The sequence below is a fragment of the Microtus oregoni genome, unplaced genomic scaffold, assembly GCF_018167655.1.
Source record: "Microtus oregoni isolate MIOR12 unplaced genomic scaffold, Mior012 000143F_ref0000043, whole genome shotgun sequence".
Taxonomy (NCBI): Eukaryota; Metazoa; Chordata; class Mammalia; order Rodentia; family Cricetidae; genus Microtus; species Microtus oregoni.
The window spans coordinates 950,387-1,014,408 of record NW_024544793.1 but is presented as its reverse complement, the minus strand read 5'-3'; the positions used below and the strand labels follow the sequence as shown (position 1 = coordinate 1,014,408).

General features: G+C 38.4%; 1 protein-coding gene across 1 annotated transcript; it reads left to right on the top strand.

Moving 5' to 3' along the window:
- The first annotated feature begins 11,968 nt into the window (after nt 1-11,968).
- LOC121444828 (probable global transcription activator SNF2L1) lies at nt 11,969-38,219 on the top strand. The gene is made up of 12 exons (XM_041646730.1): nt 11,969-12,142; nt 17,718-17,819; nt 20,899-21,030; nt 22,009-22,077; nt 26,661-26,770; nt 27,355-27,581; nt 28,552-28,673; nt 31,324-31,359; nt 32,213-32,365; nt 34,211-34,343; nt 35,851-35,999; nt 38,016-38,219. Exons 1-12 carry the CDS (start codon nt 11,969-11,971, stop codon nt 38,217-38,219), a joined length of 1,611 nt encoding a protein of 536 aa, XP_041502664.1.
- The last annotated feature ends 25,803 nt before the right edge of the window (nt 38,220-64,022 follow it).

Genomic DNA, 64,022 nt, shown 5'->3' with positions numbered 1-64,022 from the left:
TACTTTATAACATGAATATGTGATACATTATTTATATATATTTGCCTGTTTGTTTATGCAGTATATACTCATGTTTTGTTAATGTCATCTAATATCATGTCATGGTGGTGAATGTATGTAGATGTACATTTTCATTGATGTACAGGATTGATGGAGGTGGGTCTTGTATCTTATCTGTTGCTTTCATTGCTTAACTAATAAAAAAAAACTGCTTGGCCTGATAGGACAGAAAATTAGGTAGGCGGAGTAGACAGAACAGAATGCTGGGAGAAAGAAAGCCGAGTCAGACAGTCGCCATGATTCTCCCACTCCAGACAGACACAGGTTAAGATCTTTCCTGGTAAGCCAGCTCATGGTGCTACACAGAATATTAGAAATGGGTTAGATCAAAACATAAGAGCTAGCCAACAAGAGGCTGGAACTAATGGGCCAAGCAGTGTTTAAAAGAATACAGTTTCCGTGTAATTATTTCAGGTATAAAGCTAGCCGTGCGGGCAACCGGGTGCCAGGAACATAGCCCAACGCTCTTATTACAACACAGGATATTGTATTGTATAGTGACTATATTACAATTCATTCCCCCTGATGAAAGACATTAAATGTGTCTTGTAGCTGTCTTTTTCAAGCCAATGCTGTTAAGAATATTCTTGCATAGTTAATTTTTTTCTGATGCCCATAGGAATGATGAATGACATTCTGGAGGGTATATTATCCTAGTAGATTTAGTTGTCAGTGATAAGAAGCAAAGATTCATAAATGGTGTATTGTGTGCAAAATTTTCTTTAGAGATCAATCCCTGTGAAAGAAAAGCAGAAGAAGGTTTGGGAAGGCAAGGTGAAATGCAATATAAGAATGAAACTTGAACCAATCTTTGGAACAAGGAAAGCCCACTGGTGCGTTTCTGTGTGTCTGAAATGATTCTTTTCATCCCTGCCTTGCTTATTCATCTTAGATGTGCAAGACCTTGGCCCAAGCATCTCTCTGCAGTTGGGGCAGATTCAGGAAGTTATTAGTTGAAGGTTGTCTCTTTGCTTTCCAAATCTGAACAGAATGCACTTTCTTGAAGGAGAATCTAGGTGGCACATCTATCTCTACCACAATTTATGTCTTCAACTCTAATAACATAATGTAATGCCAGACTAGTTTCTAAAGTAGCTGCATAATTTACATTCTTGCCTGCAATGTGAGACCCATCCTGCTTCTCATCCTTCTCAATGTTTTCTATTTTTAGTCTTTAAGGATTTCAGCCATTCTAGTTGATGTATAGCAGGGCTGTATCAGGTTTTTAGTTTGCCGTTCTCCCAGTGACTGTAGAGGTTAAACACCTTGCATGATTTTTGCTTTGTTATGTCTTTGTTTTTCTGGTTGTACTCACTTTGTCTTCCTTAACTGGATATTGATCATGCAGGGTCTGCAAACCCTGTTTAAAGGCCAAAGGCCACTTCTTATTTGATCATCTGTTCTTTGTTTGTTTGAGTCAGGGTCTTGCTGTGTTGGCCAGGTTGTCCTAGAACTTTCAAATCACAATCTTCCTCCTCGTGAGTGCTGGGACTGCAATTGTGTGCTGCACACCTGACCACTTATCTCTTTTGTTTTTTTACTTTTTAAGTAAGTCCTTCAGGTAATGCTGATGTGCAAGTATGAGAACCACTAGTCTATTCTTAGACAAGGACTTTATCCATTTTCTTAATGAGCCATCATGGTATTACTGTTCTATATGTACTATATGTTCTATATGTACTATGTTTGAAAGAGAAATGTCTCATGTAAGCTCTGGTATTTGAACACTTGATTCCCAGTTGGTGGTGCTTTTTGGGGAGTTTTTTGTGGTACAGCCTTGCTGGAAGAAGTATGTCACTGAGGGGTGGGCTGGGCTTTGAGATTTATACCCTGGCTTTCCAGTTTGCTCTCTCTGTTTCATGTTTATTGTGAAAAATGTGAGCTCTCAGCTTCTTGTTATGGTTGCCTTTCCTGTCTCTTGCTGCCATGACTCCACACTATGATGGAATCTTACCCCTGTGGAACCGTAAGTCAAAATAAACTCTTCCTTCTAGCAAGTTCCATTGTCCATGGTATTTTATCATGGCAACAGGAAAAACAGTTGGTACTAGAGAGTGGGCTGCTGTGGAGAAGAATCTAACCGTGTTGATTAATACAGGAATGGCAGAGAAATTGGAACTTTTGCCTAGAAGAATAGTTGAATGCTGAATCAGAGCTAGAGATCATTCCTGCGATATTTTGGCAAAGAATCTGGTTTTCTTCTTGCCCTAAGAACTTTCCTGAGACTACATTAAAAAGTTCTGTGACTTCCTAGAAAACCACTTCCCTGGATGAGGAGGTGAAGCTCTTTAAGAAGATGGGCAACCACCTGACCAGCCTCTGTAGGCTGGCTGGGTCACAGCTAATGCCGACTGGCACTCCCCAGCCATCTCTGGGCTATCTCTTTGAGAGGCTCACTCTCAAGCATGGCTAGGAGAACTCACCTTCCAAGGGGCTCCCACCTCTGCCTTGCACCAGTCAGCCTCAGGACCTTCACCAGAACCTCTTAAGCCACTAGACATGTTGATGTGGAGCAGTGGGCTGCATCCTGCCATCCGGCTAGCTTTACCCGAAATAATTACACGTAAACTGTATTCTTTTAAACACTGCCTGGCCCATTAGTTCTAGCCTCTTATTGGCTAATTTTTACATCTTGCTTTAAGCCATTTCTAACAATCTGTGTAGCACTACGAGCTGGTTGCTTACCAGGGAGATTCTTAACCTGCGTCTGCCTCGGATAGGGAAATCATGGCGACTGACTGACTCAGCTTCTTTCTCCCAACATTCTGTTCAGTCTTCTCCGCCTACCTAATTTTCTGTCCTATCAAAGGGCCAAGGCAGTTTCTTTATTTAACCAATTAAATCAACACAAAACAGAGGACTCTCCCCCATCATAGACAGCTTCATAATGACCCTGGAGCCCCTCTTAAGTCTTGGACCATGTAAAACTAAAACTTTCTGAAATAGCAAAGAAAAGACTAATTTTATTGGTAGAGAAAATTTCAAGACCACATAATGTTGAAGCTGGGGCATGGTTGTGACTGATAATCCTTAGGTAGGTATACAATGAAAATGAACAGGCAGGACAGAGAAAAAAACCAAAATGTACCCTTAGAGAGAAAAAGAACACCAGGAAGCTTACTACTCCACTCAAGGCAAGTGATAGAAGAGAGGAAGTAATTGTGAGGATTAGCACCATTAAGAAGAATCTTCCTGCTCTATGGGGGTTGGGGGTGGGAAGAGATAGGTGCCCTCATAGGAAAACCTCATCCAGCTAAGCTGCCACTCTGGGAAAGTCTGCTTAAAGAGTTTTTGCTCCTCGAAAGCACCTGAAGAATGTAATTCAAAGAGGCCAGAGTCCATTCCAAGATGGCAGCCAAACTTGGCAGTGTTGTTCATCAGATGCTGGCTTTAGAGAGATGGAGGGTTCAAGAGTAGCAGGGGCATGAATTCTTCCTCCTTGGTTTGCAGAGGACCACTGAGGCCAGACTGTACAGCAGCATAGTCTCTGTGTAAAGACTCTGAGACTGCAGGAGGCCATTGTGTGAAGCTATTAAAGTGAAGTCTGGGTGGCAGTAGAGACTCCAAGATTACAGAGATGCTAGAGCCATGGGGTATATGCCAGTAATAGCTCTATATAGGGAATGAAGCCATCCTAAGAGAGAGAGGGAGGAAGGCTGGAGTCATTTAAGCCCTTCTGACAATGGATATGAGGCTACCAGATTTGCTGTTTGCCCTGATGAGTGCTGGTCTTGTTTTGGTCCAGAATTTCTTCCCTATGCTCGTTTGGAATCGCAATGTATATTCTGTGCTATCATATGTTGTGTGTGGTTTGAATAGGAATGGCCCCATAGGCTCATAGAATTGAATGCTTGGTCACCAGGGAGTGGCACAATTAGGAGGTGTGGCCTTGTTGGAGAGGGTGTGGCCTTGTTGAAGTACATGTGTAACTGGGGGTGGGCTTGAGGTCTCAAATGTTCAAACCAGGCCCAGCCTCTCTCTCTCTTTTTCTCTCTCCCTCCCTCCATCTCTCTTTTCTTTTTGTAATCTACTGATCCAGATGTAGAATTCCCAGCCACCTCTCCAGCACCATGTCTGCCTGTATGCTACCATGTTTCCCACCATGATGACAATGGAGTAAACTTCTGAACTATAAACTACCCCAAATAAATATTTTCCTTTCTAAGAGTTGCCATGGTCATGGTGTCTCTCCACAGCAATAGAACAATTACTAAGATGTGTTGGAAATACGTAATTTGCTTTTGAGGATTTTACAGGGTGTTTCAATTAAAAGATTACCTTTAGTCTCAGAAGAGATTTTGGACTTTTAAACAGTGTTTAGACTGAGAAGGACTATGGGCACTTTTAAAGTTGGGCTAAGTACATTTTACATATGATATAGCCATGAGTCTATGGGGGGCTAGGAGTCGAATGTAGTGGTTTGAATGAGAAATGTCCCATGTAGCATCAGGTATTTGAACATTTGGTTCCCAGTTGGTAACACTTCTTGGCATGGTTTAGGAGGCATGGCCTAGCTGGAAAAAGTGTGTCACTGGGGGGCAGGCTTTGGGTATTTACATTCTCATAGCATTTCCAATTTACTTTCTTTGCTTTTTGCTAGTGTTTGGAGATATAAGCTCCTAGCTTTCTTTTCCAGCAACCAAGTCTGACACTTGCTGCTATGCCTTCCCGCCATGATGGTCTCCTATCACTCTAGAACCATAAGCCAAATTAAAACTCTGCCTTCTAAAAATTACCTTTGTCATTATATTTTATCCTGACAACAGAAAAAGTAGCTGATGCCTGCTGTAAAGGAGCCTTGAAAATGTTAAGTGGTTTTTTTCTCTTTGCTGCTCCCAGGCTGAGTTTGGAATCTGTGCCCCAGAAGCTGTAATTCCCAAGTTCTCTGTTTTTTTTCCCCAAGAGCAAAGAGAACGAATGCATCATCTGTGGAGTTGTTGTCATTTGAGGATATGAATGTAAATATTTCCTGGGACAAACGGCATGGCCTAGATAAATACTCAAAAGACTCAGCGCAGGGACATGGTGCCTGAGAGAAATTCATAGCATACTGCATTTAAGGGATATGGTACCAGATCTGAAGTGATCTTCAAATAAGCAAGAATCATACTGGTGGATGGTTGAAGATATTCCAAATACATAGTGTCCCACATGTCTCAAAAATGAATGGCCAATATTAAAAGATACCATGAAATCTGAGACCAACGGTTGTAGTAACTTGTCATTGTAGATAGCAACACATCAATCAAGGAGAGCATTCATTCAAGGTAAAGATATACTTTGAACTCAAACTGTATTTCAATGTGTTATAGGTAGTAGAAACTAGAGATGATGCCTGAGTAACTGAACCATGTATTGTTTGTTATGCATGTGACAGCTGGGAAAACTGGACACCTAGGACAAGATAGAAGAAAAAAAATGAGAGAATCAGGAAAAGCCAACTTAGATGTCCAAAGGTATGTATGGAGGGTGGAGGACCCAATGTAGCAGTTCCGTTAGTTCTTGGACTGAACATTCCTATGTCGTTTTCAAAAAGTGAAGCATTCCATTATAGTCTTTGATATGTAAATTGTACTATCATACACAAAGTATGTTCTTAAAAAAACCCATGAATCAGATATGTTTCCTGGTTTCAGGTAGGTGTCAGTCTAAGTTGGGGAGTATCTTGATTCTTTTTTTTTGCTTAATTTACTGCTTTTCTTTGCAATTTGCCTTCAGAAATGTTCAGTTGCACTAAATTGCCGACCCTTAAAATGATAATAGGCTCAATTAACTTGGCAACTGCTTAGGGCTAACTTCCAGCCAGGGCTTTCTTTATATTCTTGGCTCAATCTGAAGTTGAAGTGTTAACTTGAGTTTTTGTCTTTTTGTTAATTAGCATTCACTGATTGCAATTTTGCGCACCAAGACCATCTAAATGTTTATTTTTTAAAATATTTTTCATCCATCTTTATTCTGCATCTTTGTTAACCACTTTAAGTTACTTGTTATCGTATCTGTTTTATCTGATATAAAGCTGAGGGCAGAAAGTTTGACTAACTGGATAGAATTGGAACTCCAAGCTTTTGAACTACTGTATCAAAGCCAACCGCTCTGCTGCCAGGAATAATTTTTACCACGCATATTGTGTCTTTAATAAGCCCAGTTTATATAATTTAGCATGTTTCATGTTTTAGAGTATTATGGATGGATTGAATTTCAGGATTAGAAAGCATGTGAGAAATTTGTTATATCTTTTTCTTGACCTATGTTTTATATGCTAATTTCTAAAAGTAGAAAAATCTTTATAAACATATGGCTTAAAATGGTTACAGTTAAAAGCAGTTCCTCACCCAGATCACCTTTATTGTAATCAGTAAAATAATTTCTGTTGTTTCTGCTGCTTTACCCACCATGGCCATATTGTTTCTTTAGGATAAAATGCTATTGTTTGTCTCATTATATAGCCCAGGCTGACCCTAATCTCTCCAACTTCTAGCTTCATCCTTCTGTGATTATTGGTATATGCTACCACAGTCCTGTGTTCCTTTCTAGCTCATACTTCTGGCTTCGAGCAACTTTTTGATTTTCATCGTTTACCATTTTCTTTCTTCTTTATGTAAAGAAGCAACCTTATCAAGGAAAACTGATATAATAGAAAGTTAAAAAAAAAAAACCCGAGTCTGGCAGTGGTGGTGCATACCCTTAATCCCCGTACTCTGGAAGCAGAGTCAGGTCGATCTCTGTGGGTTTGTGGCCAGCCTAGACTACAAAGTGAATTCCAGGACAGCCAGAGCTATTGCACAGAGAAACTCTGTCTCGAAAAACAAAAACAAACAAACAAATCCCCCCCAAACCTAGATGCAATAGAAAAGCTGTCTCCCGTGATCCTACCAACCACATTACTGTAACTACTGGTAACATTTGGAGCAGGACTTTTCAATAGTCACATAAATCCTTTCTTTGCTTTTTTTCCCCCTGAAATAAGAACAATCTATTCTTGACTTTCCTTTATAGTCAGCTGAATAGTAAGAGAATATTTCTGTGCATAATCATTCTTTTTTTTAAAAAAAATTTGTTATTTATTTATTTATTTTTATTTTATAATTTATGAGTGTTTCCTGCATGTAAGTGCATCATATGAATACAGTGCCCATGTAGGCCAGAAGAGGACGTCAGATCCCTTAGAACTGGAGTTACAGATGGTTGTGAGCCATCACGTGGATTCTGGGAGTTGAACTGGGTCCTCTAAACAGCAGCCAGTGCTGTTATCCACTGAACCATCTCTCCAGGCCCCACAGAACCATTCTTTATGTTTGTTTAGTATTTCATTTATGAATGTGTTCTACAATTGTTTTCCAATCCCTTCTTAAATACCTAAGTTGTATTTAAGAAACCCTTAGGGTTTCCCCACTCTGCAGTAACTGTCCTAAGAATCAATACTATTTGGGTAATTTAGAGGAAACACCAGGGAGATAGGTGACAGGAATATTTTTCAGTTATTTTCTCAATATAATTTCACTATCAAGGAAAAAGCCCCATGAAGAACAGGGAACTTGATAAAGATGAAATGGGGAAAAATGAGATGTTGAATGAGTTTGGAATTTGGATCTGGCTTATGACACTTACTAGCTATGGAATCTTAGATGAATTATTTAATGTCCTTAAATTTCCATGTTTTCATCTGTGAAAGAGATATGCTGATTTTTATTTGATGAAATTATTAGGAGCTAAAGGTAATATCAGATAGTAAGGATGTAGCATACCACGGTTCAGGGAACACTGCAGAAGAGAAAAACAGGGATGGAAAAGCCTAAGGGTATGGTGATGTGCAGCAGAGAGATGTCTTCAGGGTATGTCATAGTCATTGCCATGAGGCTGGGACTACATGCATAAGGCCTGCACAAGCCTGAGACCATAAACCTTTCTTCATGGATGGAAGATGGGTCCACAAGGTTCTGTCTCCCCACAAGGAACTCCTGGCTATTAAAAGTTGTTGGATGTAGGGGTGTCATTTTCTTTAGGGGGGTAAGCCTTGCTTTACCCTTGCTTTAATAAATAACTTTCTATCTATGCGTGGGTAGAACTTCAACAATAACTTCTTCTTCATCTTTCTCCTCCTCCTCCCCCTCCTCCCCCTCCTTCTCCCCTTCCTCCTCTTCCTTCCCCTCCTCCTCTTTCCCCTCCTCCTCCTCCCCCCTCCTTCTTTTTGAGACAGGGTTTCTCTGTGTAATAGTTCTGACTGTCCAGGATTGCTTCTTTCTGCCTCCCAAGTGCTGGATTAGCGTGAGTAAAACTTCTAATTCAGCTCAGTGGGTCACACACGAAGACAGACAGGAAAGTAAAATGTGAGTTTCTTTGAAAGGAAAGGTTCCAGCAAGAGAAAGGCTATAAGACAGGAGAATGGAGGTGAACATGACTCAAATTCATTACATAAATGCACAAAACTGCAAAAATGCATAAAATGAAAACAAATTTACTGCAGAAAAGCTTAAATAAACTAAAAGGGAAGGAATTCAGTACACTACCTGATACACTATAAGGTGGTTAAGAAGTGTTGCTATTCGATAAAATCATTAATTTTCCTTAATACTGTCAGCACCAAGGGCATATGGCTTTAAAAATGTCACTACCGTAAATTAAAAAAAAAAAAAGGTGAGAGAGAGTTTTGGTTCAAGCAAACTGGTATCATAGTTGCAACCAGGATACTGTGACTAGAATTCTGTGTACTAGCTTCTAAAGATAATGATGTGCTTTGAAGCCACCATCTGGGCCCCATGACAAATTTTAGATACAGGATAAGAGAAGGAACATAAGGCCCTTGAAGTGGCCTTTAGGAACTTAGTGAAAAAATTGAATAGCATGTGTGAACATGCATTCTTGTAATTACTGGAAAAAGTATTGCCCTGTTAAAGCAACAACAGCACAGCTTCTAGGATGCTCATATCTGCCAAGATAGACATTAGCACAGGAGGTGAGATTAATTTCCAGATTACGACATCCACATGGCTTCCTTTTTTTATAAACATTTGCCTTGTGCTCCAACCCTAATGGAACAGTGCAATTAAAGACCATTTCACAAGTTCCTATTAGGGTGGAGGAGAAACAGATAGAGCAGAGTATAGAGAATCATAAGTGAGGGGACTTGAACAAAGTCTCCAGATCAGGAGTGTAGGCAGCTTCCCAAATAGGAGGGTACGTGCTTTGTAAATACCAGCTGTTGCTGTAAGTCAAAGGCCAATATTTACATGAATCCTGTGGCAAAGTCTATTGACTGAGCATCCACCTTCCCAGGCAAATTTGTATACTTGTGCGCCCTTTCAGCCATCCTGTCTTAAAAAAGATTGATCACCTTATACATATGTGAGAAATTGCCAAAGTAAAAAAACGTTATATCCCCCCCCCCCAACCTCAAATCACTTCCCAGATTCTTCTCTTGGAATGTGGAACACATATTCACACAGAAAAAGACGTCCTGATGAAAGTGTATTTAATACATGGTGTACCAGAAACATTGTATGGGAGCAATAAGCAATATGGTACCTTAAAAACAGGAGCACAGAAAAAGAAAACAAATACTTCTTGGAGCTTTCTTATCTTTCTACAAGCTGCAGGCAGCAAAAGTGGGAATTCTATTTTCTCTCAGTTTGCATGAAAACTGCAATTCTGAATGAAATTCAAATGAAAAATGCAGTTTGAATGAAAAGAAAAAGAAAAGAAGGAAAGAAAAAAATGCTCCGCTTCCTCTGTTTGATAGGTATGTATATACAGCCTACCTTTTCCTTTCAGGTCTTCTGTAATTTGTCTACCAAAGGACCTTAATGATTGATCGAGGAGATTGTACATGCAGGGGGGAAGGGATAAGAACTCATATTCCTTAATGTCTTTTAATAGAAAATATATTTTAATAGAAAATTCATTTCTAATGGTCAGTTAGTCGACTTAATGTCCCTCTCCATCTCCTTTAATGGAATCTGATACTTCAGGAATACCAGCACTCTTTATCCTGAGACACTCAATGTCCATTGGGTAGTGCATGTCTATACTTCACTAAGAAATGTCATCAGTGGACTGGTGTGGAGGGATTCACACATAATGACGGTAAAATGAGATGATACCATAATCAGATTCTTTTTCTTTTTTTTATTTATTCATTATGTATACAATATTCTGTCTGTGTGTATGCCTGCAGGCCAGAAGAGGACACCAAACCTCATTACAGATGGTTGTAAGCCACCATGTGGTTACTGGGAATTGAACTCAGGACCTTTGGAAGAGCAGGCAATGCTCTTAACCTTTGAGCCATCTCTCCAGCCCCAGATTCTTTTTCCCATTCTTTGGCACACTCCTTCGGTCACTGGCTTCTTCTTTGCCTCCTTTTCTGTGTTTAAAATTAGACCATGAAATGGAGCATGGTTGCTAATGCCTGTAATTTTAGGGATTGAGAGGCTGAGGCAGGAGATCTGCTACAAAATAAAGGTCAGCTAGACTTGAAGAGCAAGACCCTACCTCAAAGGAGAGAGGTGGGAGAGAGAAAAGGTGAGAGGGAAAGAGAGAGATGCACCGAGCAACACATACATACACAGAGACACAGAGAGACACACAGAGTCAGAGCAACAAGACCTAGTTTAGGGACACAATTTCACATCCACATTAATCCACAATCTTAATTCACATTAAGGCACAAGTGACCAGATACAGATATATTTGGGGTCATCTGATTGCTATGTTACTATTTACACAAACCACCGCTTATTTTAGATGTGTTGTTTAGGGAGGTCTGCTGATGGACATTAACCATGTGACACAGTTACTTTGGAAAGCAGTTGCTTCATTTTGGAAACAGTATGCTTTGTGATTGTTTGGTATACTGTTTCTTACATGTTCTGTTGTCTGTCATTTCTAGTCTAGTGACTGAACTTTAAAGGATAGGATGTCAATCTCCCCACTGTTTATAAATAATAAGGGGACATAAAAGCAATAATTAATAGTCGTGTTTATATACACGTGCACCTTTTACAAAATACATTCAGCGATCATTGATTAGTAACAAGGATATGAGCGGAACAGAAGCAAAAAAAAATCATAGCTGTTTAATTCAATGACCAATATCAGGTAACCTATCACAAGTTGCCCTAGGTTTTGTGGAAGACTTTGACATTATCTCCTTTGAATTTTAAGATTCAGGGGTGCATTCAAAAGAAGGACTCCTGAGTGTTGGCCATCTGAGGAAACCAGGGTGGAAAGTGGAACATATATTCATAAAATCTCTGTCAGGTTTTGCCTTCTGAGGGAGTATTTGCCATCGAGTGATTCAAGTTCTTTTTCAGCAGAGTTTCTGAAGGTTGAGTGTATACTATCTAATTCTCCCAGAAACCTGCAAAAGGGCAGTCCCCAGAGGGGGTCTGGGCTTTTGCAGTGCAGTCATTGGCTGAGGAGTTCTTTATGCAAGGAGGGGGAGAACACACCAAGGCACAGAGGTGCAGAATAGGTAGGGCAGATTTGAGGGAAAGAGAATTTCTTTTGCACACATCTGTGAGGGAAACTCAGGCTCACTGTTGGGGGCATATGGAAAAGTAGAATTTTTAAGGGGCCATGAGCTGTGTGGGTTTCGTCTGCCACCCCTGTGTGCACCCCACATTCAGGCAACAGTTGGTCGTGTGGGACCAGCCCGGGCTCTGGGTGGGGAGGGGGAGTCTCGCGATTGGTGAGGGGGGGCGGAGGGGGAGGGTGATGGGGGGAGGCCATGACGTAGGGTGGGTGGACGGAAATGGGGCAGGGTTGAGGGTTATTTAAAGAAGGTGGGGGGCGAGCGAAGGGGTTGGAAGCTAGTATTCCCTACCTCTGCTCTATCTAGCTCTTCCTAGCGCAGCCACTGCAACCGCCCAGGAGCCTCCCTTCTCCCCTTCATCTTTCCCGCTCCAACGCCATGGAGCCCGACACGGCCACAGAGGCAGCCACCGTGGCAACCTCGGATGCCAGAGCCACAATCTTGGTCCTAGAGGATGAGCAGCCCGGGCCTTCCACCTTTAAGGAGGAGGGAGCGGCTGCCGCCTCCACGGAAGCCACCTTGGCCACTGAGAAGGGCGAGAAGAAGAAGGAGGTAAATAGGAAAGGGGTGTGCGCGCGCGCTCTGTGTGTGCTGGTCACATCCTGTGCCTGGCCCCTCATAGGGGCCCAAATCCTGACCTTTTGGCGCCGACAGGTACCGCGATTCCTGCAGGGATGGGGGCAGCAGGGCGGCAGAACCATTTAGCATTCCTTCCCCTCCCCCTTTCCTGCCGGCCGCCTGCTGGGCGGGGGCGGGGCAGGGCGAGGGCGTGGCAGGATAGCGGGGTGTTTGCTCCTGAGCCTCGAGTTTTCCTATCCCCGGGTCCTCCACCTTTCCGGAACTGGGGAAACGGTATGGGGGGGGGGATGGGGCTGTGCAGGAAAAAGCCTCCGCCTCTCCCTTTCCTCGCTTGTTCTCCAATCCTACCCCCCTCTTCCCGTCGGCCTCTGCCTGGGAAATCTGGGCCCTTCAGTCCCACCGTAGCTGAAGGGGGTTTGACTGGGGCTTATATTTGTAATTTAAATTTCAAGGTGCTGGTGGTAGAGGGAGCAGTATGGGGAAGGGGAAAATGGTTGGAAGAGAATGCTTTCTTTAATTGGCACTGTCTTTGGGATTACAGAAATAAAAAAAATAATCCCCCTTGTTCCTTTGATCCCCCGCCTCATGGTGAGGAGGGGGTGTCATGTCAAGAAAACAACCTCTCCGGGGTTTACCTTACAATCCTCACACCGAGGAACCATGCTTGCTGTCTTAGGAAAATGTCCAATCTTTGCACCCTCACCCTCTTCTGCCCCGCCCCTGGTGGTAGAGTGTTTTGCCCCAGGCCACCCAGATGAACCCCCCCCCCCACCTCCCGCCTCCACACACACATCTGGCCTGGTCTTCCAGCCTTTCACTTCCCTTGCCTACTGGGGCACCATTCACTCCTGGACACAGGCAATTTTTTTTTTTTTTTTGTCAATTTGTTGTAAAGTCCGAGTCTGTACAATGAACTACTCCTGATACACGCACGAGAAGGAGCCGCTGCCAGTCACACCTATTACAGGCCAATCCAGGAAGCAGGTATTATTTCACATGAATATGCAAGTAAAACTATAAAATGCTTCGAAAACTGATGTTAAAGGAGAGGATGGAGTGTAAGAAGTTTTGATGTCTAATAAAATTGCAGACCAGATCGTATATAGGTGGATGTTTTTCTGTTTATGACATACACAATGATTTAAAAAATGGTGGGTTATTGAAATCATGCTTTAGAGATCTCAAGTGGGTTGGTATGAGTCATTATACAATACTATGCGACTAGACGGACAGCTTTGGGAGGAGAGGAGCACCTTTTCGCCTTGAATTGGAAGAGTGATGCTAAATCCTAGCAGTTCCTTAAGCCACTCAGTTTACTGTTACAAAGTCGACTAAGCAGAAGACAACTGTAGTGCTAAGTGAAAACCATGGGAGATACTGGATGGAAGATGTGTGTAATACCTGGATCAATAACACAACATTGATGATTAAATCTGGGTCAAATACCATGTATCAAAGTTCAGAAATGTATCTAGTGCCTTTTATTCCCTGGACTGGTAAATATAAGTGCTAACAATTTCCTCTTCCTCCTCCTCCTCCTCCTCCTCCTCCTCCTCCTCCTCCTCCTCCTCCTCCTCTTCTTCTTCTTCTTCTTCTTCAAAATTTCCACCTCCTCCCCTCCTCCCATTTCCCTCCCCTCCCCCCACTTCCCCTCCCCCTCACTCTCCAGTCCAAAGAGCAGTTAGGGTTCCCTGCCCTGTGGGAAGTCCAAGGTCCTCCCCCCTCCATCCAGGTCTAGGAAGGTGAGCATCCAAACAGACTAGGCTCCCACAAAGCCAGTACATGCAGTAGGATCAAAACCCAGTCCCATTGTCCTTGGCTTCTCAGTCAGCACTCATTGTCTGCCAAGTTCAGAGAGTCCGGTTTGATCACATGCTCCATCAGTCCCAGTTCAGCTCCCATTAGATCAGTCCCAACGTCTCAGTGGGTGGGTGCACCCCTCGTGGTCCTGACTTCCTTGCTCATCTTCTCCCTCCTTCTGCTCCTCATTGGGACCTTGGGAGCTCAGTCCAGTGCTCCAATGTGGGTCTCTGTCTCTATCTCCATCCATGGTTAGATGAAGGTTCTATGGTGATATGCAACATATTCATCAGTATGGCTATATGATAGGGCCATTTCAGGCTCCCTCTGGTCAGCTGCCCAAGGAACTAGCTAGGGGCATCTCCTTGGACACCTGGGAACCCCTCTAGAGTCAAGTCTCTTGCCAACCCTAAAATAGCTCCCTTAATTAAGATATATACTTCCCTGCTCCCATATCTACCCTTCCTCCATCCCAACCCTCCCATTCCCCCAAGCTCTCCCCATCCTCCCCTTCTCACTTCTTCTTCTTCTTCTTCTTCTTCTTCTTCTTCTTCTTCTTCTTCTTCTTCTTCTTCTTCTCCTCCTCCTCCTCCTTTTCCTCCTCCTCCTCTTCCTTCTCCTTCTCCTCCCTCCTTCCTCTTCCTCCTCTCCCCTCCTCTTCCCCCCTCATCCTCCCCTCGCCTTCTTCCCCCCTCCTTCTTCTTCCTTCTTTTTTTGGAAAGTAGCCAATGCTGAATTTTGAAACTGTATAAGTTTTTGGATTTTCATTGTGAAAAGACTGGGGATCAATAAAGTATATTTACAAAACATGAAGTGTATTGCTGTATGCTCATGAACATATACTGCTCTGGTGGAACCTCATTTGTCCCTTCAGGATAGAAGCTGCATTTCCTGGGTCTCCAAAGTTTCCTATTTTGGTCAATATTTTCTTTTTTTTTTAATTTTTCAGTTGTCTCTAAAAGCTTAGATTGTGGTAGCCATGAGGAATAGAATGTGGGTCCCGCTAGCCAGGTAACACACTAGGCCTGTACATACCCGAAGACCTTATTACTGAGGGTGACAGAGCTAGAAAGATTGCGGGGACGTGGTGGTTATAAGCCTAGTGGAAAAAAGACAGCCCTTGGTTGAGAGAGAGAGACACTGCCTCAAAGGAATAAGTAAAAAGCAATAGAGGAGGAATCTTGGTGCTCTCTTCTGTTCCCCACACTTGATGCATGGCACCTGCACACTCATATGTGCATACAGCCAAGCAAATGTATGGAAACACACACACATATGTATATATCTATATATCTATATATATATATATATACACACACACCTTTTAAAAATGTTATGTATATTTTGAACTACCTTGAATCTGGAAGAAGTACACATTTATTCTTTCCTCATTGTCGTTGGTTATTATACTTTGACAGTGATACCAAGCCAGCTGACATTAAGCAGCTTGTTTCCCCTCAACTAAATAACCATTTCTCAGACTTTTTACAAAAGTAATAATAGCTTCTAATTATTTCCCCTTCTAATATTTTTTTGTCTCCTCAGCAGCAGGGTATTTACTTTTACTTTTTAAAGATTTCATCTACTTTAATCAGAAAGAATTTGTCTATTGTATAGGACATAGCATTTAAAGCATCTGTAAAATACAAAAATATCAGTGATACTTAACCCTAGGAAGAAGGGATGCTGCTATAGAGAACAGGATTTCAGTTTGGAGTTCTGCCATGTCTTCCTGGTCTCCATGGTACACCTTGGTTTAGTAGTCTTTACTATGTCATTTGGTAATGCTTTCATTCCTTTAAGTGTATAATGAGATAGACTTGGATAGAGCTGTTAGTGAACTGATTGTGACAGCCCACACAGGGTTATTTTTTCTTCTGGTTCCTGAAAATATTAAAAAAATTTGTTTTGGATAGTAGTGTCAATAAAGTGATTACCCATATCTTTTAATAGTACTACTCAAGATGAGGGATTCATATAGTGTGTGATTAGTTTTTTAAGCACAGAAGTAATTAATAAAATGTTTTTTCTGAGATGTAATCTTCTGAAAGTGAAGTTTATTTCCCATATATATGTATATATATATATATATATTTGTATATATATGTATATATATTTGATGAGGTACTTATTGTTTTAAAACTTGAAAACTCCACCTCATTAACCTTTTAAGATACAAGTGTGATTTTTTTTAAAAGACTTATTTATTCATGTATTTTATGTATATTTTGATATCTAAAATTTTGTTGCTTTGGAAATGAGACTTGTAGTATATGTGACTTTTTTGGTTTTTTTTTTTCAGGGTTTTAGAGAAACAGGGTCTCTCCACATAGCCATGGCGTTCCTGGAACTCACTCTGTGGACCAGGCTGGCCTTGAATTCATAGAAATCTGCCTACCTCTGCCTCCTGAGTGCTGGGACTAGAGGCATGCATCATGGCTTCCACATATGTGATATGTTGAATGTATGCTCTTCAGAGTGTCTTTCTCAGTTTCTAGTCCAGTCCACCCAGAATTTCATTCAAGCCAGCTCACATAGTTGATCACTGCACATAAGATGCTGCCTATCTCTATAGATAGGTATTCTGTGATCAGTGCTCCAGAGTAGGCCTCTGACCATGGTCGAGTTCCATAATCTCTGAATTTCCTCAAAATAAAACTTTTAGCAAATGTTGGAAGACAGTCATGAATTATTGGAGGCATTTTATTTTCTTGTTTAAGGCCACATTCTGGTGCTGAATTACTATGGAAGATTTCAGAGATAGCTGGACAAAAGCGGTGATAAAAGTGACCTCCCTCAATTCTTTTGTTTTCATAAAAAGATTTGTACTTTAATTTCTGCAAAGTTTATGTTCAAATTCAAGTATTCTTGGTATTCATCTTGATGAATAGATTCTTGTTTTTGTTATTTTATCTTTTAATTTCTCTCAGAGAAGGATATTTACTGTAGGTACATTCTGATACTTAAATCAATAGGCTTGTTTTTTCATAAGATGTTGACCCTGTTTTGGCAGGTTATTTTAGACTTCTCATTGCTAATTGATGCTAGTGTTCACTAAATTATAGCATTAAAATATCAGCATTTAATAGAGAATAGCTCTGATGAATCACTTGAATAAAATGTTTTTGTAACATAGCCAGAATAGTTTTCTTTCCAGAGGAAATAAAGTGACCAGTTTGAAGCTGTACTATTGGATTATTTTAAGTGTATGAGATCATGTCACACTATATAAAAACGTACATGCTTTAATTAGTCTAGGACAACAAATTTCAAAAGTGTCGTTTCAGAAACAGCAGCCAGAGTCTTTTATTCTGAAAGTCTGGCTGGTTTCCAGTACATAAAGAAGTGTTTGGGAGGGTTATTATTTACATTTCTTGAATTCTTTGGTTTGTGGTTGAGCATTTGCCTGTTCAGGATTTCTAAGTCTGCTATTTTATGGTTACACATTTCTTCTGCTTTAATTAAAAAAAAATAGACAATAAAGATTAGTGTTTTATTTTTGGTTTTTATTCTAATTAATGCCATCTCTCTGATATTTCAGTGTTGTCATTGGACCTCAGGTGCACAGAACTGGATTAATCATAAGCCCTGCTTCATAACTCGCTCTCCTCATTGCCCCATGCACGTCCCTCAGTGATTTATTTATCACGTTATTTAATTACTTTTGGCTTTCTTTAAGGAAGAACATGGACAAGCTTAAAGACCTTGCTTTGCAATTGACTGATATTTATTTCCTTTGAAATTCTAGAAAACCACTTCTCCATTTCAACTCAAACTTGCTGCTAAAACTTCCAAATCTGAAAAGGAAATGGACCCAGAATATGAAGAGAAAATGGTAAATATGCCCTTGGTAAGGTAGTGACCACTGTAATTCTCTTTTTGTGTGTGTGTGTGTTGTTTGTTTGTTTGTTTGTTTGTAGACTGGTCTGGTTTATATACTTGCAGGCAGAAGTTCTTGAACTTGTGATTCTCTCTCCAGCTTTAGCATCCTGATTTCTGTGATTATTAGTTCCCCCATACGTGGCTTATAGTTAATTTTATAGTGATATGAAAGATGAAAAAGATTTGTCTGTTTATGACTCAATCAAATTTCTGAGTACAAATGTGATTTGAAACATTAAATTGTCACAAGTGTGTATCTATGTGTGTATGTATGTGTGTGCGTAGATCAGATGTGGACGTCAGTTATCTTCCTCAGGCATCTTATTTTTTTTTGATCCTGGCCTCCTTACCCTGAGGATGGATGGGTTTTGGTGGGTTTTTTCCTTAACCATTATCTCCCTTACTTAATTTTTCCTCATTGTCTTACCAAGAGCTCACAGATTTGGTGAGGCTGAATGGCTAGTGACCTGTAGAGATTCACCCCTCTTTCTTGTCAATGCTGGGAGCATAGGTGAATGCCATTATACCAACCTTTTTATGTGGGTGCTAGGGATCTGACCTCAGGCTGTTATTCTGCTGTGACAAGCACTTTACCCACTGAACCAACTATTACTTTTTATTGAATAAATTAATCTCATTTTCAAAGGAGAAAATTAAGGATTGGGGAAACTATGTGGAATAGTTGAGATGAGAAGCCACATCTCACTTTTGCTCAGTGTTCTTTAGCCAATACTAAGATGCTATAAGGCAAAAATATTTTGTGTGCTCAGTGATGAAGGTATCAGTGGCAATATCTGTGTGGCTTTGTACCCTAAGGGATATGCAGTCATGATTCCAGATCGGTATTTCTCCTTAATTTGTATATAAATGAATACTGTAATCAAGAAAATATGTATTATGGCAATCCATCTTTTGAGGTATATTCAAGCATATTTACCCAATGCATGAAAGTATTACATACTTAAGTAATGTAATCTTATTTGAATGCCATATATTGTTTTATGATTTGTTTAATTTTCAGTCATCGAGACCTGAATAGGTAGTTGGAACTGATTTTTCCCCCAAAGGACTATTTTTGCAGTTTAAAAATAAGCAGAGAGGAAATACATGTTTTAGTTGCTAATAGCTGTTTTACAAGAGCCTGTGCCTTGATGTTTAAGACCACATCTAAGAAGACAGTTAATGTTTTAACAGTTCTAAAAACAACATTCCAGAGAGGATAACACGAAGTATAAAAGTTTTGGCCTCTATCCAGCTCGTCATCTGAATGTATTTTTTTCTAAGTCTTGTATCTATGCTAATGAATGTTCTTATAATTTTCTGGTGTTCTTATTACTTTTTCACCATTAATCAATTATTCTCTGCTGAATGGTCAGAAAGTAACTTTAAAAGAAAACACAAACCAACTTCATCTCTTTATCTAGGATGAGGTACAAGTCTTTAAATCTTTTAAGGTTTTGTAGTAAACACTATTATTTTTAATTTTTTACTATATTTTTTATCAAAAATATTTTTTTACTATATTATAAATATGGTTTTCCCTCCCCTTATTCCTCAGATTCTCCCCAACTCACTTCCTATCCACATCCATACCCCTTCTTTCTCTTTCTTAGAAAATCAACAAGCATCTAAAAAAGTAATAATAAATAAAGGCCATTTATTTTGATGCTACAAGTTATATATAATGCTTCAGAGCTTATTGAATTTTAGACTACACATCATTCAGTACTTAATACAGATTAACTGCTTCCCATATGAGTGTACCAATATTTTTTTCTCTAAGCTCTTTTCCCTTGGGTAGAAAGTTTGCATACTAATAACATAAAATAGAATTTCCCAGATCACCACAATTCAAAGCACTGTTTATTGCATTATTGTACCATGACATTGAAATATTTTTTGAGAGCTGCTGATTCCATACTCTAAGATTTCAGTTATTTGCAGCTTGGTAATTCTTTTTTTTTAAAAAAAATATTTATTTATTTATTTATTTATTTATTTATTTATTTATTTATTATATATACAATATTCTGTGTGTATGCCTGAAGGCCAGAAGAGGGCACCGGACCTCATTACAGATGGTTGTGAGCCACCATGTGGTTGCTGGGAATTGAACTCAGGACCTTTGGAAGAGCAGGCAATGCTCTTAACCACTGAGCCATCTCTCCAGCCCCCCATACTATAAATTTAACTTTAAGAATTACCAAGCTTGGGGCTTATTTTTTTATTGAGCAATTGCTTACCTTATGTGTATTCCTATGGATTAGAAAAAGGAATTTCCTGGAATTATCTGACTTGTGTGAATTAGAGTCTGGTGTTAACATTGAAAAATATCAATCATTTGTTGCCATTCAACTTCGACAGTAGGAAAACTTCACTTATAATGATGAACCTCTCTTTGGATCACTGGGCTACTTTGGGAGAAACAGGGACAGAACTGGAGCAAAACCACCAGGTGGAGCATACTAATTTCACATTGGAACTAATCCTTGATAAGAGGATGCATGTTAAAGCATAATTGCTTCATTAAGAGCATAATGAAAATAGGAATTTTTCTAAGATTACTGATTTTTATGTCTTTGTCATATTTTTTGTGGTCTTAAACTTGAAATATTAATACATAGTACCAGGAAAAAAAAATGAGTTCAATTCCGGTGCTGAATAATTGTGGCCAGGCCAAGTTGGAGCTTAGCTATGCATGTAGATGAACCACATGGTTGATGGGGAGTTTTTGTGGCATGATGTGGTAGCTTGGATTCTATGGAAGACGTTTGACTTTCTGAGACCCAAAATGGAAAAACTAAAATGTTTCATGGTGGGGGAGGGATCTCAGATATAAATATGATTTGTATTCTTTCAAGTGTGTTAATGTCTAGGATATTATAGTGTGCAATGCCACCTGAACTAGTGTACTTTTCCATAGGAAGTGAAATTTCAAGTCTTAGTGTATCACAAATGTATTGAGTGAAGTATATAACCGAATGCTGAGCATTCTAAAAAACAAAACAATGCTTATGTAACTACTATATATATATATATATTTTTAGCTTTCAGAGATTGTTCGTGAGTTCAAGTCCACTAATCGCTTACTTCTAACTGGGACACCTTTGCAGAATAACCTGCATGAACTCTGGGCTTTACTTAACTTTTTATTGCCGGATGTCTTTAATTCTGCAGATGTAAGTTTAGAACAGAGTATTTATGTGAGGGGTAGTGGTGCTCGCGGTTGAAACCAGGGTATTTAGCTGATGCTTTACTACTGATCTCCAATCCCAGTTCCAAATCATAATACTCCTTCCCTCCCTCCCTCCCTCCATCCCTCCCTCCCTCCCTCCCTTTCTGTCCTCCCTCCCTCCTTCCCTCCCTCCCCCTCCCTTTCTGCCCTTCCTCCTTCCCTTCCTCTCACTCCTTTGTTAGTATTGTTTGCTGTGTGTGCATAATGTGTGTATGTGTGGAGATTAGAGAATAGCTTGATCAAGTCACTTTTCTCCTTGTACCTTTATGTGTGTTCACAGATACAACTCATATTGTCATGCTTACCCTGTGAGTCATCTGTTTTCAAAGTAGAGAAAATGGATTAAAATTTATACCTTTTCCATTTGTGATTCTTCATTTGTGTGTTTTAGTTTTTTTCAAGAATAAGAAAGTCCCCAAATTTTAGAGTAATCATATTTTGGGAAATAGTGTATTTCTATTCTTTCTGATTATTCTGTCCATTATTTTGCCTATATCACATTGTTACCACACTTATAGGATAGATTGAGTTTAGAGTAGTATGTTCAACCTTTTCATTAATTTGAGAGACGTATTATTTTTTCATTATTATCAACACATTTTATGAGATCAGCAGATTGAACAGAGTGATTTAAGAATTCTAAGGCTTTTTTTTTAAAAAAATCCTAGTCCTCTTAACTAGACATTACTAGATAGAATGTGGTATGATATAGTGCTCCTTTTGATTGCCATTAAAATTTTGTCAACATTTGCAATAATTTTCACCTATTATAAAACTAAAAAGTAGGACTATCATTATAAAATATTTTGAAAGTCCTTTTAAAGTGAATTATTTCTACATTGGTTGTATACAAATGTATAGAGTATTGAGTTTATTTTTAAAAAATGTGTGTACTTATTCTAGAATTTTCACCCCTCCACAGGACTTTGATTCTGGGTTTGACACTAAAAATTGCCTTGGTGATCAAAAGCTTGTGGAAAGACTCCATGCAGTAAGTAATAGTAGTCAAAAAGTCAATAAGAAATTTAATGGAATATAATTGAACACTAAAATAGAATCTGAACTTGCAGGCTGCAAATTTGCCTCAGTCTCATTGCTTCTCCCTTGTAGTCCTTTTAAGAAATCCGTGGTCAGCAAAGCTCTCTTTGGCCTCTCCAGTTAACTTTTTCTTTTGGTCTCCACAATCCTATGGTCCTTCCTTGTGGGGCCTCTTTACTCTTTAATACCCCTCAAGTCCTCCAGATGGCATCAGTATTCGTCTTGTTGCCCTGTGAGCCTTCTGAGTCACTGCTGCTGCGCTGTATGTATAAACCTCTGCTCTAGAGTCCTGAGCCCTCTCTCAGTTCCATCTTCCACATGCCGTCTTCTTTGTCATCTGTTTATCTCCAGTTGATGTCCCATATTTATTGGTCAACATTTTCCAATCTTTGATAAACACTTAGATCCCTGTGTTACTCATCCTATTTCTTCTGTAATATGACAGAGACCTCCAGTCCCCAGATCCCTACTCCAGTGTATCAATCTGAAAAACCATTTTCTATCATTTGGATCACTCTTTTGCTAGTACTGTCAAGCCCTTTTGCATCCCTATTCCTCTGCTACACCTGCCCTGACAACTCCAAACTGGAGTAAAGTAATGCTCTCTGTCTTCTGGGTTTCAGTTTTGCTGTTGTCCTGTGTGAGCATAGTGAGCATTTTTGTTGTACTGAGACTGCTCAATACTGATAAAGACAATTCTACAACTCTACAGGTGGGAACGACTATAATTTCATGTTCTCTAGGATAAGCTGGAAATTCATGATACTGACCCCCTCAACATAACCTTCTACAGCCTTCTTTCTCTTTTCTTCTAACAAATGATTCAGATCTCCCCAACCTCAAGACTTCCATCTCAGATGTCTCTTGCCCTCCAACCTCGAGTCTTCTATCTCAGGTGTCTCTTGCCCTCTATATCTCTCAGGAGGTAGCACTATTCTCTTCTGAATGACAAAGTGGAAGTCATTAGGTAGGAATTCATTAATATAGGTTTGTCTTCCAAAGCTCTGTACATTCTGGTAAATCAGCTGCCTGAATGGAAGCATTATCTTTTCTCTGCTCAATGGCAAATTCTTCCATGTGAACTCTGGATATCATCATTTTTTCTTTTTCTTATGGACTTTACCCCATGGTTTATTTTTATAACTGATTAAAGTTTTTACTTATCCATCTGTATTGTCTCCTTTCCCTCAATACATAAACATGTGCACGTAGATATCTTGTGGTCCTGGAGAAGATGTTTCTGAGTTATAAAGGATAGCAAATGGATAACAGCCCTTTGTGCAAGGGCTCTGATTTTCCAAACCCATATCTACCTGTTGTAATACACACACACACACACACACACACACACACACACACACACACACAGAGAGAGAGAGAGAGAGAGAGAGAGAGAGAGAGAGGAGAGAAAGCCATCTATAATCTCTCTCTACCTACCTAGCATCTATCTATCTATCTATCTATCTATCTATCTATCTATCTATCTGCCCATCCATCTGTCTGTCTATCATCTGTTCATCTGTGGGAGGTCACTGTAGAATTTACATCTGTCAGGAAAAAGGATCTAGGCAAGGGAAAAATGAAACTTGGTTCAGCTTTATTGGTGCTAAGCCAAGACTTCTTGTTTATTTTTGCCATATTTAAGCATAACACAATTTTTGGAAAGTTTTTTTTTCTATAGCAATTAACTCAGCCCCGTGAGTACAGCAACACTTAAGACATGTTTACATTGGGCTCTTTGCAAAATCCATATGGCCTTGCCTGTAAGATGGGTTCTTGTTGACTTAGAAACTATGCTTTAGGATAAGCACGTAAGGAGAATGACTGATGTAAACATAATCCCCATGGGAGTGAGGATTTGGTCTGGCCCTGAGATAACACAGAAGTCACTTAGGCTGTTATAATGTACAAATGACATCTCTTACAAGAATGAGTTTTATGGCCTAGAAGTAATGTTCAAGGTTTTAGGGGGAAAAAGTCTGGGATAAGTAAAGCATAAATTCTGGAAGATAGGGGCAGAGTCTGGCTCCTCAGGCTGCAAAGGATTACCAGATTGTAAACTACATCCATTCCCAGCATTCTAGAAGAAGGATAGCTTAAACATCTCTTTCCTTAGAAGGATGCCTGTGACTTTAACTTTCCTGGCTTCTCCAGTGTTTATCTGTGTATACATGCACTTTTTTGCCCTATCCATCCCTGTACCCATCCATCCATCAGTGCCCCTCATCTTTGGGTACTTAGCTTTGATTTTCCTTTCTTGACAGCTAACCTTCTTGAAAGAGCAGTTTACTTCTACACCTTCAGTGCCTAACCTCCTAAACTTACTCATAAACCCACTGATCATTGATATCTCTCCATTCCATATGAGTGTAACCCATTTTTACACAGTTTTCAGTGACATTTCAGTTGCTAAATTCAGGATATACCAGTTTACTTCTCATAACTATCTTGTAAAATCTATATAGTACCTTTTCTTTGTCTATCATTTTGACTTCTATCATTTCAGTTATCCAAAATCATAGTCTAAAAATATAGAAAATATAGAAATAAAGACAATAATTAATTTCTATGCATGAACTACCACTAGTTTCCATACCAGTCTTGGAAGTGAGTATCATTATGCTTAATATAAAATACTTCCTTTTGTTGAAAGAGAATATATTTATATAACTTATATTGCTGTATTATAATGTTTGTTATATTTTGTTATTATTATTATTTTACCATATTTCTGTGTGGGATTTATAAATTAAAGTTATCACATATATATGACATCATATTATATATAGAATTCTATATAACTTGTTATTTTGAGAATCTTCTAAGAATTTTGGACTCTGTTTCCAGTAGGACAACTGGTAACTACTGACCTTTAACTTTCTACTGTATTCTGAGGTTTTCTTTTTTTGCCTCAAAGTCTTACAGATAGCTTAAATGCTTAATAAACTTTTAGATAAGTTTAAGATGCTCAAGCTAGAAACCAGCAGTCTTATTATCTCTTATAGATATCTAATAATAATGGCTGAAGTTTATTGCATGTCCACCACAAATAATCTTTATACATGAACAACCACAAATTTCTATAGCACCTTTGGAAATAGGTATTATTTTAAATGCATAATACTTATATTTATACCATAAATATACATGCTGAAATATTTTTAGATAAATGAAGAAATAAAATTGAAAAAATTATTGTCTGAGTATTTAATTCTGCTTCTACTTCTTAAAATAGTGACTGGTGAACTTACTGAACTTTTAATAATCATATTCAGCCAGGTGGTGATGACACACACCTTTAATCTCAGCACTCAGGGGACAGAGGCAAGAGGATCTCTGAGTTAGAGGCTAGCCTGGTCTACAGAGTGAGTCCCATGACAGAGGAACTCTGTTGAAAACCCCAAAAGTCAAAACCAAACTAGAACAAACAAACAAACAAAAACCAATAAAAAAGAAATAATCATATGAGAGATAGCTCAGCAGTTAAGAACACTTTTGGTTCTTAGGTAGAGAGGACTTGATTCAGTTCCCTACATGGTATCTAACAACTGTGCATAGCTTCATTTCCAGGGGATATGATGCCCCATTCTGGCCTCCATGGGCACCAGGCACACACATGTTGCAATACTATACATGTAGACAAAACACACATATTAAAATAAGATAAATAAATCTGAAAAAATTGAGAAAAGAACCCTTCAGCGATTTATTCTAAGGTTTTAACTACTGCCTGTAAAGATAATGGTGCAGTATGTGACAACATTGTTGGCAGGTACTCCATGAATTGGAACACCATTATTTTCTTGTGACAAAAACCTGTGTTTCCTGTATACACTAATTACCTTTTATATCTATTCATTCATGTCTTTAAAAAAATTGAATTCTTTTCTTCTTATTCATTTATATAATTATTTTAAATGACACAAATTTAAATTTTATTTGGAGGGAACTTAAACTGAAACTCTCATTTCCTATTTTCCCTAGGTTAAAATATCTTGTATTAAAAGCAGTATTTAAAACAAGAATTCTTTGATTATTCCGTAGACAATGGTCTTGTCTTCATTTTTAGTTTCATTTCTCCTGTCACACCAGCAGGGTTTAATTCTCCTCTCTCTTGTTTAGAGGGTCTGGGAACTGAACCTAGAGTCTTATGACTGCTGGACATTCACTCTTGTTTTTTTCCTGCCCCAGCCTCCATTCTGACATTTTTCTTTCAAGACAGGGTTTCTCTGTTTAACAACCCTGACTGTCCTGAAACTTATCTGTAGAGCAGGCTGGCCTTGAGCTCACAGACATCTGCCTGATTCTGCCTTCTTAGTGCTGGGACTAAAGGTGTGCACCATTTCCATTTTTTAAGGAGTCATTTTTTGGTTGTTATTTACTGAGAAGTTAGGCAACTGTTGGTGTTTGTTATTGTTGGCGTTTGTTAGAGTATGTATTAGGATGAAAGTTTTAACAGTTGAATAGCATTAATGAAATACACAGTTTGAAATTGTAAATGCTTTATGTGTTTTTATAGTAATCATTGCTTTTTAGGTTTTAAAACCATTTCTGTTACGCCGTATAAAAACTGATGTAGAGAAGAGTCTGCCTCCTAAAAAGGAAATAAAGATTTACTTGGGACTGAGTAAAATGCAACGGGAATGGTGAGATATTTTATATTCACTAACATTTATTTATATATAAGAATTTATTAAAAATCACTTTTGCTGGTTGTTCAGCATGACGATTATGTTTTATTTAAATGGCAAGTTGTGCCATTTAAATATTCTGTTTGAAAACCGTTGTGTTTATTTGAAATGGAAGTTGAGATTGCTTTTAGCTCCAACTTGAATATAGCTCAAACGAGTCAAAGTTCACTGTAAACTTTCAGTAAATATTTTAGTAAATGGATAATTGTCAGATGTAGTTGCTGGTAGTTGATAATTTCTAGTAATGGGTATAGTATATGGACATAGGACCATAAGCAACATAAGTAAGATACAAAACAAAATGTTCAAATCATTAACTTCTTGTTTTTTCAGGTCATATTTTCTTTCAAATCAAAAACCTTTTTTGATCTTTTGGCATTGAACCTGGGGCACTGTGCATGTTAGACGTGCATTGTACCATTGAATGATACCTCCAGCCCTCAAACCATGCGTGCTTTTATCTACTATATTCCTAGTGGGACATTTATTCATGGCATTAAGTGTTCTTAAAATTGATTAATTATAGTTTAACATTTTAGGTATACAAAAATTCTGATGAAAGATATCGATATTTTAAACTCTTCTGGCAAGATGGACAAGATGCGACTTTTGAATATTCTGATGCAGCTCCGAAAGTGTTGCAATCATCCTTATCTATCTGATGGGGCAGAGCCTGGCCCACCTTATACGACAGATGAGCATATTGTCAGCAATAGTGGTAAAATGGTAGCTCTGGATAAACTGTTGGCGAGAATTAAAGAACAGGGTGAGTGAGGGATTTTTCAACTAGCTTAGTGTGGGATAAATTCCCAATAATGGTTTGTGTATGAATAAAATGTTTTGCATTCACCCACCTATTTGGCTAGTAGACATTGTGGAGTACTTACTGTTTGTCAGGAATTGTCCCGCAGGCTAGGCATGCAAAGATGAATATGACAATGACTTTGCCTTGGAGAAGCTGGCAGTGTAGTGAGGAAGAGGAGCTGCAATTCATTGTACGGAGAGCACTTCCTTGTGCTGTTGAGAAACTGAGGTTTGGGATTGTCTTCCCAGTGGTGATGTTTGAAGTGAAGGCTTGGGAATGTGGGTAGGAGTGAGCTCTTGGTAATGGGAGGGGAATGCTTTTCTAGGGCAATGCAACAGGTGTGAAAGGGAACACAGCAGAGGAGTTTATGGTGTGGAGGTAGAATGGCATTTGGTGAATTTGGTAAGGAGCATGGAACGTCTTTAAAACCATACTTCAAAAAGTCTTCAGACTTCTATTTTGGATGCAGAGGAGTTAGAGAAGACAGTGGCAGGAAGTAACATGAGCAGAATTGTATGTTAGGAAGATAAGGTTGGAAGCACTTTGTGGGAGTTCTACTGGGGATGAGAGAGTAAAAGCAGGAGACGAGGTGGAAGACAGTTGCAGTAGTAGTTCAGTGAGAGATTAAGTGGACCATTGAAGATCCTAGTCCTAAGGAAAGGCAGAATCTGTGGTAAGATTTTGAAGACCTACTGAAAACCTTGTAGTTCAACAAGCACATAATTTTGTATAACATTCTTTGTCTTTTTTGTGTGATTGTGTGTTCATGTGTCATATTATTTAGATTGTTTATGATGCTTTATTTTGTTTCTGGCTTTCAAGCTAGCTAAAATTGCTAGCATATATTAATTGCACAAAGATGATGTGTTTCATTATGGCATTTTCATACTTTACACAAGTCATGTAATTGTTTTCTGGTGAAATCTTTTAGGGTCAAGAGTTCTCATTTTCAGCCAGATGACTCGCCTGCTAGACATTTTGGAGGATTATTGTATGTGGCGTGGCTATGAGTATTGTCGACTAGATGGACAAACCCCACATGAAGAAAGAGAGGTGAGGACAAGAAAATAAAGCATGGTTTTAAAAGATCAGAACTTAGTTTTAGAATAATTTTCTTTACCTATTTGTTTTAAATGTTAGTCTGGTCTACTTCTAGGTGGTACTGAATTTCTCACTGCCATCATGGTATTTCTTCCATATTTATCTTCCATTCCACCATTTCCCCCCCAAATCATCCCAAGCTCTTCAAGGATATTCTTTCCTAAGAACACTGTCTGATTCCATCCTCATCTCTTTTAGCCACTGCCCCATTGATTCCTGTCTCTCAACTTACCCTTTGACTTCTGATGTTGTGTTATTTTCTTGATTTGTTTCCTGCTGTAGACCCTTGGCATTTATGGAGTTTAATGGCGGATATTTTGCTGGTTTATGATGAACTAACTTTAATATTGACTTAAGAAGCAGTCTTGACTGTGGTGGGTTTTGTAAAAATGAAGTTATAACAAAGTAGGTGTAGGTACTTATGAGTTTGGGATTTTAGGACACCAAAATGTTGGTTTGTGAGCATGAGTAAGTACATGTACCCAATGTCTTCCTCAGATTTGGAAATTCTTTTTTTTTTAAATTTTTTTTAGTGTCTCTGTAATTTTTTTTAAAGATTTATTTATTAAGCATCCAATGTACTGCTGGCAAGGAAGGCACCAGTTCTCATTACAGATGGTTGTGAGCCACCATGTGGTTCCTGGGAATTGAACTTGGAACCTCTGGAAGAGCAGCCAGTGCTCTTATCCTCTGAGCCATCTCTCCAGCCCAGATTTGGAAATTCTTGAAAGTCTTTATTATTATTATCCATCACAAATGTCATCGGTCAAAGGCATTTTTAACCCACTATTTCACTTTGTTGACAGCTTTACTAATTCTTTCTCTCTTTTATGTGATCCTTTAGGTCTCTGTCTTTGATTTCTTCTTTAAGTCAATACTCATGCTCTGGGCAAAAGAACAAAATTTTATGGTACAGTAGAAACTACACAGAACTCGGTTTGAAGGCCTGACTTTTAGTATTAACTCCACCACTTTCATTGAATTCTGAAAGCTTCAGTATCTTTAATATCATAATGATAAAATTAATACTAAATGTTTCTTCCTGGTGACATTGTGAAGACTGGTGGATATAATAGGTGCAAACAAACAGTTTAAAATACACAGTACATTATATATTGTGTGCCACAGGTCTTTGTATATGTTCAGGGCATCTTCTTAGGCTGTGGGAATCTCATCCCGTGTTCTTCTTTTTCCATTGAAACAGTTTTCTGTCTCTTATTCGCGCCCTTATTGAAGCCTGGGTATCACATAGTATAATGTTGCCAACAGCTCAAAGACCTCTTTGTTAAGGGCCTTTGGCTGGCTACCTATTGAAACAATTGCCATAACTTTTACACATAAAAATGTTTAAATGCTTCAATTATTTCCCACCTTATAGTTTGAAGTCCTCTAAGACAGTGACTTGAAGCTTTTGTTGGCTGAGTTCTGAGAACCTATTTATTAAGTATAGCACCTTTAATACTGTTCAAGATGATTGAGATTGACTCTTCTTGCTAGAATGGAGAAGAACCAGACAGAATTTAGTAGGCATTATCTCACCTCAAAATGCCAGTTGTGTCACTTCTGACCTATCTCCCTGCTCATTACTAGTGATATAGAAATAAATCTTCTTCTCCTTCTTCTTCTCTCCAAATATTGTTTTCCTTTCAAAGATTTTGAATTACATGCATCAAATATGATACAAAGAGGTCAGAGCCATTCTTTCTTTTCCCTGGGAGAGGCCCTGTTTATATAATAATTTCAAGTCTTTTCCTAATACATTTGATTCTTTGTCTATCAGCAATAGTGATCCCCCTTAATAATTCTGGCATTTGCTCTTTCCCTATGGATAAATAAGCTAGTTAGGCCTCTGGTCATCCTCTGACGTAAGTGGCCTCACTTTTACAGGGAAAGGGATTAACTTTTATCAAGCAGCTACTATAAGCCAGGCACCTTAAAGTTCCAAATGATCCCAGTAGTCTGGATAAGGTGCTGATAGGATTTTTGCCACACAAAATTGTGTCAGAGACGGTAAAGGCTCATGTCTCAGATAGATATACATGGCTGAGTTATGCTTCACTCCCAGGTTTTTGCTATTTCCTCTACACCATGGTGTCTATCACCAATCTTATTGTATTCTACACTGTACAGTTTCATGCTCTACCGACTGTGGTAATGCTAGTCACCTTATCTGCCTTGAGCTTAGACCATATGTGTCTACTGAATTAACATGTGCATTTTGTGACTATATAAGTAATATATGAGTACTGAGGGAGATTTGCAAAATCAGTTTTCTCTGGGAAATCTTTACGGGAAATAATATGTAAGATATTGATATCATACTACATAATACATACATACATATATATAGTGTATATAATATATATTATATATATCAGTATTCTGGTACTTTTAATAAGGATTATATTGCGCTTTGTTAGTATAAATAATCATTATAAATAGTTTTAGGAAAATATTTAACCTTAATGATGTAGTACTCTATGTAATGTGTCCTCTTGTTGTTAATGGTTTAGGTTGTTTCCAAGTTTTCACTGTTGTAAATAATGCTACAGTGAAAGTCCTTATACATAAATCTTGTGCACATCTCTCATTATTTCCTTAGGATAAGTTCCTGGAAGTGGAATTACTGGGTCAAAGGGTATGACCATTATTAAGGCTCTTGGTGCATGTTGCCAAATTGCTTTCCAGAAAGATTGTTCCAATTTACACCCCCAGAAGCAATATCCCTCTGCTCCCTCATCAACATTGAGTATTATCCTTTTTTATCCTTAAAAATGTCATTATATTATTTGTTTGCATCTATTTTATTACTAGTGAGAGATGAACATTATTCTTGCTTTATATATATGTATATATATACACATATATGTATTCTGTAAATTGAAGTTGTTCACTTTTCAGGTTCCTTTTTCTTCTGGTCAGCATTTTCCTAATTAATTTCTATCAGGTCTTTGTAGAGAGGATGTTAACAATACATTAATTTCTAGGTTTCTTTACTAAATATTCCTGAACATGTTATTCTGATTTTTCTGATTATTTACCAATTTTACCTTTGTCATAGTAGTGATATTGATCATCTTACTGTCCTTTGCATTTCTCTACTTTTCTCTCTCTTGATTGACCTTACCCACACCTTGTTTATCAGGCGTTGGAATGATATTGATGTTTCTATCATTTTACTCAAAGTTATATTTCACTTGTTAATCAATTAGAACACTTTTACTATTATTTTCAAAGAATGCAAATGAATTATTATTTGATCAGTTAAACTTGTTTGTATGATTGCTCTCTGTCTCTATTGGATAACATTTTCAAACTCTTTTAGAAAAACCTATTTTATCCAGCTGCTTACACAGTATAGCTTTGAAGAATATTATAAAGCATTAGGTTATGGAGAATATTACATATTAAGTATACAAGTATTTTCTGTTTCTTAAGATTTGGAATGTAATCCATTTTCTCTTTTTATATTCCTGTGTTAATTTAAAAAGGGAGCGATAGAGGCCTTCAATGCTCCTAATAGCAGCAAATTCATCTTTATGCTGAGTACAAGGGCTGGAGGTCTTGGAATTAACTTGGCAAGTGCTGATGTGGTTATCCTATATGATTCAGACTGGAATCCACAGGTTGATCTACAAGCTATGGTTAGTAATGTTTAACAATCCCAGGAAATTACTGAAGCTCAGAATACTATTGTTTAGATAGCACAAAGTTAATGAATGATTAAAGTGTATGATTTTGGAGAAATTTCATAGAAGTCAGAATTAAAGTTGCTCATTTAATTGCAAAGACAAAAAAGATGAAAACCAGCATATATATCTCAAATATAAGTGCAAAACTTAAATGCCTATATTTTTGCTTTTATCATAGAATAGAGATATCAGCTTTTTCCTATTCTTGAGTATTGAGGAGGCTTCCTTAGTTTGTTTTAATAAGAAGGATTAACAAGAAATCTCATTATTTTTTGTAACAAATATATATTAAAGTCTTTAGGCTAGGTGTGGTGGCGTGTGCCTTTAATCTCAGCACTCTGGGTTTGAGGTGAACCTGGTCTATATAGTGAGTTCCAGGACAGCTGGGGCTGCATGGTTACACCTTGTTAAAGAAATCTTTCGTACTAAAATTAGAAAAGGTCAAATTTTCACTCTTGTGATAAAATAATTGGGAAGAGAAGGTAAAAAATGTGAAAAAGGAAAATGTGCTGTTTGAGGACGTCACTGGAAAGCTTGTGTGCCTGTATTCATTTGTGCGCATGTGCACTCCTGAGAGGGCATATCTGGAAGCTTAGAGATGACATGAGGATGTCTTCCTCAATTGCTTCTCTGTCTTTTTTTGAGACGGGTTCTCTTACTGAGCCTGGAGCTTGCCACTTTGACTTGCAAGGTTGGCCAGTGTGCCTGCCTTGCCCCCCACCCTGAATCCATTTGTCTCAGCCTCCCAGTTCTAGAGTTGCCAGTGTGCACCTCCATACCTGGCTTTTATGTGGCTGCTAGAGATTCAAACTCAGATCCTCATGCTTGAGCAGTAAGCATTTTCCCCACTAAACCATCTTTCTACCCCTGCAAATAATTTTGTGCATGTGCGCGCATACACACACATCCACACCCCCACCCACGAAGCTGTTTCTCTTACCGTTTATCATAGCCTGGTCATTCAGGGACTGCTGTTTGGAGTTTAAATTTTTAGATATTTGTAGAGCATTGAATGATCTTTGAATGTGCTTCATTTAAAAACTGGCTATCGGACTGTAGTGTTTTTGTATTTACTACAAGGACTGTCTGCTACCTCGTTTCTTTGTTTCTCCCCACCTCCTCTCTGTTCCCCTTCGTTCTGTTAGTTTCTGCATTTCAAATACACCCGCCCCACATGCTTATGTTTTGCCAGAATTTGCCACCTGCCCCCTTTGCTAATTATAAACCATTGGAGCAATTCTAGTATAGTAAAATTATGAAGATCTCATTAATATTTATGAGCCTTTACTATGTATCCCAGAATTGCCTTGGTAAGCAGAAAGAATGGCTTGACGGATGTGAGATAAAGCAGACTTTGTCAATGTAGCAGCCCTCGCCAACTACTTTGTTCCTGACTGCAAAAACACCTTGTTTGTCCTAGAGATGGTCACATTTAGTGAAAGTTACTTAGTAACTTTTTTTTTTTTTTTTTTGGTTTTTCGAGACAGGGTTTCTCTGGCTTTGGAGCCTGTCCTTGAACTAGCTCTGTAGACCAGGCTGGTCTTGAACTCATCTTAAAGGGGATTTACCTTATGAAATTCTAGAAGATTCCCAGTAGTAGCACAGCACAATTTGAGATTTCTTTGTTCCCAGAAGTCTTTGGACATTCTTAACATTCATCATCCACCTTTCACAAGTGACAGGCATAGAGAGAGATTGAAGTCTGAGTTTTACTTTTGGATATTTATAGCATTGTAGCTATATGTCTAAGTCTTGTCTGCAGTCTTCAGCATCTTACAGTGGGACTCTTTCTGCTAGGATCGGGCACATCGCATTGGGCAGAAGAAGCCAGTACGAGTCTTCCGTCTCATTACTGACAACACAGTGGAAGAGAGGATTGTAGAGAGAGCTGAGATAAAACTGAGACTTGATTCAATTGTTATACAGCAAGGTATTTGTATGTGGACTTCATTAATTTGGGGAGGAGGAAAACACTTTTAATTTCCTTCAGAGAAGTTTACTACTTTTTTCCCTTTGATTTTTAGCTTAATGTATTTTCAGTATTTCTTCCTTCCCTTTCCTCCCTCCAAACCCCCTATATGCATACCCCTCCTTGCTCTTTCAAATCAATGGCCTCTTTTAACGTTGATTCTTATTGTATTCATATTTGTAAACGTATATTTTCAAATATAAACTTCTCAATCTGTATAATGTTACTTGTACGTAAATAATCTTTGAAAACACGTTTGTAATCTTTCTTATGTTTTTGGTTGTGAGCCTAGCCTTTAACTGCCGAGCCATCCCTCCAGGCCTGTTATAATCATTCAAATTTAAGCCTACGCTTTCAGTATATGACATAATATCACTAGGTTATAGTTGAATGCCAATGACATGACTTTTGCAGTACCTTATGCTATTTAACAGATAAATATTGGCTTCTGGAAATTTTTAACAAATACACACTAGAGAATCTTTTCCATAGGAGACGTTATCTGGAAAACAAGATTGGAACACAAAAAAAGTATTTCTGACTTGGATTTTTAACTGAAATAGTGAACTAGAAAATGTGAGTAGTCGTTTATTAAATAAATAACACTAAACTCACCAATGTTTTTTTAAAATATTTATTTATTATGTATACAATATTCTGTCTGTGTGTATCTCTGCAGGCCAGAAGAGGTCACCAGACCTCATTACAGATGGTTGTGAACCACCATGTGGTTGCTGGGAATTGAACTCAGGACCTTTGGAAGGGCAGGCAATGCTCTTAACCTCTGAGCCATCTCTCCAGCCCCAAAACTCACCAATGTTTGTGGTGATATTTTGTTTGTGATCTGACAAATAAAGTTTGCCTGAAGATCAGAGTGGAGAGCTAGGCACAAGTTAGCCATAAAGGCCACACAATGGTGGCACACACCTTTAATCCCAGCACTCTGGAGGCAGAAGCCTTTGCAAGTTTAAGGCCACCCTGGACTACACTAGATTGAGGCTGTCTAAAAGAGAAACAGAGCCAGGAGGTGTTGGCTCACACCTTTAATGCCAGTACTTGGGCATTGCAGGCCTTTAATCCAATCACTAGGGAGGTGGAGACAGGAAGGGATATGGCTGGGTGGAGGAAGAATATAAAGTGGGAGCAGACAGGAGCTCAGAATTCAGTCTGAGGTTTCGTAGAGAAGGCATTCATCTGAGGAGTCCTAGAGACGGGATACCCTATTCAGTTTGAGGACTTCGTAGAGGTAAGAAGTGGCTGGCTGCTCTGTTTCTCTGATCTTTCAGCTTTCACCTCCTAATATCTGACTCGTGTTTTTTATTAAGAAGACCAATTAGAATTCGAGCTACAAACGTTTCTCATAAAGCTGCTTTATGTATGATTTAATTCAGTTGTGTCAGATCAGAACCATTATACTGTACTTTCTTTGACATAGAATTGAATGTTTCTAAATTTTATCTGCTATCAGGAAGACTCATTGACCAACAATCTAAAAAGCTGGCAAAAGAGGAAATGTTGCAAATGATCCGCCATGGGGCCACCCATGTTTTTGCCTGTAAAGAAAGTGAGCTAACAGATGAAGATATTACAACCATTCTGGAGAGAGGGGAAAAGAAGGTTAGTTTAAAATAGCATTGTATTTTCAAGGTGGGTTATTTACAATCCACATATTTCCACATACATGTTGTATTTCTGCTGAACTGCATGCTTCAGACAAGGTTCTTCCTAAGAACTTGTAGAATTGTGTTTGCACGCATAGGGTAGGGCTTTACTTTTCTTAGCTCAGTGACACTAGGCACACCATTTAAAATTAAGTGATTTATGCCTTCTTGAAAATATTTTACTCAAACACTCTCCATTTTGTATGTAATTGCACATGGAAAGACTGCATTTTGTGATTTTTTTGTTTGCACTGTATTAAGATACGGTGCACTATTGGAAAGTCTTTGTAAATATTGTGTGAAACGTTAGGGTGATTCTTTGTCAAATCACCCTAAGTGGTTATACAGTATTGCAATTGTGTGTCTAATGTGCCCTTTCCACTGCAAATGATGGTTAATTTCAAGCATAAGAAAAGGTAGATAGAATTGTGTAATGAGTTCCATGTGTTTATCACCAATTATACTAAAAAAAAAACAAAAGACATTGCAGCTTTGCCTCACCAGAAACACGTTTTTAATAACATCAGATATTTAATATCCAATAACTACTCAAATTTTAAGTGTTACATAGCTAGTTTGTTGTACTTAAAGAAATATTTTCTTTAAGAAAAATTTTTATTTTTAAAAAGTAAAGTCTGTACATTGCAATTGATCCTTATGTTTTCCGTATACCCATCCTCTGTTTGTGTATTTCCCCCATAATTTACTTGGTAATAAAACTGGGTTGTTTGCCTTTTCACTTAATCATTATGTAGATCTTGTAGATCTATGGTCCTTTTAAAACATGTTCAGGATTGTCTCAGTTCCTTTGGTCTTCCCATAACATAATACCTGAGGCCGACTATAGGGATAAGAGATTTTTGAAAGTGCAAGAGCCTGGTGCTAGTATTGTCTTCCAGTAAGGGCCTTATGGAGGATAGCATTACATGGTGGGAGTGTGTGTGTGCAGAAGAATCTGACCTGATTTCATAGCAACCCACTGTCATGAAAATCTAGTCTCACAAGACCAAGAAAGCAGGCTTCTGAGATCTCAGTTACTCCCGAGGGAAAACCCTTAATCTCTCTTAAACATATAGTCAACATCTTTTGACATTCCACCAATTCAATACCATTACAATGGGAACCAAACTTGGAGCTCATGAACCTTTGGGAATAAAAAAAACTATTGAATTTTTCATTTGGTTCTCTAAAGCAAATTGATTCTCAAAATGCTTTTGTTTTAAAGGTAATAGAGCAATCTTGTGTTACTGTGCTTTATATCAATATGCAAAAAGTGTTTTGGTTTAACTTTGCCTTTATGATAGCATTAGCTATTTCTCTCATTAGAGATACACAACGGAAATTATAATATGGCTGCATCTTCATTGATAAATGTCCTTTAAAGGAGCCTTGAGTGAAAATATTTGGGAATGGAACATTTAATTTTTTTAAATACTCGAGACAAGTTAAAATTTTAGGACTATTTTGTGTGTGTGAGTGTGTGTGTGTGTGTGTGTGTGTGTGTATGTGTGTGGTGTGTGTGACTGGAGATAGAATGTAGGGCCTTGCATGTTGTATGTAAGTCCTCTATTACAGAGTTAACCACCATCTCAAGAACAGTATGTTGTCTCTCCTCTCCTCTCTCAGCATTGAGGTCTTTAAAATTATTTTAATTTAATTTTATATGTACGGGCATTTTCCTGCATGTGTCCTTGGAGGACAGAAAAGGCTCTTGGGTAAAGTTGAATTGGCGTTTTGAATGGTTGTGAGGCACTGTGTGGTGTGGGAGTTGAACTCGAGTCCTCCACGAGAGCAACAAGGGCTCTAAACTGCTGAGACATCATGCTAGCCCCTAATGTTGAGCATTTTCCCCTTGTAACTTAGAAGAGTAGATATTTCATGGCAAACCTGGCTTCCAGAAAAATAGGAAATTCACATTTTTTTGCAAGTTAATTTACTGATAATTTTCTCATTTCAACATATTCAACTTCAGACTGCAGAGATGAATGAACGCATGCAGAAAATGGGAGAATCTTCTCTAAGAACTTTTAGAATGGACCCTGAACAAAGTTTGTACAAGTTTGAAGGAGAGGATTATAGAGAAAAACAGAAGGTAACTTTATTCTTGCAGTCATTCAATGGTCGAATTTTCACTTTTCCTTGTAAAATCCATACGATAACACTGGCATTCATATAGTTCAAGGTCAGTCATGAATCTAATTTGCTTTAATATGATGATGGTCATATTGCTGTCGTCACTGCAGCTCAGTATGCTTTCCCCACATTTTGGATCGGAGAGTTTCATGTTTTGGAGTCTTTTTGATTGTGAAATATTTACAGAGCTGTAATTGATCTGCCAATTTGAAGTCAGAAATATTATAAAACTTTTCTTAAAATTTGGAATTTTGGAGCATTTTGGATTTCGGATTACTTTTAGATTGGTATGCTCAAGGTGTTTTTAGTTTCACTTTGTTAGTGAAAGTAAGGACAGGAACGTGGTTGAGTCCTGAAACTCAAGCTGAAATCTCATCTCTGTTATTAGGGAAATGACTTTGGGTACTCAGCTTTTTCATGTAACAAAGGGAGAATTGAGTAAGAATGCAGAGTGATCCTCATAAGGAAATGGGTTAATATTTGTGAAGTAATTAGAACAGCACCTGGCAGCGAGTGTCCTTAGTTGCTTTTCCTATTCGTTGTTATAAACTACCCCGACAGAAGCAACTTAAATGGGGCTGGAGAGATGGTTCAAGGGTTAAGAGCATATACTGTTCTACCAGAGGACCTGGATTGGAATCCCAACACCTGCGTCTAGAGGCCCACAATCTCTTATAACTCCAGTCCCAGGGGGACCTGTCACCTCTGTCATCTGTGTATCTGTTTACATGTAGGTCAACACACACACACACACACACACACACACACACACACCTAATTTATAAATAATAAAATATCTACAAAAAGAAACTTAAAGAAGGGATGGTTGTTTGTTTTGTTTTACAGTGCAAGGTACAATGAGTACATCATGGCAGGTGGAGCGAGGTAGTAGAAGCTTGAAACAGTTGACCCTGTTGCAATCACAGTCAGGAGGAAGGCAATGATAAATGCTTTCGTCAGCTAGCCTTTTCCTTTAAATTAGCATTTAAAAAAAGAATTATGTGTCGGGCAATGGTGGCACATGCCTTTAATCCCAAAACTTGAGAGGCAGAGGCAGATGGATCTCTATGAGTTCAAGGCCAGCCTGGTCTATAAGATCGAGTTCCAGGATAGGCTCCAAAGCTACAGAGAAACACCTTGTCTTGAAAAAAAAATCATGTGTGTATGTGTGTATGTCAGAGGATAACTTGTGGGAGTCGGTTCTCTCTTTCTATCTTGTGGGTTCCTGGTATTAGACTCAGATTGTCAGGTTTGGAGGCATATGATTTTATGGATTGAACCTTCTTACTGCCTCCCTTCCTCCTTTTTATACAGTCCAGGATCCCATCCCAGGGAACGATGGTGCCCACCATTAGACTTCTCACCAACATACTATATCCCCAAAGGTTGATCTCAAACATACTACATCCCCAAAGGTTGATCTCACCATACATCCCCAAAAGTTAATCTCACCAACATGCTACATCCCCAAAGGTTGATCTCACCATACATCCCCAAGAGTGTCCCACATGATTTTAGATCTCATCCAGATAAAAACAGATTTGTGATCACAGTTAATATTAACTGAGCATAATGTCACATTAGCAGTTAATTGCCACGAGAGCTTTATTATATGTAGTCCTTTGAAAAAGAATGCCTTGTGATGTGATTCTGCAGATGATTCTGCTTGAGTCACAAGAGCTGCCTTGAAACACAGAATTGTTAGGAGATGGGCTTATTTTCTTTGACTACACACTTTGGATATGGAACCAGTTGTTACATTCCGTAAGGTAACAAATGGCAGTGTTGCACAAAGAAAGGTGTTCAGGTTATTCAGAGTTGGAAGGGCTGAGCTTAGAAGGTAGTGAGCCTTCTGACATTGGAGGAAACCACATAGATGGCTGGGCTGCATGACTCATTAGCAAGGATCTATTATTAGGGATTCATGATCAACCTAAATAATTTTTAATGTCAACCCCTTTCTAATTTTGGGTCTAAGATTTTTATGAAGTGACAATCTGTATAAAGGAGTTTCTGAGCACAAAATGAACATTAAATTGTGTCACCCACTTAACCTTCTCAAAAATTGTCATGGAGATTCTTTTGTCAGTTAAATTACATGGAAACCTTTAAGGATTTTTTTTGAGCTGTATATAACTTAGCCTTAACCATTGCTGTTACCTTGCATATGATTTGCCAAGTTGGCTTCTACTAAATATTATTTCAGAACCAGAAAAATGTATTGTGCTGAAATAGATTTGGGGCATGCTGACATTGAATTTTGCCACCAAGACTTCCAATCCACATTAGAATGCTGACAGCTAAGAAGTCCTTCCATGGATAAGTTTGTTTGCCCCTTTGAATTTCCCACATGTGTGAACACAGAATACTTAAAATATTTTCCACAAGCCGGGCGGTGGTGGCGCACGCCTTTAATCCCAGCACTCGGGAGACAGAGGCAGGCGGATCTCTGTGAGTTCGAGACCAGCCTGGTCTACAAGAGCTAGTTCCAGGACAGGCTCCAAAACCACAGAGAAACCCTGTCTCGAAAAACCAAAAAAAAAAAAAAATATTTTCCACAGCTTTCAACACAGTGGAACAGTTTTCCAATTTGTTATTTTTTTATTGTCTTCTGTCACCCTTAATTGCTTTGGCATCTCTTTTTCTGAATCCCCTGTGTTAGTTTTCATTCTTCTAAAATCATCCCTAAATCAAGAGTGGGGAATTGATGAGAGAGTCAATTAGTCTACAGAATTACAGAAATTGTTTGACACACCATGAACCATTGCCTTAACCTCAGAAAAATAGGAAGCTCCATGGGAGGACAAGAAACAGAAATTGAAGAGAACAAAAGAGCTTGTCCTCTTTTTTGATGCTTTTCTGTAGAGTTTGTTTTTCTGTGTTTGGGGAAGTTAGTGACAGGTTCAAAGAAATAAAGGTAAGAGTTTATAATTGTAGTGTATTTTGAATCATTTTGAGATATTCTATCTCCTACATATAAGACTGTCTGAAAGTATTAGTATTTGTCCCCGAATCATTCATATGAACCATGAATATGTATCTAAAGATATCTGCAGTTACAGGCAGCTATTACTTATTGAGAATAATAATAGCTGGAGGGTATAGCTTAATGATTCAAGAATCAGCTTTATATAAAGAATCTATGTAGTTTCCTTAGAAACCAAGGATCAGATCTCATCAGGGTCAACTTAGCCCTTTCTATAATAGATAAATTGAATAACATGCTGTTTAATTTGCATGTGTATATATTATTGAATAAAACTATGAAGAGTATTTGGTCTGCATATTAAACATATCACCATGACTTTGGTAAGCCATGAACATTAGATTGTTATTACAGTGTTATTTGTCATCAGTTTATTTAACCTTGGGTAGTTATGAATGTCCATGAAACTTGAACAGTCTGGTGTTACATAATAATGTTTTTGATTGGAAAACAAAAATTTGTTAATGTGTAATATCTTTCTGGCCAGGCTTTCTTTTATTTTTTGGTGGCTTGAATTAGAGAACAGAAAATATTTGGAAAGCTGATAATATATATAATTTCAACATTGCCTCTGTTGTATGGCAGTTTTCTAGATCTTACTTAGAAAGATAAAACCTTTTTTTAAAAAAAAACACTTGTCATTTCTTCCAACTTTATAAATTGCTCAAGATATAAAGCTTATTTTAGAAAATTTGGAAATATAGACATGTATAAAGAAGAAAATAAAAGTTATTAGTTTAACTACATGAGTTGCTGTGGCAAAAGCTCTTTTGAAATTTGTTGCAAATGCATCTTGTACAGAATAAACTGATCTTAGTTTTTCAAAAAGAAAATCTCAGCACTAATGTTCCATTCAGAGCTATTGGGTATTAACTACTTGTTAGCATTTCTTTAGCTACTTCTAATATCTATATCTTTCATTACCAAGTACCAAAAATTTAGTTTCCGGGATTTCCCTGTTTTCAGTGTTCTAAATTTTTTCTTGATATGTTTTATGTTTCTCTTTATTATTTTTATGTTTATTATGTTTATTATAGTGTCTAAGAATAGAATTGTTAAGGCAAAGGATGTTAAATATTTAAATATTGAAAACATTTCTTTGCTATTTCCAGTTTATCTTCTCAAAAGGTAGTCCACTGCTCAATGCTGTAACAAAATACCACAGACTTGCTGGGGTAGGCAACACATCTTTTTTGTTTTCTTGTTCTGGAGACTGGAACCCAAGATTAAGGTACCAACAAGGGTAATCTGTTGGATAGATGGCCACCATTTGCACATGGTGAGGTGATGGGAGGGTTAGTACCCTTCCCTTTCTGGACTTCCTTAACTTTAATTATTGCCATAAATCACCCCTCTCTAAATATAGTCAGAAGATGACATTGAACATCTTGGATCCCCAAAATATGACAGTCAGGGCTTTAATAGATGAATTTTGTGGAGAAGGTATAGTTTATAACAAATAATATTGCCATTCAACATCAGTGAATGAGAGTTCTCATTTACAGCTTACTGCAGCTAAGGATACATACTACACCTGAATAAGCACAAGGCAGGGACACATGGACACTATGAACATGGTAGAAAATGGCACTTCCCATTTCTTTGAGTCTTGCTTTCAGAGAACAAATTGTTTTTGCATATGTGTGTGCATGCATATATGTTGTGGAAGACAGGTTGGGCTAGTGCTTTACCACTGAACTACATATGAAACTTAAAAAAACAAACAGAAAAACAAAAACCAATTCTTGTACTAGGGATGGAGAAACGGAGCAGTGGATAAGAGCACTGGCTGTTCTTCCAGGGCAGTTGGATTCTCAGAACCCAAATGGTGGTTCATAACTGTCTCTAAATCCAGTTCCAAGGAATCTGATTATCGTTTCTGACTTCTGTAGGTACCAGACACACATGTGGTGCACAAACATGCATGCAGGAAAATACTCATAGATATAAAATAAAAATCAGCCCTTAAATATTCTTTAAAAGTTTGCTGAGTTTTCTATTCTTATACTTTATCATTTTTATTTTTCTCAAGTTTGCTCTTAATTGCCAGAAATATATATATATATATATATATATATATATATATATACATACACACACACACACACACATATATATATATATATATATATATATATTGATTTGAGTGTTTTGTTAGGCATTACTTATACAGAAAAAGAATAATTTGTGTAAGCATTATTTATCCTTTGGTACTAATCCATTATTTACCTTTAAATACAGCAAAGCATAAAGAGTTAATAATAGATGAGTTTCTATATTAATGAATCATATGTTTAATGCTTACCATACATTCATAAAATCTGTTTATAGTTTGAATGCATTGATTTCTTGGCAGTAAAATATAGTAGTGGCAAGGTTAATGCAAAAATCTTTTCAGATAATGTTTAGTCTGAATTAGCAAGTACAGCTCTAATTCCCAGAACTTGAATCCCATAAGATATGTAGTGAGCGACATCTGTTAGCAAAGAAGCTTTGGGAACAGCTGCGTCTTACATCCCTGCCTAGTGGTTCATGGTGAGCATCGGGAGTTGGAAGGTTCCAGAAAGCTTTGTGATAAAGAAATTTGTTTTAGCAAACCACAACCAACCAAAATGCAGAGTTGTGGAGCCTAGTCCCAGTGGATACATCTACAAAATACTCTTACAACTAAGTCTCATGGATCATTGGAAAAGAGGGAGCAGCAAGATTGTAAGAGCCAGAGAATCAGGGAGTTTGCTGTGAGACTCTGTCTCCTAGGAATGCCAGAAGCTACAACCATAAAGTTCCACTAACACGATTATCCAACCATGAGCTGAACAAAGAAAACAACAGACATGACTAAGTGGACAGGGAAAAGCCCATACAAGGCCTCAACCATACATGAAGAACCACAGGCAACCAAGAAAAGCTGAGAATGGGAAAGGTGTACAATTGGCTGTCAAGTACCAAAGGTCAGCCTTGCAAACACAGATCAAGTTATAATTAGGAATTAGGAATCTATGCATATACATATATGCATGTAATAACAATGAACAAGAGGCCATGAATTTGAAAGAGGACTAGGAGGAGCGTATGGAAGGGTTTAGAAAAAGGAAAAGGGAGGGGAAATGATGTGTTTGTATTATAATCTCAGAAAGAAAAAGAGAAAAGGAAACTGTTTTAACTTTTACAAACTCCGCATTTCCAAAACTTATTTTAGCCATAGAACATTTATTTATTCTTTCTTGTTTATGTGATTTATATTATCATTTTATTCTGAAATATTTATAGAGTAACAGAAAGTTATGAGGAAATGTGCAAGGAGATGAAATTCACCCTTCACACAGATTCCCCCAGTGGTAACAACTTGAGTAGCTATAGTATAATGTTGCAATTTGAAAATTCATGTCAGTATATTCCACAGAACTTGTTGTATTATCATTTGTACAGGCATTTTGTGTGTGTGTGTGTGTGTGTGTGTGTGTGTGTGTGTGTGTGACGTAGTGTTAGCATTTGCAGATTTGTGGAACCATCATTTCCACAAGAGTCACTTGTACTCTCCCTAGCCACACCCATTCTTCTATTCTCCTCAGCATCTGGCAACCATTGATCTGTTCTCCATGTCTCTAATTCTGTCCTTATATAGCCAGACAGGGTGTCATATGCCTGTTCTCCTAGAAACTGGGAGAGTGAGACAGAAAAATTGCTGCACATTTAAAGCCTGTTTGGCTACATAGTGAGTTTCAGTCTAACATCCTGCTTCAAAAACATATTATAGAAGTGGAAACACATTAGACATAACCTTTGTGATTGGGCTTTTCACTCAGAATAATTCTCTGCACTCCATGGTGTTTTGTATATCAATAGTTCCTTCGCTTTTATTGTTGAGTAATGTTCCATGGTATAATGGAGCAGCTTGTTTAACCCATCACCCATTAAATGACACTTAGCTCTTCCTCTTCCTAATACAATATACAAATGGTATTCTAAAGAATATTCATTTGGTAAGGGGGAGGGAGGGAGAAAAAAATACAAATTTTGGAAATTCTCTTCTACAGAAATGATGCAGTTAAAGAAGTATCTTAAAGGACTGAATCAGTTTTAGAAATTAAGTTCTTCATTGTTTCATTTAGGAATTCCAGAGACGCTGTAACACTTTGATTTCATTGATTGAAAAAGAAAATATGGAAATTGAGGAAAGAGAGAGAGCAGAAAAGAAGAAACGGGCCACTAAAACTCCAATGGTAAAATTTTCAGCATTTTCCTAACTTTTAGGTAGATTTCACTTTTTTACACCATTACAAATGTTTATACAATGTTTAATGCCATCATGATGTCTGTTACCAAGCTGGGTTTTATGAAATGCTAATTGGTTTTAGACAGAAGAATCACACCACAAATATACTCCCTTTTTGTTTGAAGAACATGTGGTTAGGAACTCCCCTGTTACAAGACTCAGTATTTAAGAAATCCCTCACAAATCTAAGCAGAAGCATACTGCAAATGAGATCCTACGAATTGAGACTAGGTCGCCGTGGGAGTAGGGGAAGTTTAGAGTTGAGACAGGATGGTGTGGAGATTGAAACCCGGAGTTCTGAGTCAATCAAATAAGTCATTTGATCTTTGTGGAACTGTGTGTGCAAAGGAGAACCCTGAGCAGACAAGAAAGCTCTTTTTTTTGACAAGAAGTTAAGTGTTGGCTAAAAATGTGATTTTAATCCTGTCTGGTTGCTGTGTATATCTATGATTCAAATGTTCTTTAGAAGATCATCCTGTTTGAGTGTGTTAAGTAGACCACCATATTTTATTAAATCTAAGATGCTTTCTGTGGTGAGACACAGCATTTTTTGTGCCACTGAGAGATTTGATGCCAAGTATCATCTGTTATCAGTTGTAAGATACATCTTGATGTCAGAGATGCTCAAAAGGGAAAGAAATGTGCACCATAGAAGATAAAAAATATGGTGTGTTAACATTTGTCTTAAATAAAAAAATTCCCCAGAAAGTTTAATATTAGGCAGTTCTTTAAGAGTACATTTATAAGCCATGTGTAAGTAGATACTTGATGACTATTTTTGATGGATATTTTATGTCTTTTCATAAAAAGAAACACCTTTAAAGTTATTTTACATTGGGTTATATAGTTTGTTGGGCTATATAGAACATTAACTGTGAGTGTAACACTGAAGTGAATATACATCTTAAAAAATTTTTTTTAATGCATTTACATCCTAGATTTAATATTGTTGGGCCATTTAAAAGTGTGCATATTGGAGCAGAACATTAAATCTGTTTCCATTTTAGTCACAGAAAAGAAAAGCAGAGTCAGCTACTGAGAGCTCTGGAAAGAAGGATGGCAAGAAGGTGAAATCCTAAAGCCTAGAAATAAAGTTTTAAATGGGAAACTGCTATTTTCTTGTTCCCATCTTCAAATGCTAATTGCCAGTTCCAGTGTATTCACGGTACTCTAAGGAAAAAAAAATCTCTTTGGTTTTGATTTCTTGCATATTTTATATATTTCCCAATCCTTTCTACCTGAAATGTGTAGCTTTCTATTTGATGCATTCTAGTATTTTGTGTACTGTATTTTGTGCATTTTGTGTCTTCATCAAATCCCTCTAAGTCCTTGGTTTTTGGATGCTCGTGCTGAGGTTTTAGCTTTTCTATGTTTTCTATGCCACTGCTTTGAAAGAGAACCTAGATTCTATAGCTGTATTATTGTTGTTTCAGACTTGAAATTTATTTGGCTGTGGAAAAATGAATTAAAATGATTTGAGGAGAAAGACTTTTTCACTTCTTTGTTGCTTTTTTTTTCTACTGAGTCTGGGCTTGTATGTGTTACTGCACACTGTGATTAGCATAATAATTGTGTCTTTGAGGTCATCTAAATATTTTTTTCCTAAAGAAATAAAGGCTGAAAAAAATATTAAAAAAGCCTAATATTTGATACTGTGCTTGCTGTCAGTATGTGTTACATTTAAATTATTCTCTAAATATTCAAGTGGGAAAATATAATAAAGAAATGTCTAAAAGAAATGTAATTATTTCCTATTTTTTGTGCAATAGAAAGCAATTGTATTTACTGAATTGTACTACTCACTAGTATGTGTTTTGGTTGAAAGCTTAAACTTTGCCTGCTGATTTGTACATGGTCTTCTGTTCCATGGAGCCAACACGGAGGACTCTAGTTGTACCATTTAGATTCAGTAACAACTAAATTAGAAGATGGTGAAATGAGGGTTGAGCATTGCAGAAGGGCAGCTGTTCTCATTAGGAATGCAGTTAAGCTCAGGTAGCAACCTCAGAGCGTCAGGGATTTTGAACACCAACAATTTGTTTTTGGCTCACACTACAAATCCCATCCAGGTTGGAAAAATAGGGTGGGAGGGGATAGTTTCCACAGAGTCACTCAAGAGTCTACACTGACTGAAGTTCTACTGTTTTCTAGTTTAACTGCCCAGGGCCTGCAGGATCTGCCACTGTAGTAGGATAAGAGAATGGAACATTTCATACAGTCTCTTTACTGCTTCAGCCCAGAAGTGACACATCATACCTACTTAAATTACACTGTCCCCCAACTAGCCACAGGGCCCTGTGTATTTCCAAGAGAATAAGCGAATGTAAGGGAAGAAATGGAATGTCCTGCATTACTGCCGTCACTAACTTGTGCAATGACCCCCAAATTGCTACCCAGAGCAATTAAACTTCAGATCAGATTTTGGGATTTTCCATTCAAATGAGTCGAAAAACTCCCATCAGTCACTGGACCTGGAGAAAACGATACCCAGAAGAAATTTCCTGATGCCCTCAAGTTGTTTGCACTAGAGAAACCCTTGTTTTGTTCTTGGAGGGTGAAGATGAAGGGCGGGACCATGCACAGTTGGACATTTAAGTCTTTACTTCTTATCCTTTCTCTGTTAACCACAAGTGGTTAATGGCTGAGTTGTATGTGTCTGCCCTATGGGAGAGAATTTGCAGGTAAGTTCTTCAAGCTTTTCACGAGGCTATTTCCTTGATGCATAGCATGACTCTTAAGGTTCTTTCTTAGGCCAAAGAATTGTGCCATTCAGTTCTCGAAGACTGTCAATAAAGTCTTGAGATGTAATTCTTAGAAACTTGTGGAATGGTTTTATATAAGATCTGAAAACACACACACAGCAGATGTTGGAACATGTCTTTTGTATGTAAAGATAGGCAATGGCATTCCTGAATTTAGTCTTCTAAGAAGACCGCCTAGGCAGTGATCATGCCACGTTGAGGGATACAAAATGCCCCAAGTCTGACTGTGAGACCCTTTTTGGTTGTCCAGTTTTTACAGAGAAATTTAACTGGCATAGAAGATGTCAAAATTCCAGGAAAGAAATAACATTTCAAACAAGAGATCTAGAATGATGGGATCGTATCCCTAGAGCTGGCTACCATGTTGCAGAGAGAGAAAAGGATAGACAGTTTCTCACAGCAGCTGCTTGGAGGCCAGAGGAAGAAGAACAAAAGGCCTCATATTTGTGTGGGATTCTGTAGCCTATAAAGACTGCACTCGGCTCTCTAGGACTGTCACTCTAATTGATGGCACTGAAACACGACCCAACTTGACTCTTTGTTCGGAAAGTCCACAACAGGGAAAGGGGTAAAGAAACGGGACTCTGAGGAGTCTCTTTACTCGACCTGTATTCAATCTGTGTGGAAGATAAGGGGTGATTAGGTCTGCCAATAAGAGTAAGGATTCTATAGAATCCCTTATAAAGTAGCCCTCTTAATCTTGGGACCTAATTTCCTTAGACTCAAATGACGGTGCTGTGCCATCACCCTCTCCTCCACACGATTCGTATCTCCTCGGTGCACAGTCGGATTACATATTTTTTTCAATGAAAAATGTCCACAAAAATTTATCTTTTGAGACTCTCCGTGAAAGGCAGTTTACTGTGTAGAATATTTGTAGCTATGTTGCTTGCTATGATATATGTTTTGGTTTGAAAAGCCTCTATTCAGCTGGTGAAATTACCCACTATCACCAAAATAAAATGCCATTTTCCCCAAATTTCTTCGAAGGTTTGTTTTTGTGGCCTCATTGTTCCTTCTCTTAGTAGTAGTTAAGATTCCCTGCCCCGTGTCCAGGCCTGTGATTGACACATAAATCCACATGACTTTCTCTCCAGGTGGTTTTATCCACTCCAAAAACCCTCGAACTGCTGCCAAATTTCTATTTGTTTATAGCCCTTATCACTTTGCTAATCCTCAGTGTATGTTTTCTCAGGTCCAGGTTGTCTCTCTGTTCGTTTTGTGCTAGTTTGGTATTGGCAATAAGCATTGCCAGAATATGACCATTAGTATCTCTTTTACTAAGATTTCTATGGCGTCTCACCTACTGCTTCCCAGAATGTGTTATCTGTATTGTTTACAACTGAGTCTCTGGCTTCTGTTAATTACAATTAAGTTTGAGATCCGAGTCTATCTTTGTGGGTATATCCCCCACTCTTTTCATGTGTCTTTTTTGGTTTCTAAGATCTCAAGCTTTCTTCTTTTCCTCCATTTCCTAATTCTTTTCTGGTTTGTCTCATAACTTCTATAACTAAAACATCTGCTGGACAAGCATTTTTGCTCGTTTAATATATCCTGTAGTTACTTCTTGCTAATCAAGTCTTTAAGTGTGTCCAGTCCAGCGCAGTTCTCAAAGCAAAGGCACTCTAGGTCCTAGCCATTGTTTACTGTCTTTCTTACTTTGGTCTTATTTAGTCTTTCATTAAGTTTCCTTCCCCATCTCAATCTATGAACAATCTCCTTTGTCCACGGAGTAAATGCAGAGCTTAGTCCGTTTTCTTAGTGAATCCTCTTACCTGCCTTCAGCGTTTGCACCCAGACTCTGAAATCCACAACTATTAGACACTTGAGCAAGGTTCTTGGTCATGAAGCGATTAGGAGTCTGTTGTCAACTGGATAGTCCTTGCAGTTCATTAGAGGTTGTTTCTTTGCCTTCTCTTCAGAAATGTGAAGATTAAGCATTGTCCGGTGTCTAAATTAGAACCAACATGAGAGCATATTCTGGGGAAAGGACTCAGGAGACTATAGAAGTCCATGACACCCTAGGATTTTATCGCACTGTCATATTTTCTAATCTTTGAGCATAGTTTAAAAGGCGAGCAAGAAGAACATCTTGAATTTGCCATCTAGTTGGCTGCCTGAGTACATGGACTGGACCCTATGATCTAATAGACCAAATGTGTGAGAGACACAGTTATTTTATTTATGTGAGAGATAGTTATCTCGTATGGAACCTCGTTGCTTTTGCAGGTTGAACTCATGGTCAAACCAATCTTAACTTCTAAACTGCATATTTTCATGAAAATTAACCCCTGCCAGTTATACACAGGAGCTAACATTCTAGTAGTCCACCACCAGTCATTCAAGTGTGAATGACTATTCTCTGTAACCTTATTTTCCAATTTCAATGCTGGGGGCAAATGGTTGCTTGTATCTTCTGAGAAATCTGCGGTAGGGATGGAGTGAATTCCAGATGCTGTTAAGGGACAAATCATGGTGACAACCAGGGAATATCTGAGTCCTGCTTGAGAACTACAATCTATTTGTATTCCACACAGGATGCACGTGCCCAAAGGGTGACTCAAGAAGCACATATATTCAGTGGGACGTTAGCCCCAAACCTGAGTTCAAAACTCTACTGAGCTAGTTTTTATCATAAGGGGGCTTAGGAGAGAGTCAGCCTGGAACTCAATACCAAAACAGGATGAGTAGCTGAGCATTTCCTCTAAGGCAAAAGTCAACTTTCAGAATTTGTTGTTTCGGAAAGAAAAGCAATCATAGCTACCATTCCAGAAAAGAGCCTTCCTATCTGTGTTGGGTTGCTTATATTCTCAAGGTTCTATACACTAGAAATTGTTGTTCTTCAGTGCTGGAAGGTATTGCCAGTCATTTCAGTACTCTTCTGCTACGTAGAGGGTAGGTGGAGAGTGTATCAGAAGGGATCTTTGAACTTCTTCCTTTGGAAGTCAGTGTGATCACCAGGCTTAGACTGTTCCAATTCTGTAATTGGGTCAGGTCCTACATCTCATGGTTGATTATATGTTCACATGTGAGTAGAGCATTGAGTAACATAAAAAATATGACAAGAGGCACTGTGATATATAAGTACAACATTGAGGATTCTCTCCAGGGCTTTGCACATGCTCAGCAATGCTCTACTGAACACCCCCCTGTCCCAAGCTTCATAACTTATGATGAGAACTGTATTCTCTAAATAGGATTTCTTACTACCTACTGGGCTCTGTGTGTGTGTGTGTGTGTGTGTGTGTGTGTGTGTATGCACACATGTGTTGGCGAGCACATTGAGCTTGAGCCCTTAAGAACAATGGTTTTGAGTCTTCTGAGAGATGGCAATGGCTTCTGGTCACGACACCAGCAGAAAACAAGCTACAATAAGCACACATCTGTTGCACTTTGTATCGGCCTGGGATTTAAAATAGGGTGTTCTGTAGTATTTTTCAAAAGCACTCTAAACTATGTGTGCATAGTTTGCTTACTATAATTTTCCCCTGTGGTAATCTTCCACTGTGCTAGGTAGGTGCTGGGACTGGCCCATGGGACTGGAACCTGGGATTGTGTTGCAGGAGGAAGGGATTTGGACTTGCTATGCTGAAAGAAAGCATTCTGAGTTGTATTCAGAATTGTTAACCCAAAACTTTGATGACAACTGTATTTGCTTTGGCTTTATTTTAGTTAGACTCTGTATCCAATTTCATTGCAAAACAAACCACCCTAAAACTTAGTGCCTCAAAACAACACTATTTAACTTGCAGTTGGGTTAGGTGTGGGCAGTTTGAGTTAAACACGATATCTCATGTGTTCAGTTGCTTAAGTTATCAACTCTCAATGCATCAGAAGAAGTACTTATAAGCTGAAATGGGGGTATTAAATGAAACTCTGAATAAAGTTGAATTATTACATCTTAAGTGAGCTGTATTCTGAGTGGAGGAAAATGTAAAATTCAGAACAAAAATGCTCCTGAAGTCACAATGGCAGGGTCAAACTAGGCTATCCTATTTTGTCTGAAAAGGCCCTGAGGTCCAGAGATGGCCCTATTACTCTATTACTGCTGACCAGGATATCATGCAGGTAGTCCTTTTGTAGGCATGAAACTTCCAACTCTAGTATCCAAGATGTTTGCTTCAAAACAAGCTGTCATATCTCCCCATGTGTGCCACCCGAAATGTCAAGGTCTGTGATCCTTTGATTGCCATTTCATTGCTGCTATTGCTGCTGCTTTATTGTTGCCCATTATGACTAAATCAATGTGTCTGGGGCAAAATGTTCCCTTCATCTCACTGGCCCCTAAGTGAGAGTCTTACTGAGGCCATCCTTGAGCACAGGTGCTGTAGCAAAGCCTGTTCTAGAAGTTAGACATGTCAGCTCCTAAGAAACACTAATCTTGTTGAGTATGCCACCTCATAGATCCAGTCCTGTATCTGTGTGACACAGGAACGTGGGCAAGGATCACTGCTGCCTTTTCTTTCCTTTCATTGCTTTTTTAGATTTTTTCTTTTATTCTTTTCTCATACATTACATCCTGATCACAGTTTCCCCTCCCACCACACATCCTAGTCCTCGCCCGTACCTCCCCTCCCCCCATATCCATTCCTCCACTACCATTCTTTTGTACTTCATGTTATTTGATAATTAGATGTTTTGTGCTGTGTGCCCTGGCCAAAGTCACCTCTGTCCATTCAATAAATGTTGCTACTCTACTCACTCATTCAAATGCGTTTGTCTTCCATGTGTCTGTCTATTCATTTTTAATGCATTAATTTCCAACTTGACCTTAGATTAGAGCTCTTAAATGTGACTATGATCACATTTGTAGTAAGAGGAGGAGTGGGCTGTGTCCTGCCACCTGACTGGCTTATACCCGGGCCAGGGGACTCCTGGGCGTCCCAGCCACCTGGCTAGCTTATGCCCAAAATAATCACATGGAAATCTTTATTAATTAAATTACTGTCTGGCCCATTATCTATAGCCTCTTATTGGCTAACTCTCACATTGTTTAAAAAAAAGAGGGGGATGTGGTGTGGGAGAATTGTTTGTATTCTGTCAATCATGTTTTAAATAAATGCTGATTGGCCAGGCAAGAAGTATAGGCTGGTAAACCAGACAGGAAGTAGAGGTGGGGCCATGAGAATAAGAGAATTCTGCTAAGCAGAAAGCTCCCTTGGAGTCCTGCTCAGACCACAGAAGAAGCAAGATGTGATCTACCCCACTGAAAAAGGTACCGAGCCATGTGGCTAACATAGATAAGAAAAATGGGTTAATATATGTTATAAAAGCTAATAAAAAGCCTGAGCTACTGGGTCAATCAGTTTATAATCTTATGGAGACTTCTGTGTGATTTTTCTCTGGGACTAAACAGCTGGGGAACTGGGCAGGACGGAAACCCCAACCAGCAGCCCCTCATGTTACAGAATGGCACCCAACCTAATGTTACAGAATGGCACCAACGTGGATAACTGCATCCACAGAAAGCCTGAGAAAGCTTGTGAAAGAATAGAGTAAAGCATGTTTTCTTGGTAGCAGCAATTTCTTGGGTCTGCTCTGCTTGCTAAAAACAAGCAAGCACTCTCATTTAAGAGAGGCTTCCTGACTCAGCTTTAGCTGCAAAACCCTGCAGCTCTTTAAGAGGTCCTGCCACAAAACACTTAAATGGTGTTGATAAAAGCTGAAGGCATGCTTTTTGGTTTTCAGAGATGGCAGGAATAAAGCTGCGCTGTTTTAAAATGCTGGCTTTCTGGCCCGTCCTGCCAGGGCAAACTCTGACTCTTTCAGGTAGGTGATCCAACTATGGAGCATTGAGTGTGTTTTCTGAGTGCACTGCTGCAGCTTGCTTTCTGGCAGGGACCTTGAAATGCCATAGAGTTGTGGCAATATACATGGCTATAGCTGGTATCTCCACCATGAGGATGGAATTTCAGGAAGGCTAAGAAATGGGCTGGATCTAGCCGTCAAAGCCGCAGCTTTAATCTTCTCCATACTGCTTAGCAAATTAAGGACTCATGTAGTCAGAAAAGAGAGATATACAGTAAAGAGAGATTCAAAAACAAATAAAGCCTCTAAATGTTTTACAGTATGTTAAAAATATATGCAGGCTAAAGGTTAAAGTTCTTAAAGTAAAAAAGAAGGAAAGAAAGTAGTTGGGTGTGGTGGTACACACCTTTAATCCCAACACTTGGGAGGCAGAGGTAGATTGACCTGAGACTTCAATGGGAAGAGGTAGATTGGCCTCTGTGACTTCAAGGTGTGGTAGCACACACCTTTAATCCCAATGCCTGGGAGGCAGAGGCAGACAGATCTCTGTGAGTTCAAGGTGCTGTAGCACACACCTTTAATCCCAGCACTGGGGAGGCAGAGGCAAGCAGATCTCTGTGAGTTCCAGGACAGCCTGGTCTACAGAGTGACAAAGATACACAGAGAACCTGTCTCAAAAAGCCAAAAGTTAAAAGTAAAAATAAAAGAAATAGAGGTTCAAGTAAAGCCACATAAAGATGAAAAATACACAGAGAATCTTCATCCTGTATGCTATTATGCTCTCTTTGAATTGTTTGAATGCTGAGGAAGGAGCAACAAATGCTAAAAGATATTTGCTTATAAATGCTGCTGAATTAATTCAAGATAGATATTTTGAAAATACTTTGACTTCAAAATTGAAGTCAAAAGGTATGTTACGTTGGAGAAGAGATTTTGCTTTTGTTTCCACAGGAAATGAGAGGCTGTGGGTTCATTCTGAGTTAAGAAAATCAGGTTTGATCAAGAAAGGCCACCTGAGAAATCCCTGGTAGAAACAGATGGCCCAGATGTCAGAGTTCTACATCCAGAACAGGTTCATGACTGCTGCATGAGATGATCAAGACTCACAGATACTCCAGTCAGGACTTGATCATAACTAAATTTTCTTTAGGTCCTCATAAGATTATCAGTGCCTCCAACCAGCCAGAAGTAGCCTGGAATACTACACCCACATTCCCCAAAAATAGACTATGGATATTTTCCTTTTTTTACAAAAAGAGGGGGGGGGAGTGGTGTGGAAGAATTGTCTGTATTCTGTCAATAATGTTTTAAATAAACGCTGATTGGCCAGGCAGGAAGTATAGGCAGGTCAACCAGACAGGAATTAGAGGCAGGGTGATAAGAATAAGAGACTTCTAGGAAGGAGAAAGCCCATTCCTCCCAGTCCAGCCTAGACTACTGAAGAATCAAGATGTGACCTACCCTGCTGAGAAAGGTACCGAGCCATGTGGCTAACACAGATAAGAATAATGGGTTAATATAAGCTACAAGTGCTAATAAGAAGATTGAGCTAATGGGCCAATCAGTTTATAATTAATGCAGACTCTCTGTGTGATTTTCTCTGGGAATAAACAGCTGGGGGACCAGGTGGGACAGAAACCCCAACAAGCCTGCCCTCATGTTACAACATTAAACCCGACTATGATCATCTATCCCACAGAATGCTTTTCAAGTTTTGAAGTCACACAAAGGAGCTATTTGTCTCAGTTTCATTTTTCCATTTGTTTGCGTTTCTCGTAAGTGGACTCTGTCACTGTAGACTTAAATCAGATGCTTAAAGTAAATGGGGCTCCCTGCAGACATTCTAGTAACTTATTTGGACTAAGGGGGGTGGATATTGAAAGGGCCTCAGGAACCAGGAATATAGATAGGTAATCATATTGGTACCATGATATATATCTTGATTTCCCTGTCATTGTCTTTCTTTTTTACTTTTCTATCTATATGTATCTATTAGCTTAAGGCAGTGTTCTCAACCTTCCTAATGCTGTGGCCCTTTAATACAGTTCCTCATATTGTGGTGACCCCATATGGTATATATTAATTTATTAAAAGGGGAGCTATGGGGAAAACAGACTCACAGAGCTGGGGATCTGACCACATGCTGGTTGCTTCACAGTGCTTGACCTGGTCTTCACCACCCAAGAGAGCACACAACCTCTGATGGTCTCTTTTTAAGAGATCAATCCAGTCCACAGGAAAGAAGCCACACCCTAAGTGCGGTACCCCAAAGCTATTGGTAGAGAGAATTCCTACAACACTCTTCCCTAAAATTATTTCGTTGCTACTTCATAACTGTACATTTGCTACTGTCATGAAAAATAATGTAAATATCTGATATGCAGGATACCTGGTATGTGACCCCCCTCCCCCAAAGTGGTCATGACCTACAGGCTGGTTTAATTTGAGAGCTCATGGTTCTAGAGGGTTAGAGTCTATGACCATCATGATGGAGAACATGGCAACAGGCAGGTAGACATGGCCCTGAAGCAATAAATGAGAGTTTACATGTTGAGACAACAATCACAATGGGAAGAGAGAGAGAGAGAGCTAATTAGGAATGCAGTGGGCTTTTGAAACTTCAAGGCCCACTCTGGTTGACACACTTTCTCAGATAAGGCCACACCTGTAACGGCATAAACGAATGCAGACAGATTGTAAAAAAAAATAATATATATATATATATATATATATATATATATATATATATATATATAGCTTTAATGGAGAAATAGACTTACAGAACCACCATTCCCGCGGAGACCAGGGAAGCAGAATCAGCCGCTGGGAGCACGCTGGCCAAATTTATAGGCAAACATTAGCCCGAGGTGAACACGCCCCCTAAGGGGCGGGGCTTATCCCTACATCTCCCCTTTTTGTCTAAATAAGACAGAACTAAACCAAATACAACTATATACAATAATAACAAATAATAAATATAACAAACAATATTGAGAACAAAAGTTTTGCTAAACATTCTATCTCAAGGAGTCTAAATAATGTAGAGAGTAACTACAATTATATAATCTTCAACTCCGTCAAAGATCTGAGAAGGGAATTAATATTACTTAACAAACGAGATATATCCAAAATGTGCAACAATTGACAGAGACAACTGACTACCTGGGCAATCACCCAAAGTCTCGTTTGCAATGTTGAGTCAACCAACTTTGGCTAAGGCCTAACATAACTGAATACCATTATTAAAGGCAAGGAACTTTTCAAAACTATCTTACCCTGTCTTGGCAGGATATGATTGTCCTATTTTATCCATTGATGCACGCTCTGTATCTCTGTCAGTGGTTGAGGTATGGGCATTTCTTTGCCCAAAGGCCAGTTCTGCCAAATAGAAAGGCTCCAGGTGGAGTGTCTTTGGTGCTCAACATTCTCTCGGGAATAGAGCGGTGTTGCCAGGAGCAATTGTGTCTCACTATCATGAAACTCTGAGTTAGATTAAAGGCCATTTTCTACAGCTCTTTGAAGAGATTGAAGATTACCTATCTATACTGAGTATAATCGCTATATATCTACAGAACCTGATTAGTCTAATTATAAATGACAATCTTAAAATGACTATCTATATAATTCACAATATCTATCTAACTTAAAGACTAAGACAATAAACAACTGTGTAACAAATGAGGATAATGACCTCCAAATATAAACACTGTACAAATATACATTGCAATATGGTAAATATATATCAATACACAAACATTATATAAGTATCTTAATCAGAGGTAGAAATGTACACTGCAATATGGTAAATATATACAATATATATATCAATACAATATATGTCAATACATAAAAAATGTTTTAAACAGAGATAGAAACATGCATGCATACAATAGTCAATATAATTTAATTTTGTATCAATATACAAGAATTGATACCAATATATTTGTCTAAAAGCAGTAACTCATAATTATAAGTCTATTATCCCATCATTCCCTCTTTCTTTTTTTTTTTAAAATGATCCCTGAGCTTATAAAATTCCTCCCCTAACCTCCCAAGCCCTAAATGATGTCCCTAAACCCAGGGGCAAACTTTACTGGGAGAGGGGACATCGTCCTCTAGAATTACTTTCAGCTGTCATGGGGGCGATGTTCTTTCTGGGGGATCCTGTGAAAGTAAAATGATGGTTAAATTTCAAGATCAATGTCTTTTGAAATTGCAAATAGTCTCTGAGTATTTTGTGGAGGTCTGACCAGAATGTTGTACAAGATGTGTACCATTTGAGCTAACCAAGTTGGGATCGTCTTGTGCAGCTGGTGCCCAAAACAGGTCTTGTAGTAGTGCTATCAGTATCATGACGTCATATCAACCAGGTAGAGTTGTTGTTTCTTCCTGGAAACTTCAAATGTCACTTCAGGAAAAACTCATTGTTCATTGTGAAAAACTTAAACATAAATCATATAGACATATATAGACATACATATATATATATATTCAATGAAAGGCATGATAGATATATTCAATGAAAAGAATGATAGATATGAAGAAAAGCAAAGATGTTTTCTAAACTCATATTTCTTTCTGTCCCATATCATGGCTCTTGACATGAGACAGAAACTCCAGAAACTCTGGGTTTTTCTCTTACTAACAGGCTTGGGATTGGAGAGGGACTGAGCCAGAGTCCAACTTCAAAACCAGCTGTACATATTTATAAAGAAATGTTTAATAAGACAAAATGTGTCCATCCATCAGTAATGAAATATTCAGGGTCCCTTAATTTCTTTGAAGATGAGTATTTTCCTGTGGAGATATGAAAAGAATCCTGCCTCCAACCTCTCTGTATTTCTTACCATCAGTATGCTCACCATCCTTATGAAAGAATTGTTATTTATCTTTTCCAAGTGGCTTCTCTTCTTCAAACCGAACCTTTATTAATTTTGACGGTATCCACAATTCTTCCTCACCTGTGGAGTTAAGAGCAAAACCCCTTCTTCAATGCAGCACATCTCCTGTTTTCCATTGTGAGGTCAGCACATCCTTGAAATAAACTGGTTGATTTAGTTCAGTAGACTTTTCCATTATCCAATGTCTTTCTGCATCCGTTGTTCCCTTCTCATTAGCGTTGAGAAAATTCAAGGTTAACAAAGCATTATGTAACCTATTTCTGGGGGTGTTTTCCACCCCTTTCTGTTTGTTCAACATATCCTTTATAGTTCGATTTGATCTTTCTATGACTGCTTGACCTGTAGGATTGTATGGTATACCTGTAACATGCTTGATATTGTAATAATCAAAAACCATTTCATTTTCCTAGAGACATAAGCAGGACCATTATCCGTCTTTATTTGTGTAGGTATACCCATGATAGCCATGACTTCTAATAAATGAGTGATTACTGAATCAGCCTTTTCTGAACTTAAAGCAGTTGCCCACTGAAAGCCTGCATAAGTGTCAATGGTGTGATGAACATATTTTAATTTGCCAAATTCTGCAAAGTGGAACACATCCATCTGCCAGATGTCATTCCTTTGGCTGCCCTTTGGATTAGCCCCTGCAGGCAGTGGCGTTTGGTTGTAGAAAGAGCAAATAGGGCATTTCTTTACAATCTTCTTAGCTTGTTGCCATGTAATTGAAAACTCTTTCTTCAAACCTTTGCTATTAACATGATGTTTTTTTTTTTTTTTTTTTTTTTTTTTTTTTTTTTTTTTTTTTTTTTTTTTTTTGGTTTTTCGAGACAGGGTTTCTCTGTGGTTTTGGAGCCTGTCCTGGAACTAGCTCTTGTAGACCAGGCTGGTCTCGAACTCACAGAGATCCTCCTGCCTCTGCCTCCCGAGTGCTGGGATTAAAGGCGTGCGCCACCACGGCCCGGCCTAACATGATGTTTTTTATGAAATTCAGAGGCTTGTAGCACACTACCAATCAATAATTGATCAATTTCTGCATTACCTTGTGCTAGAGGACCTGCCTTCCCTGATTTATTAGCATCAGTATAGAATGTACGGGCTCCAGTTATTGCAGCATCACGGACGATTCAAGGAAGGATCCAAGAAGTTCTCTTTATGAAGTTTAGCTGCTTGCTTTTTGGATAGTTGTTATTAATGTCTCCCAAAAAAATTAGCACAAGCTCTTTGCCATGGTTCATTATCTTCCCATAATTTCTTTAGTTCATCAGCAGTGAAAGGCACTATAATTTCTGCTGGGTCTATGCCTGCTAGTTGACGAAGTCTCAGCTTGCCTTTCATAATTAACTCAGAGACTTTTTCCACATAAGTTTTCAGTTTCTTACTTGGTTTATGTGGTAAAAAGATCCATTCCAAGATAATATCATCTCTCTGCATTAAAATTTCAGTAGGAGAAATTTTTGATGGTAATATGACGAGAATACAATCGAGCTCTGGATTCACTCTGTCCACACGAGCCTGTTGTAATTTCTCCTCAGTCATTGTCAGTTCCTTTTCTGCTTCAGCTGTTAATTCTCTGGGACTGTTTAAATCTTTATCACCATCCAAGGTTTTGTTCAAATGAATTATTAGATCAGGTGTTATCCCAATAGCTGGTGGTAGACTAGAAATGTCTCCTAACAGTCCTTGAAAGTCCTTAAGAGTCCGTAGGCGATCTCTCCGAATTTGGGCCTTTTGTGTCTTAATTTTTTTTGCAAACCTATTCTATAACCTAAATAATTAACAGAATCTCCCTTCTGAATCTTTTCAGGAGCAATTTGCAATCCCCATTTGGGTAAAAGTATCTGTATTTCTTCAAAAAGTCTGTTCAAGGTATCCATGTTTGAATCGGATAACAAAATGTCGTCCATGTAATGGTATACTATAGATTTGGGAAATTTCTTGTGAATTATTTGCAATGGTTGGTTCACAAAATATTGGCACAGGGAGGGGCTATTTAACATACCCTGGGGGAGGACGGCCCAGTGGTACCCCCTCGAAGGTTGAGAATTGTTATAAGTAGGCACTGTGAAGGCAATTTTTTCTCTATCTTCTTTTTGCAAAGGTATAGTGAAAAAACAATCCTTTAAATCAATAACTATGAGAGGCCATCCTTTTAGTAATAAAGAGGGCAAAGGAATTCCAGATTGCAGAGGGCCCATAGGTTGAATAACCTTGTTGATGGCCCTGAGATCTGTCACCATTCTCAATTTACCTGATTTTTTCTTAACCACAAATACAGGAGAATTCCAAGGGCTGGTAGATTCTTCTATATGTCCAGCATCCAGTTGTTCTTGTACCAGCTCTTCTAAAGCCTGTAATTTTTCCTCAGCTAAAGGCCATTGCTTTGTCCATATTGGTTTCTCAGTCAACCATTTTAGAGGCAAGGCTGTTGGTATCTCTGAAGGGACATCAATTGCTTGTTCTTGTACAGCCTGAATGGCCGGTTATCTCCGTTTGTAATATCTTTTAATATTATTCTCAGAAATATAGGCTCTACAAGTAGCAGGAATGTTAATTTTGGTATTCCATTGTTGTAATAGGTCACGACCCCATAAATTCATTGCGATATTGGCTACATATGGCCTTAATTTTCCTATTTGTCCCTCTGGACCTATACATTCAACCCATCTCATGCTCTGCCTTACTCGAGATAGGGTTCCAATTCCCAGGAGCTGAACATTTACATTCTGAAGAGGCCAATACGGATGCCATGATTCTGGGGTAATGATACTTACATCAGCACCTGTGTCCAGCAGGCCAGTAATAAAAATGCCATTTACACACACTCTCAGTTTAGGTCTTTGATCATTTATAGAAGTTTGCCAAAACACACGTAACTTATCTTTCTGATCATTATTGCTTGTAACAGTAGGCATGGGGCTTCCTAATTGTCCTGACGAGGCACGTTCTCTGCAGAAACTGGAAATGACTGAACCATGTTTGCCATGGGGGCCTGTGAGGCTCCCCCCTCTCACATTTCCCTTCTGTATCAGGTTGCTTTGTCTATCTCTTGTAGACCTGCATTCATTAGTCCAATGTCTGTCTTTTCTACACCTTCTACATAAACCTGAAGGCTAGGCTAAGTCCTCCTATCTGTTATTTCTAGAAGATGCATTATTATTATTATTTCTGAGAGATGCATTATTATTATTACTATTATTATTATATCTGAAAATCCGTTGTCTACAATTCCTTTTCATATGACCCATTTTGCTACAATTAAAACATTTGGTATTCTGGTGTCTCCTTTTACCATTGGAAATTGCTTCTTCTACCCATGCTTCAGTGCCATAATCAAATGTATCAACACTGAGTGTATGCAAGACCCCATTTTTCCAAGGGCACTGATCTGAGCTTTAAAGGCCCCAAAATCCCTTTGCATTCCACATTTGCATTTTCATAAGCCAAAGACTCAATCATTATACATCTTGCTTCTGGGTCAGATATCCCTATTTGTACAGCCTTAGTTAATCTTTGTAAAAAGTCACTAAAGGGTTCTCTCTGACCCTGTTTAACTCTGACAAATGATTCCATTCTCTGTCCTGGGTCTTGTACCCTGTCCCAAGCCCTTAAGGCTGCTGTAGTACACATGGAGAGTGTGTTTTCATCCAAATTAGCTTGTTCCTGAGGGTTGAAAAAGAGCCCTTCACCTAGAATTTTATTTAGGGAAATGTCAATTCCCTTAGTTTTTTCCTGCTGTTCTAGAAGTCTAGCCTCTTGCCTGAATAAGCATTTCCATTTCAATTGCGGTCCGCTCTCAAGTACCGCAGAGCTCAGCTGGAGCCAGTCTGAGGGAGTTGCTCTGCTTGTCGTGGCCCAAGATCTTAGCATCTCTTTAACAAAAGAGGCTTGCATCCCAAAAGTCATGACAGCCTGTTTAATTTCCTTGAGGTCATTCATATGGACAGGCTCCCATGTATCCTCCTTGATGACCCTAGGGTTTCTGGAACCAATCACCTTCTCTGTTGTTATTACTGGAAAGGCAGGTAGAGCTGCAGGTAGAGCTTTGTGGAAATTGTCCCGGAGAGATTTCCCCGCAAATGTAGTTAAAATTTGCCTTTCTACCCTTTGCTCTTCTTCATCAGAATTTAGAAATTCCTCAATCTTTTCAATTCTATTCACCATTGCCTTCTGCAATGTCTGAATCTCCTGTCCAGAATTATGTTCCAAAGCCTTCATTGAGGATTCTAAAGTATGAAGTTTGTCCATTAGAGATAACATCTCATCTTTGGACATAATTTTTATGGCATAAAACGTGCCTTCTTGTATTGACAATCTTTCCGTCAATCTGTCATAAGCTTTAGACAAAATCTGATTGTCACATTCAGCAATTTTGATTCTCTCAGTTAATGTTTCATTTCCTACAGAAAGTAACTGAAGCTTATGATCCAAATCAGCTGTTCCCTCTTCCATAGTAATTAATTTCTCCTTAATATCAGCCACTAATGTTTCAGTTCCTACAGAAAGGGACTGAAGCTTACGATCCAAATCAGCTGTTCCCTCTTCCATAGTAATTAATTTCTCCTTAATATCAGCCACTAATGTTTCAGTTCCTACAGCAAGGGTCTGAAGCTTATGATCCAAAACAGCTGTTCCCTCTTCCATAGTAATTAATTTCTCCTTAATATCAGCCACTAATGTTTCAGTTCCTACAGAAAGGGACTGAAGTTTACGATCCAAATCAGCTGTTCCCTCTTCCATAGTAATGAATTTCTCCTTAACATCAGCCTGGAGAACTTCAAACTTATTCTTGAGAAGATTGTTGTCATTCTCAATTGTTTTTAAGTGTTCAATCTTTGTCTTAAGAATCCTGGATTCATCTTGTAAAGACATTATCATATTTCTATTATCAAACCATTTAGTGCCAATGAAAACTATGAATCCCAGAAGGATCCATAGATGTGGGGTGATAGACACCTCTTGTAAAATCTCCCACATGGTACAATTAAAAAAACTGTTAAATTCTTGAATAGTGACATGTTCAGACATTTTATTTATAAAAGAAATTTTTTTTTTACCTGAAATGATCAGTTCCTGCCAGTGGTGGTCTCTGTGTTTTTGGAGCCTGTCCTAGAACTAGCTCTTGTAGACCTCACTTGTTGGCAGGGACCTTGAAATGCCATAGAGTTGTGGC

What these genes read in the sequence shown, in the direction of transcription:
- LOC121444828 (XM_041646730.1), top strand. Translation starts at nt 11,969, where the DNA reads ATGGAGCCCGACACGGCCACAGAGGCAGCCACCGTGGCAACCTCGGAT. An exon ending in AAATGGTAAATATGCCCTTG is followed by an intron (nt 17,820 to 20,898) that starts GTAAGGTAGTGA and finishes ATATATTTTTAG; the next exon opens with CTTTCAGAGATTGTTCGTGA. An exon ending in ATGTCTTTAATTCTGCAGAT is followed by an intron (nt 21,031 to 22,008) that starts GTAAGTTTAGAA and finishes ACCCCTCCACAG; the next exon opens with GACTTTGATTCTGGGTTTGA.